Here is a 72,089-nt window from a genome sequence, read left to right as displayed (position 1 = left end):
GAACCAGGTGCATGAGTGCTCAGCGAGCACACACGTTTTGAATGTTGATAACTGTGACATTGTTTACTGTGGACACATGCGTTTCTTTTGTTTCTGTTCTGTCATCTCCCTGTTTTGTCACTGGTTGTTGTTTGAGGGTACCTTCATTGTTTCCAGCTGTCAGCACTTAACGCTGTGTTTATGATAAATACTCTCGCTTCCCTGTGCACCTTGTATTATAGTTCTATAGTATATAGTTAAAGTTACTTACCTTGATAGATTAATTAAGTTACATACATAGTTTAGATACGGAGATTGTCAATTTAGTTTAACGTTAGATTAGTTCACTCAGACCACGCTGGTGTTTTCCGCTCCCAGTTCCCAGTCCTCATTTCATGTTTCATGTTTTACCCCGTTTCCACTGACCACGACTTCGATTCTTGCCGAGCCCCATTTATGCCAGTTTGCCAATCGCCCTACCCATTGCCTGTTTCTGGCTATGTCTCTGTTTCCCAATTTGGATTTGTCTGCCTGCCTCCTTTAGTAAACATCTTTACCTGCACTTGCTTCCACCTCCATTACCCATCCGTGACACAAATAAACAAGAGGGTGAATTTGGAGTATGTAGGGGGGCTGAGTGACCTCAGAATGACATATAAATATTATTTTAATATCTCAAAAACCAAACCAGCACAAACGGAAATTTGTATGGCACAGATCAGCACAAATGGAGCACAAACAAACGAGCCTATTTGGTGTGAATTTGGAGTATGTGGCTTGGGGGGTGACATCATCGCCTATAATTTAATGTCTAATATTTTAAAAATGGAAGCAGCACAAACAAAACTTTTAGTGGCACAAACCAGCACAAACGAAGTGCAAACAAACGAGACTAATTGGGGTGAACTTGGAGTATGTGGGAGGGCTGAGTGACCTCAGAATGACCTATAAATATTCTTTTAATATTACCAAAAGCGAAGCAGCACAGATTAAATTTTTTACGGTACAAGCCAGCACAAATGGAGGACAAACGATTGAGACTATTTTGCCGATATTTTGCATTGGGTGGGGCGCCAACTTCACACAGGTCAACGCAAGACAAGGGGTACAGTGTAAAATGTGGCTTATGTACATGTGTTTAATAATTTGTGTTAGTACTTTTTCAATTTCCATTAAATCTGCACTTGCATCCTACTTGCATCCAATGTCGTAAAAGAACGCAAGACCTACACCTCCATGGATGCAGCAGATTTTTTTTCTACCAAAGGGAAAATCTTGGAGTCCCTGAGGTTGGAACCAGAGGGGAGGGAATCTTGGATCAGGGCCCTAGAAGCATGGCTGAAAGACTTTCTGACCCCTCTGACCTTGCAGAAAGCATCGCTCCCCTCTCCAGCTCCATGCTTAACGTCACTCCCCCCTCAGGCTCTGCCTTGAGCTTCGTTTCCCCCACTGGTTGCGTGGTAGCCATCGCTCCAAGCCAAGCCAGGGATATCTCTCTGCGGTATCGAAGAGACCACCCCGCATCTGTACCCCAGAGAACACGTCAAGCGTCCTCTTTCTGGCCTTGCGAGGGATGGCACTCGCTTGAGCCGTGCGTTAAAGGGAAATACCGGAAAAGAGACTAGAGGCCACAATTCCCATCAGCCACTGCACCTCACCTGACCATGTCACATGACTGTCTGCACCTGATTCATGTTTGGGTTAATGATCACTTGTACATAAGCCACATTTTGCACTGCACCCATTGTCTTGAGTTGGCCTCATGTTGTCCTGTTTCTCTGCCTAGGTTAAATAGTTTATGTTTATGTGTTTAATCATTTGTGTTTGGCTTTATAGTACACAATTGTTGTAGAGTAATGATTTATAATCCAACTATAATCAAGAAGAGGATGGCTTTACTTTTGAGTCTGGCTCCTCTCAGGTTTCTTCCTCATGTCATTTCAGGGAGTTTTTATTTGTCACAGTTACCATAGGAGTGTTCAATATGGATTTTAGTTTATATCCAGATTTCTATAAAGCTGCTTTCTGAGAGTGTCTACTAATAAATAAATTTATACAAATAATAATAATAATAATAATAATAATAATAATGATTTGAACTGAACTGAATGGCGTTATTGGAGGTGTGTATGAGGGATATTTTGTAACTCTATTTTAACATGTGACTTAAATGTGACTAACACCAGGTAGACTGCTTGTGTTGTACATTTTGCTTTGTGTGTGTGCCACTGTAAATAGCCTAATGTCACAGCAGCTGTAATCAGTGTCCACCCAGACTGCCTGCCAACAGTCTATTATCTGTACCATGTCATATTAATCTGAAAGGAAATAAAAGTGCCCCGGCTGTCTCATCATTGCCTTGACATACAGCAGAGACAGTTGGAGAGACCCTGTGAGGTCTTGAAGAAAATGAACTCCAAATCATCCAGCTCCATTCTACCTTTAGAACTGCAACAACTGCTTTTGTTACTACCAAGAAAAAAAAACAAAAAAAACATGCTTAGCACTTATGTGGTCCGCTCGGCTTTGTAAAACTTGATATTTAAATACTCAAGCACACTTGATGTCAATCAAGACCTATTATACACAGTCACATAACACTTTGTAATGAACCTACTAGTCAAACGTTCTAGTGACATTTTACCAATGTCGGGGTTTTTTTTTTGTGTTACCGCTGTATATTTAACTGAAGAAATAAAAGCTATATGTTGCTTTATTTTTGTCAACATTTAAAAAACAACTTTTTAAAAATAAATTAACCTGTCAGCACAATTCCCCCCTCCCCCTCTTCAGTGGACAATAAGGAGCAGCAGAGAGAAAGAAAAAAACAGAAAGGAAAGAAAGAAAGATAAAAAGTAGAATACATTTTAAAGATATGTAACAACTAAGAAAGGGAAAATAAAGCAAAAACAAACCCATTATGCCCATGTGCATGTGCCCAACAGAAATCAAATCACAATTTTTGGCAATACAGGAGTGAATACTCCTGACTGTGCAGACAATCATGTGACATGGTCAGGTAAGGTGCAGTGGCTGATGGGAATTGTAGTCTCTAGTCCCTTTTCCGCTATTTCCCTTTAACGCACGGCTCCAGATGCACATAAGTTGGGAGCATGGTGGGCTGGATACCCAGACCAGAGGTCCTTATGTATTACAAAGTTCCATTGAGTGTCATCCCTCGCTGGGCTGGAAAGAGGATGTTTGACATATTTTCCGTGGTACCGATGCGTGGTGGTCTCTTTTTCACCGCAGGGAAATGATGCGATATCCCTGGCCTGGTTTGGACATGGAGTGACGGCTACCACATAGTCAGTGAGGGTTACGAAGTTCAAGGCGGAGCCAGAGGAGGGAGCAATGTTAACCATGGAGCATAAAGGGGGACATGTCCTCTGTGGAGCAAGAAGGGGGAGCGAGATGTGGCAGAAAGCAGAGAAACGGAGTGAGATCTTCAGCAGAACATGGAGGCAGAACAATGTCCTCAGTAGACCAGGACAGCGGAGTGACATCTTCAGCCGAGCAGGAAGGCAGAGTGATGTCCTCAGCCAAGCAGGAAGGTGGAGTGATGTCCTCAGTGGACCAGGAAGGTGGAGCAACGTCCTCGGCGGAGCAGGAAAGTGGAGCGACATCCTCAGCAGAGCAGGAAGGTGGAGCAACGTCTGAAGAGAAGCCTGGCGTAGTGATGTCTGAGGCAGAACAGGGAGGCAAAGTGGAGCTCTTGGCCAAGAACAGAGGCACAGCAATGTCCTCAGCTGAACAGAGATGCTGAGCAGCATCCTCAGTTGAGCAGGGATGCTGAGTGACATTTTACATTGACTCGGTAGGCTGAACGAGATCCGTAGTAGGGGAGGGAGGGTGGGGAAAGATCTTACGCCAGGCTTGGGAGGCCATCTCTTCGGTCTCGGACAGGAACTTGGCGTGAGAGTTCGCCACACTGACCTCCAGCTGGAGCTCTCCAGGAGAGACCACTTCATGGGTCTCTGTCTGGACCTCTGGCTCTACAGAAGAGACTGCATCGTCGGTGGGCTGGACCAGTGAACCAACACAGTGTTAACCCCAGCCATTGCTTTTCTTTGGGCTTGGGGTTCAACATACTCTCGAAATAATTTTGGCATTGGAGAAAAAATCCATTGTGGCGACAGGCCGGTAGCCGGTGCACAGGAAACAAAGCTCGCTCCTCCCGCAACTGGCGCAGTGGCGCAGAAGAGACAGTTCCGCTTCAGCGCCACCAAATGTTTTGGGTGGCCAGAGAGCACGTGGCGGCAGGGCGGGGCCGCCGACACACCCACGGCTCGTGAATGGTGCACCGTGTGGAAGAATTCCACCATCCAGCAAGCGGCAACATTCCACTCGCAGAGGGAGAGAAGTATCTCCGAGCATGTGCGCGAATCTCTGGCGTGTTTTATGCAGTTTTGCCGATGCGTGCACCTCTGCTAACCACTGTTGTGTGTTTTTTCCTGGTTTCAAGTGACTCCGACACGAGTGATGGCTCCGCCCCACCCCCTTGTAACCGCCGATGGCTGAGACCCTCACCGCCCGATTGCCCTTCAACCCACACACACACACGCACACCCACACACGCACCCCCGCTCACTGATTGCCCTGAATAAATCTCCCACAACACTGAAACAGCCTCCTGTGTGTCTGTGTTCTGCCCACCGCTGGCTAAAATCCCTACACCATTCAATGAGCTTTCAAAGCCCTGAAATGGAGCTGGGGTGTCCATGAAAATCCACTGAGGAAATTGTATGGGGTTAAATGCCAGAAGAAAGATTCCAGATTCCACTTTCCTGTTGCATCCATGTTGTCAGAGAAGCAGGATGCATGTGTGGTTAAGAGTTTATTTAAAAGAAACAGGCAGACAAATCCAAAATGTGTATCAAAAGCATGGTCAAAAACAGGCAAATAGTCAGGCGAATGGCAAACAGGATGAACAAGGCAAAACCAGAATCGATAACCAGAAACACGAAAACACGATCTAACCATAAAACGAAAAATGAAGAGCAAAGTCTTGGCAATGACAGAATGGAAACTGAGCAATTACTTTGCAATGTGGCTGAAACAGAATGTGGCTTAACTAGGTGAACAGTAATGAGTGTGAAATTGAGAACAGGTGCAGACAATCATGTGATGTGGTCAGGTGAGGTGCAGTGGCTGATGGAAATTGTAGTCTCTAGCCCCTTTTCCGGTATTTCCCTTACAGCAAAAGGGAATGGGTAGGCATACATGTGTAGATAGTAAATAATACAGTAGTAAATATTGAAATGTTAATGTGTAGTTCAGCGAGGTGTTACATGCAGTGATTGAGTGTTCATATAAACTAAAAGATGTTTACCCTTTGAGTGTGTGGTTTCTGTCATATTCATGTATCTGTCAATTTTTCCTTTGTGGGCATTATCTTGTCAGCATGTGTAAAGGTAAAAGTAACCTGACTGTTGCCAAATTTGTAAAAATGAATGTTTTTTTTTAAAATAATAGGCATAATATCATGAAAAGAGAATACTCATTGACTGCAGAGTTCCTTTTCAAAGGGAACTCAACGTTGAATGAGCTTCACGCGGTGGAAAGTGCGCTCGCGCATGACAATCTGAAGCTTGTGTAACATCATGCCTATTTGAAGGCCTGCCGTGGTCAGGTGACATGGCAATTAAGTGCGTCGCATGATATAAAAATGGCACCTGTGAACCTCACCGTCAGCCTTATTATCTTCAGTGAGACTGCATGTTGGTTGTTTGTGTAATGCTTGCAAAAAGACCCTTCATTTCCTCTCTATCTTTTCAAAAAAAGAAAGAAAAATCTCATTACTTTTCTGTCCCTTTAAAAACATCATGGGGACGGACGGACACATTTTCTATGTGAAGTTTCTAGGGGTTGAACATGCCAGGGCAGTCCTCGAGAGGTCTGACTGTATGCATTGTGAACGCCTTAAAATTAGGCAGTGTCACTCAAGGCTTGCGGCTCGCTCTCTTCTTGTCCGAAGGGAGTTGGGTTTCAGAGCCTTGCGGATCTGGGCCAGCCGCTGCCGAGGAAGCCAGCTGGCTCAGGACCTGTGGATCTCGTATGGAGAAGGAGCCAGAGACAAAACGGAAAAGGAGCCAGAGACGAGCGCTGCTCTATCTCTTGCTCTGTCTTCTGGGTCCAGCTCTCTGCCAGATTTTGGAGCTTGTGTCACAACTCCTCCTTCTGCTATGGAAAGCCAAAAGCCAAAAAAATAAAATAATAAAAATTCCTCTCCGACTCTGGGGAGCTAGAAGGGTGTGCCAACAAGAACAGCTTTCAAGCATATAAACAGCTGCTTGAAGTGATTACTAAGGCTGGATGAACTTTTTTCTCCCCAGAGAAAATAAATCTCCCTCACTCCGCAGAAAACTCCCCTTTTTTCCAGAAGTGCATGAAGAAATATCACGCTTCTGGGGAAAACCATGCATAAACCATATTTATAACCCCATGGGTATAAATTATTCAGATAATTCTACCATCGTGGGGAATGAACAGCATGGCTATTTAGCTATGCCAAAGGTGGAGGAGGCACTTGCGAGCTCCCTCTTTCCATCGATGCCAGGTAATTTAGGTAGGTAATCCAAACCATGTAAGGCCACCTTGGCGCTGGAGGGCAAGGCCTATGTGGCAGTAGGTCATGCTTGTGGGTCACTGCATACAATGGCAGTGTTGCAGGCCTACCAATCAAACCTGCTGAGTGAGCTTGACATATGTTGTCTCGAGTTCACCCGGCCATTCATGAGTGGAGCCTGGGCCAGTACTAGTGCGAGGGAGGCACAGAAGGCAAGCGTGTGACAGCCTGCTAATAGGATTGATTAGAGAATGATCATAAAGGCCAATCAGACAAAGGAGGAGCAGTCTTGAGGGGTCACAGAGGGAAGTATCAGAGGACATGAGGTTGTTAGGGCAGTTAGCCCCCAGCACAGTTCAGAGGTGTGCTCAACACAGTAGTCAGCACAGAACAGAGCCCAACGTTAGTGCAGAAAGTAGGATCCCTCTTCGACAAAGGGGCCATAGAACATGCACCCCATTCTCTAATGGAGGGAGGTTTTTACAGCTGTTTTTTCCTGCTCTGCAAAAAAGATGGGAGTATGTGGCCGATTTTATATCTCCATCATCTGAACTGATCTCTTTGGACATACAGGTTCAAGATGCTGATGCTCAAACTTATTGTTCCACAGATTCAGTCTGAGGACTGGTTTGTGACAGATCTAAAAGATGCATATTTCCACATATTTTCCTGTCACAGGAAGTTCCTGAGGTTCATGTTTGGAGGCAACTTGTACCAATATTGGGTTATTCTCATCAGCTAGCTTTATCCCTTTGCATCCTTCACAAAGTGTGTGGATGCCGTTCTGGCTCCCTTGTGACTCGAGGGCATCCATGTACTAAACTAACTGGACAACTGGTTAAGTCTAGTATGATCCAGGGAACTGGCAATTCAACATTGAGATGTTGTTCTAGCCCACATGAAGAGCTTGGGGCTCAGGTTGAACCTCAAGAAAAGTATGCTTTCTCCATTGCAGAGGACAACTTTTCTAGGGGTTATATGGGATTCTACTATGATAAGGACATTTTTATCCCCAACATGCATAGGGTCAATTCTATCAACATTGAGCAAGATAAAGCTGTATCTGGGCATCCCCTCCAGTCTCTATGAGAGATTGTTGGGGCTTAAGGCAGCAGCAGCCAACATCATACCGTTGGGCCTATAGCACACAAGACCACTGCAATGGTGGCAGAAAAGTCTGGGTTTTCGTCTGAGGACAAAACCTCTAAGAGCAATCAGTGCCACACAGTGATGCCTACATGCTCTGAGAATTTGGAGGTATCCCTGGTTTCTAGCCTTGGGTCATACTCTAGTGGGGCCTCCATATCACAAGACAGTAATGACAGACGCTCCCTCACAGGCTGGGGCGCAGACTTAGATGGCTGTCCAGCTCACGGTCTTTGGAACGGCCCTCATCTGGAGTGGCATATAAATCACCTAGGAATGCGGGCTGTATTTCTAGCACTGAAATTCTTTCTTCCTCAATTGAGAGGTCACCATGTGGTAGTTATGACAGAAAAACACAACAGTGGTCTCATATATCAACAACCAGGGAGGGTTATGTTGACAACCCCTGTTCAGGCAGGTGCAATTAAGTCTTCTCTGGGTGGAGGGAAAGTCAGTGAGTCTTGTCAGTGAGTGCAGTGTACATTCCAGCAAACAGAAGGTGAGGGCAGACATCCTGTCGAGTCAGGGGCTGAGGTGTGGGTGTTGAGGGCTCCGTCGTCAAGTGGTGGAGTCCGTATGGTGGAGGTTCGGCCAAGCAGAAGTGGATGTGTTCGCCTATGAGGAGACAACACGCTGTCCGCTGTGGTTCGCCCTCACTCCTCCCATACTACTGAGGCTGGACTCCATGGTGCACACGTGGCCAATATCACAGCTGTACATTTTTCCCCATGATCGCTCTGCTCCCACAAGTTCTAGCGAGAGTTCACCAAGACCGTCTACGTCTGCTGCTAGTAGCACATTATTGGCCTGCTCAAATATGGTTCTCAGAGATAATAACCCTGCTAGATGGCACTCCTTGGGAGATCAACATCCTCCAGTAAAAAAAAAAAACTGCCTAAACTGCCTAAGGGACAGAAAAGTAAAGAGATTTTTCTTTCTCTTTTTGAAAAGATAGAGAGGAAATGAAGAGTCTTTTTGCAAGCATTACACAAACAACCGACGTGCAGCATCCTCTAACTTTGAGGTTTATGCGTGGTGTCAGGCAGGACCTCTCTGTGATCCTGTAAGGTCTGTCAGGTGCCCAATTTGAGCCCTCAGAGTCAGCCTCAGAGAAGCTTCTGACTCTAAAGGTAGCTCTTCTGCTGGCCCTGACATCTCTCAAGCGAGTAGGACATCTACAAGCTCTTTCTGTTGCCCCTTCCTGCCTTGACTTTTCTCCTGGATTAGCCAAGGCCTTCATATATCTTAGGCTGGATTATATTTCTAAAGTGCCTATGTCTGTTGCCCAGCCATTAATGTTGCAGGCTTTCTGCCCTCCTCCGTTGCTTACACCAGAACTAGAGATACTGTACCTACTTACTAGAATACTAGAATACTTTGCTAGAATATACATTACACACGGGGCTGGAGTGTCTTGCAATGACATTGCGTGATGGGGTATGCCAAAGGGGATCCTTCCAACCAGGCTGGAACCATCTCCCACCCTCTCTCCCCCACTGTGGATCTCGCCCAGCCTGCCGTGTTGACATAGAACATTGTTCAGCCTCCCTGCTCCTCTGAGGACGCCGCCCAGCATCCCTGTTCATCTGAGGACACTGCTCCTTCTCCCTGTTCAGCTGAAGATGTTTCTCCACCTCCCAGAGTGGCCATGAGCACTGCTTTTCTTCCATGTTCCAACTTGGACATCACTACACCAGGCTTTGCTTCAGACATTGCTCCGCCTTCCTACTCCACTGAGGATGTCTCTCTGCCTTCTGTTCGGCTGAGGATGTCGCTCTGCCTTCCTGCTTGGCCGAGGATGTCGCTCTGACTCCCTGCTTTGCTGAGAACATTGCTCTGCCTCCCTGCTCAGCTGAGGATGTCGCTCCCCCTTTCTGCTCCACAGAGGAAATTGGTCCACTCGCATGCTTCACGGAGAACTTTGCTCACCCCTCAGACCTCTCAGAGAGCGTCACTCCCCCCTCTAGCTTCATGGGAAATGTCAGTTCCCCCTCAGGCTCCACCTTGAGTTTTGTTCCTCCCACTGGCTGTGCAGTAGCTATCGCTCTGCATTCAAGCCAGGCCAGGGATATCGTGTGATCTCTCTGCAGTGCAAAAGAGACCGCTCTATATATTTCCATGGCTCCACACCTTGGTCAGCATCATGGCCGACCAAGTTCTGCTCCTGCCAGAGTCTGCTGACACGGCTGACTAAGTTCTGCCTTCCTGTTCTGCTGAGGACATTGCTCTGCCTTCTGCCTTCCTGTTGAAGCTGATGAACTAGCTTCCCACGTCTGGGTGCTGTCTAGCGACCACGGCAAGCCTTCCCTAACCTCATGCCTGCCCCTCGGCTCCTTGAGGAGCCTGCTATCTGTTGGACAATGCCTGTCTCGGGACCTAAGGGGCTGTTAAGACATTTTGCCCGTAGGGCCAGGACCGCCGGGAGTGTTTTCTGCTGCTCCAGGAGTAGCACCTTTCGGGGTGCATGACCACCTGCACCTGAATCACGTCATGTTAACAAGCACCTATGTGTATATAGCCACAGCTTGCACTGCACTCCTCGTCTTTCTTTGCTGTTTTTTCTGTTGCTGTGTTTATGGTCTTTGGTTTATGGTTATGCTTAGCCTTAGTGTTTTTGCCAAAACTTCTATAGATACTGCTTTGTGTTTTGTTTGTATTTTCAAGTAAAATCTAATCTGCCCTTGCATCCATCTCCACCTCCAATCATGACAAAAGCCCAGTTTTCAATGACTATTTTTGGGCTAAATAAAGGCCATGACAGGCCGACCAGTTTTAGCCCAAAAAACAATGTCCATGGACGTCTGGTGCTTAGTGAGTAAACAGTTGATGCATTATTATTGTTAAACCCTTGATTTAAAGCTGACAGTCTACACTTCAAGCACATCTTGATTGCTTCAACTCCATTGTGGTGGTATACAGATGGAAAATGAAAAAAAACAAAATGTGTCACTGTCCAAATACTAATACATACAGTACAATACAATGAAATTCTTTTTTCCCCCCATATCCAAACTAGGCATCGGAGCCATTAGACCTTGCTCTAGGGCAACCTTGGCAGAACCTTGTAGTGGTCATGTGAAATATTCGGCTGATATTCCGGTGAGGTATCAGTGATTTCAATAAGGATGGCTCAACACAAATAGAGTGCTACTGGCGTGATCAGGGCTTTCAACTCCCCTTCAAGCCACAAAATTACAGAGTTATGCAGGGATAACTAAAGAACCCCTAGTGTTATGTGATTATTTGAGGACTAAGTGATCAGCACGGATTTCAGACATGATCAAATTCAAATTAAAATGTATATTAGGTTGGCTAATCATACAAGATTTCTTGTGCACCCACTTTATAATAAATGTTTCTCAGGCTTTTACAAAAAATATTTGAAATGTTTTCCTCATTTTGAAACTTACTATCTAATATCGAAACATTCACTTTTTCTTTATTCTGTCAAAACAAAGCCAGTGTCAATACACATCACTGGCTTTACTCATAAAAGTGCTAACTTCATCTTGTAATATAGATAGTCTAATGAACAGGCCACTCCAGCTGTGATTTATGTAGTTGAGCTCGAAACCATTAGACAAGGAGAATAAAGCATGAAACTAATCTTTCCAAACACTCAAAACAATCAGGTAATTTGTAAGCAAGCACAGCAAAGAATAGGATATTATTCATGTCTCCTTGTCTGAGCACATTAAAATTAGCCCTGGTGAAGTACTTTCTCTCTTGTAATTACAATGATAAATGAAGAGGCATAGTAAAGCTTCATCACTCCTGCTGAATTAGGATAGAGCAGCAGCAAAATAAACACTAAATATTGACCACAACCTCATTTCTAAAACCGTCTTCTCCATATGAATTATTCAATGGTATGATTAAGTTTACAGTTCTCCCTTTGACAAAGACACTCAGCTAAACAGCTGTAATTAGCCTTGCTGTGCACTTACTGTGATGTCCCACTGTGTAAAGGTCTATGAGTCCTTCTATGAATTGCTCTTTCAATATCCATCCCATTGTTACGCAGGTACATCTAGATTTATCATATAGGTAAAATGGTAAATGGCACACTTATATAGCACTTTTATCTAAAGCATTTTACACTGTGTCTCATTCACCCATTCACACCAATGGTAGCAGAGCTGCCATGCAAGGCGCTAACTTGCCATCAGGAGCAACTTGGGGTTCAGTGTCTTGCCCAAGAACACTTTGGCATGTGAAGTCATGCAGGCTGGGAATTGAACCGCCAACCCTATGATTAGTGGACAACCCGCTCTACCACCTGAGCCACAGCTACCCAGTGGAAGAATAGTTGTAAAATGACTGGATCAGAAAGTTCAACAAAGTTGTACATAGATTATGTAATATACGAGTATATAAAATAAATGTGCCAATAAAATATGATGTATTGAAAAATTAATTTTACAGAAATTAGTTTACAGTAGAATCAGATCAATTATTATAAATGCACTGCATTTCACTATAATAACCTTTATAATAAAATAATAGCTTTGATGGTTTGTTTGTTTTATATGAACAATTAAGTCCAGGATATTTTGTAATATGTGATGTAACATGCCATTTTTTTTGCAATAAATAGCACTTTTAATCCAGCAAAATTTGCCACATAGTAAACATTGTTCAGAAATGGTTTGAGGAACATGACAGGGGCCACACTGTCAGCCTCTGGCTAGAGCTCTGCAGGGATGGAGGCCACTCTGTTGGCCTCTGAAGGGAGCTTTGCAGGAGGGGCTACCCTGTTGGCCTCTGGCTGGAGCTCTGCAGGAATGGAGGCCACCCTGTCGCCCTCTGGTGGAGCTCTACAAGGATGGAGGATGCCCTGTCACCCTACCTCTCTCGTAGAAAGTAGTGAACGGCCGTACAGGTTTGTCAGACAGGTTGGCCCTGTCCAAAAATTGTCCAAGGTCTGGTTTAAATTCTGGACAACTGAACACCTTAACTAAGAGCCCCACAAACTGGGCTACTTTACTAAGGCCACTGGACTTCGTGGCAGTCAGAAGCTCTGCCCACTATCAGGCTGTACCAGTGAGCCAGGACAACATGAACCCCAGCCACTGCTTTTCTTCAGGCTTGGGGTCCACCTTGCTCACAAAATAAAGCTGGCATTGCAGGAGAAAACTTTCTGGATAACAAGAGAATCCACTATATGCTTACAAGGGATATAAGAAAGGCCATTGAGAGAACTGGCTGCAGTTCAGTGCTGGCATGGATTTTGGCATGATGTCCTTTATACTTTTTTGCTGTATCCATGTTGCAGCAAAGTCACATATGGCGAGTACAGATGAAGGTGAAGACGGATGCAATCACAGTAAAAGCTTTTACTGAGATGCAGGCAGACAGATCCAAAATGAAGGCAATATCAAGGTCAAATAATAAGCACAGGTTCAGACAATCATTAAATAGGTAAAACTAGGAATAAACGAGAAAAAAAAATACAGTCTTTATGACGAAAGTAGGATCAAAATCATGAAACAAGAACAAAGATCAAACGGCTCGGTATGGCTCAGATGGTTAAACAATGAAAACAATACTTCATGACATAAAACAAATACACAAGGGTATAAATATACAAAGTAATCAAGGTGGAAATGGGAACAGCTGTGAATGATGAGGACACATGAGGGAAACAACTAATAACTATACAGAGGCAGAAACAGGACAGGAACCAAAACAAAAACATAAGTTCTAACAAAGACAATGACAACCTGGAAGCACACGATATCGTGCTTTGGGTAGTTCATGCGTGCTGGATACGCCGGCACTGAGCGCGAGGGAAAATCCACAACAGTTTTGCATGGCCTTTCGCAGTGATGTTTGTTGATAAATGAGACCTTTTTGTTGTATGCATGTACAATCTGCAGTAATTTAGGAAAAAAAAAAAAAAAAGTAATAAGTCATTTTCGGAAAATATGAGAATATTGCAGAGTTTCCTTGATTTTGCATTAATTTCCATGATCACAAAAACACAAAATCCTGGAGGGTCTTATATATATAAACAGATACATATATAAAGACTCATATGTTTATTTTTGTATGCACTTGTTTTGCCTGCACTCTCCTTTATTCCCTTACCCCTATGCACATTATATTGTCTGTATAGTGTATTTATTGTTCATGATGTGCTCTTTTCACTGCACTTTTGTACCTGCTACAAATGACAAATAAACCTTGAATCTTCAATCTAGAATGTGTACCATGGAGTTTGGGCATAACTGAGCAGTTGGTTCAAACCCTAAAAAAACTGCAGTAATTAAAACCCTCCAAACTGAATAATTATACAGTGGGGGAAATAAATCAACATTTTTTTCAGTAAATATATTTCCAATGAGGCTATTCACATGAAATTTTCACCAGACTTTGGTATTAACTCAAGAAATTCACACATATAAAGAAATCCAAACATTAAAGTCCATAAATGAAGTAATGGGTAATAAAGCATAATGACACAGGAAAAAGTATTGGACACGCTAACTAAAATTTATTTAATACTTAGTGGAGAAGCCTTTGTTTGTAATGACAATACAAGAAGTGTCTTGAAGCTAAGAAATTAATGGGTTGCAGTATTCAGGTGTGATTTTGGTCCGTTCTTCTAAACATATTGTCTTTAAATCTTTTTCAATTGGATTCAAGTCAGCTAACTGACTGGGCCATTATAATACTTTGATTTTTTTTTCTCTGAAACAAATTGAGAGTTTCCTTTGCTGTATGCTTTGGATCGTTGTCCTGCTGGAAGATCCACCCACGTCTCATCTTCATCATCCTGGTGGATGGCAGCAGATTCTTCTCAAGAATCTCCCAGTAAAGGGCTCCATTCATCATCCCTTCAATTATATGAAGTCTGCCAGTACCATGCGATGAAAAACAAACTCCAAACTTCACTGTTGGTGTAGTGTTTTTAGGGTGATGTGCAATGCCATTTCTTCTCCAAACATGGTGTGTAGTATGACAGCCAAAAAGTTAAATTTTGCTCTCGTCTGACCAGACTACACTCTCCCAGTATTTCATAGGCTTGACCAAATGAGTTGTAGCAAACTTTAACGAGCTTCAGCATGCCTTTTCTTTAGTAATGGAGTCTTGCGGGGTGAGTATGAGCAGTGGAGTGCCTATTGTTTTCTCTGTGACGATGGTACCTGCTGCCTCCAAGTGTTTCTGGAGCTCTTTCCAAGTGGTCCTTGGCTATTAGGCTATTCTTCTGACGATTCTTCTGACTCCCTAGTCAGAAATCTTGTGAGGAGCTCCTGTGCATGGCAAGTTGTTGACAGAGTGATGTTGCTTCCACTTGCGGATAATGGCCCCGATGGTGCTTACTGGAGGATTCAGAAGTTTTAAAATATGTCTATATCCGATTCCATCAATATGTTTTGCAACAATAAGGTTGTGAGGGTCTTGGGAGAGCGCTATACTTTTACCCATCATGAGATGTTTCTTGTGTGACACCTTGGTAACTAAAAGCTTTTTTATAGACCATCAACTTACTAACTCAGCTGATATTAATTTGCACAGATAGGAGGTATAATTACTTCTTAGCATGTTCAATACTTTTTTCCTGTCATTCCACTTTATTGTACATAAATTTGTTTATGGATTTTAATGTTGTGAATTCTTTATATTTCCGGATTTCTTGAGTTAATATTGATGTCTTTGGAAAATTTCATGTGAATAGCCTCATTGGAAATATATTTACTGAAAAAAATGATGTGTTCAATACGTATTTCCCCCACTGTAGGTCCTATTCAAATCTTCATTTTATAGGGAAAGTAAGGAGAGAAAGGAGGAGGGAGAGAAAGCAGTACACCTCACCAACTTAACAACTTCCACTCTGGTTCAAACCCAGCCTCATCACAGCACTGACACTGCCCTCTTAAAGATACTAAATTAGATTTGTCTGAACAATGACTCATCATCTGTGATTCTTATCTGTTCCAACAAAATATTGTAAGGGACATATATGCTGCAATAACCACATATACAAATTGCATAATATTAATATATTTTCATTCATATATGTCATAAAGCGTTATAGATTTTCATGATGTAAAAACGTAATGCTAATAATATGTATGTATGTAATAATATGCTAGTAATATGAATATCCACCATATCCCTTAAGACGTGTAAACATTGTGCAGTTTACCAATCAGTATAAGGCTGTACTTCACTCATGCCCTTGCTCTTATCTTGTCCTAAGTGGGACCCTACACCTATAGTCAATCAGAGTCATATACTGTATAATCATAGACTTTCAACCTTAGATGAAACACAAAATTTAAACTACACACACAATCACACATTTTAATCACAAAATTATTTATTAGTGCATTCCACAAGATATAGTTGCATATTTCACATATCAATATAGTTTTCCTTTCAAACCTACATCACCAGATTTCATTTTCATTTGTGACAATTTCTCTCAACTTTATCATAGTACTAAGTTTACTATAAACAGCAGTTCCATTCTTAACCTACAAACATAAAACTTTCCAACATGTCAAAGTGATTCTTATGCATATCACAACCAACAGATTTCATGTCACATACACAAAATTGACTTTTTGTCAAATATATTCCAGTCAATTTCAAACCCCTCAATTTTCAACATTTTAGATCACTGTTCTAGATACATATTAGACACAATTTTGTTCATTTACAATAAAGTGTTATGATTTGTTCACAAACAACAGGCCCAGACTGTTCATAATTAATGTAAATACACAGTCTCACAATGTCATTGCTGTCAACTGCTCTTTCAAATCCTGTAGGAAAATGAACAGTCCTCATAAAAGGTCAGTGATATTTTGACAGTACATCCCCAAACAAGCTTCTGCACTGTACAATTTCCAAATTTGCCAACTGCATATAGATGATGTTGGTCAACATTGACACAGAGAAATTATGAAACCTTGAAAATACTGCCATCTTTCAATATCACAACAGAGTTGTTCCTTTTCTTTGTCTTTGTGTATGTTTGGCTGTGAATGACCTCTCCAGTGACAACTATTATGTTAGAGTACCTGCCATTAGAGGTCCCGAGTACATCTAGCAATGCATGCAATGCATTCATATCATTTTCAGACACCAGCCTAATCTTTGGCACTCCAAGTGCAGTCACCCTGTCATATCTAGCATAGTTCCTTACATGATGTTTACTAGAGGTCATTTCTGTGTAAAATAATTTAATTTCAGGTGAGACCTCATTAGATAAACAGACCTAAGCTATGCGTGGCAATGCCCGAGACCATGCTACTCTTTTGCAAAGCTGCATTACTGCTTTTGACTTGCTTGAGCAAGTAGCCATTATAGCTCTCAAACATGAAAGCAGACTGGGCCCAGAAATGACCCAAATTCACAACACTCTTAGTCAAATGCAGGAGTGAATGCACATTGTAGGTCATCTGCTCTTCGCCATACAAAGACAGAACCGATTTACCATGAAGCTCAAGAGCCTCATTAGCATGGTCAATATCCTCTTGGCTAATGTCTGAACATAGCAAAATGCTCACACCTTCCACAAGTAAAACCCAGTGGCAAAGATACTTCTTTGGAAGAATCCCCTTCAGGACTGGCAAACTGTAATATAAAAGCCAGTTCTGCCATTCATGAGCTTTCCAAAACTTTCGCTCAACAACAGACCATGGGATTCGGGAAAAAATGCTTGGAGGCTTGATTGCTAAAAGATTTCCATCCACTCTTGCAGCATTCAATCCAATATACCATGCTTTACTGTAGCTTTTGGAATCAAACCATAAAGTGGCTATTTGCTGGCAAACCCCCAGCAACACACAATCCATGTAACCAGGGACCATTCCAGTGATCAGGTCAAAACTGGGCAAGTCCACAATTGGAGATAGCCCTTTTAAGCCCAAAATGCTCTGTTCATTATTTTTGGCAGGCTCATCTATTTGCACAGTTGTGTGGTGATCTCTAAGGTCTGGCATCTCCTCCAAACAAGGATACACTTGCACAGTCCCATTGCCTTTTCTCACTTGAACACCTAGATGAAGACAGTGCCCACACCCATACTCTCCATTAAACTGCTTGAAATTTTGCAGTAAAGGTCGTGCAACAGCATCACATATGGCACATAATGTATAGATCTTTGTTGTTTTGATTGCGTGATCCACTGCATCCTGCCACTGAAAGCTGCCCTGGATGCCCTACCTCTGGATGGAGCTCTCATCAACTCCAATTCCAGATGGACACACTTACTGTGGTTTCTGGGACTACGGTTGCTTCTAAGGTCCCGGAACTGCAATCACAACATGCAGTTTTGCACTCGGGTCTCCTTTGAATAGTGGACTAGTTCAAAAAACAGACTTCATATAAAACCATAATGAACTTTCCTTTACTATTACACTATCCGTTGTTACCCAGATAAGGACGGGTTCCCTTCTGAGTCTGGTTTCTTCCTCTCAAGGTTTCTTGCTCTTAACATCTTAGGGAGTTTTTCCTTGCCACCATCACCACCGGCTCGCTCAATTGGGATAAATTCACACATTTAAAATCTGTATTCCGTGTTTATATGTTTCTGTAAAGCTGTTTTGAGACAATGACCATTGTAAAAAGCGCTGTACAAATAAAATTGAATTGAATTGAAAAGGCCTGTTTGTCCAAGACTTTTGCATACCTCCACAAAAGGTTTGAGGAAGCTAGTCATTAGTGAATTAGATGACTCAATCCACAAGGCACATAGTATGACATTTTTATCTCTTTCCTCTGGGGGTACTTCATTAACATAGTAAGGGCCAGATGCTGAATTTAGATTACTTGAACACAGGCACTCTGTCACAAATGAATGACAAGGAAAAGAAAGAATTGCTAACTGATTTCGGATATTTGTACAACTTCCCATTAGAAATATCTGTTATTCAATCTCTGTTTTGGTCATTGTAAATATTTGTAATGGGTTCATTCTCCAAAATAACTTTTAATTAATCCCTCAAAGGTATACAAATAAAAAATTGACCCAACTCTGACATTTTAATTCACTGTCCTTTGACATTGAAATGCCAATGTAAGTGCTGCAAATGTAACTGTTGTTGTCTGCGTTGTGTGTTTTCTTTTTGACCAAATAAATAGGCGGACAGCAACTGGGTCGACTCTTCATTTACTCTCTGAGAAAGAGATAACGCAGTCTCATACAGTGTATGCTTTCTCCCTCAACATTTCTCTCCTATGCAAACACATTGCGGACAGGGGAAGAGAGGAGGTAAAATAAAATAAAGATTTAACATAAATGACAAAAAAAATACCTGACAAAGAGATAATGCAGTCTCATACAGTGTGCTTTCGCCCTCAACATTTCTGTAAAATAAATTAGAAGTCCACTGCAATTAACACATGCTTCAAGTTCACGGATGATGCATAAAACTAATCATAACCTTAATTAAAGTGAAAACATGAAAATAATAAATGATACATGGGAAATAATGCTGTAAATATGATTTAGAAAAAGAATGCTCATTTAAAAGTGATTTTTAAGGCAAAGATGAAATTAGATTTATCAGAGCTTATTAAAATCCTACCTCTCCCATACAAACACATTGTGGAAAGGGAAGAGGAGGTGCAAAGACAGGAAGTTAACATTTACATGCTGCAGTCAGAAAATTAAAGGGGAAGATGCACACATCCAGACAGTCACTTCAGGTATACATTTCCTTTTGTGTAATTCTATATATTAAATGTATGGAATACTTTCCAAAATAATGATGTTATACCGTTTTGCCTACAAACTCTTTAAACACCTTTTCAAACATTCACTTGCTGCATGAGATGCTTGCATCCCAGGTTCATAACCTTAATAGCTTCAGCAGGTCCTACATAAAAGCACCTGTTACACTGTGCTTCAGGGAAAATGCGAGGATGTTCAACCAACTGGTATCTGTGACATGGTCATTTGAGGAACCTGAAGAGGAATGGTTTGATTGGTCTGTAACAAGTGGGAAAGAATCAAAATATGAGTGATCATAAGCAAAGTGTGTACCAAAAGAAATTTCTTATTTACCCACACTTCTGACTTGGTCCCCTCTTCTGCAGTCTCTGGTGAATGTGACATATTGGGCTGTCATCCTAAAACGAACAAGACTTTTTAAGATATATAATTTGAACTATCAATAGCAAATATAGCAATCAAAACGTATAGAAATAAAAGTAAAATAGAAATAGGTCATGTTTACCTGTATTTCTTTGGATATAGGCTGCCCTGTCCTCAGTGGAAGATTGACCTGAATGAGGGGACAAAATGAACTAATAAATGTGAATGTGAAAGAGAATGTTATTTAAGAAACACAGATTCAAGTATTAAGTGTTTGTTCTTTTCAAAGGAAGCAATCTTACATTAGTGTATGGCGATTGTGACTGTTCTTTCTTTTTGGCGAGGTGTGACATATCCTAAAAGAAGGCAATACATCAGTTCATAAAAATCAAAAGCATAACCTTTGATAATCCTCAGTATGCAAATGCCTTACTGACAGCTGGAGGACATTTAAACAAAACTTTTCACCTGTTTTCTGTGGATGGTGACTCTCTTGTGGTCTCTGGTTGTATAATTATATTGTCCTAAAAAAGGGGACAACATTTATTCAATTATGTGAAAGAAAAAACAATAGGCCTATAGCAACAATGATTAATTAATACAAAAAAAAAAAAAGATTAATACCATTTACATCAAAAATGTCTACCTGGAGGCCTTTATCTGTGGGGGTGGATTCTTCAGTCCCCTTTGGTGAGTGAAAAATATAATCTTAAAACAGAGCAAAAGGAAATATACAAAAGAGGGAGACAATAGAACAGTCCATTTAAATGTGGATATAGTTGACTAGTTTCTTTTCAAAAGATGAGAAACCCTTCATTTTAATTGTACGTAATAAAACTTCCATTTGATCACATCAACTTACAATACCCCCCACAATTTTTGAAATGTAACCTCACTTTTGTAAATGTCTGATTTATTTTCTGACTTAGGACTTACATCATTAATGGCACTCTGGAACGTTTCCCCTTCCAAGTCATGTAGATATTTTTGAATTTTCCTGTACAGTTTCAGATGCAAGATTATGTGAGACACAGCTTCACAACTCTAGACTACTTTATCATCAGTTTAGATCAGTGGTTTTCAACTTTTTTTGAGTCGCAACCCCTGAGAATGATCATCAGAATAAGGCTAGTGTTCACAACCCACCCTACCCTGTACCTGTATGCTCCCTTCACTTTTTGCCTACATACAGGATAATGAATTACATTTTACAATTGCTGCAGTGCTTAGATTTATATTGGTGTCTTGAGTTGATACAACATTACTTTTTCTGAGAAGCTATCTCCATAGGTGCTGGAGGCTTCTACTTTACCAGCTATTACATATGTTAAGAATATGTAGGACAATGTTATCCTGTTCATAACAGATACTCCTGGCCATAAACAACAATGCACAGCTATGGAACAGAGCCACAGAGGACTATATTATTAAATTATTAGCCCCTGCTAATGTATAGACTGCCTTTAAGAACAACGCTGTCTGTATGTGTGTGTTTTAGGATTGGTAATGGAAATTAAAAAAAAAAAAAAAAAAAAAAAAAAAAAAACGATGAAAAGTGATGGTTTAAAAATTCCACCGGTCTGGGTTACAAAACAACCTTTACCTTTTTTCCCACCTGGTCCGAGTCTTTTTTTCTTCTTCTTGGCAATTGTGAGAGCAGTACAATTTTTGTTTCAGCATTATGCATAATTTAAAAGTAGTCTATTTCTGAACACTGACCTACATGTAGACAAGTGAATAAAGTTAGGTCCATGAAAAAAAGAGACTACAAAATACACAGATTGGTTGATGTTTGAACTGCTTTGTGGAATCCAATGGAAAGGCAGATCACTGGCTCATTGAAGCAGCCAGAGAGTGGTAAAACAGGCCATTGCTTTCAACAGCTCTGAGTTTACAGATTGGTTAAATGTGGATTTCTTCAGTAACATCACCAGGAGCCTAAGGTAGGAAGAATTTTCACTTGTTCTAATGATTACTCAGGCAGCAGTTGATTCAGGTTTGTGCATTTAGCAATTTATAAGCAAAGTAGTTGGCTTGTTCAAATTTGTTAATGCTATCAGACAGCAGTTGCAAGAGTTAGCTTGCTAGCAGTTAGTAACTGGAGCATTATCCAGGAATTCTCTGCAACAATCTATTTAATTACACAAATCTACCTACGTAGGTCTGGGGCGGGTGCATTAACTGAGTTAAAATAATTTAATCAAGTTTGTGTTCCACTGTCACTGAATGAATTTCATGCATATAATCACACATACTTAAGTAGCGAGTGAGATAATACTTTTGAAATATTTTCAGACTTAAAAAAGATCTCTTGTATTTTTAAAGCTAGGTCCTATTGTTATTTAGAACAGTAAAACCCCACAATGACAAAAAGGCTATGCAAGGCAAGACAACAAAGTAACCTGCTTGTTTTTGCACTTGACTATGTTCAAAATGTGCATGGCATTAAGATATCTGATAACACTTTATTTTAATGGTCCAGAATTATGCATTTGTTAACCATGAACACATTAATTAATTATTAGTAAATTACTAAATTTACTAATTAGTAAAACCAGCACTAATTAAACATAGTTACTGCCCTCATATTGTTCAGTTAACTTAGATGGTGAAGTACATTACTACACAAAAATAATATATGGTTTACAAGATTGTAAATAATGGCTAAAAGTTCAGTTAAAATTCAGTTAATCATTAATTACTAGCTTATTTTTTCTTATTTATCGCATGAATATGGATCGTTCAAATAGATTTATAGATTTATGGTAGATTTATTTGAGCAGTGAGAGACAGAATAACAACAAGAAAATCCAGAAAAACGCATGTCAAAAATGTTATAAATTGATTTGCATTTTAATAAGGGAAATAAGTATTTGACCCCTCTGCAAAACATGACTTAGTACTTGGTGGCAAAACCCTTGTTGGCAATCACAGAGGTCAGACGTTTCTTGTAGTTGGCCACCAGGTTTCCACACATCTCAGGAGGGATTTTGTCCCACTCCTCTTTGCAGATCTTCTCCAAGTCATTAAGGTTTCGAGGCTGACGTTTGGCAACTCGAACTTTCAGCTCCCTCCACAGATTTTCTATGGGATTAAGGTCTGGAGACTGGCTAGGCCACTCCAGGACCTTAATGTGCTTCTTCTTGAGCCACTCCTTTGTTGCCTTGGCCGTGTGTTTTGGGTCATTGTCATGCTGGAATACCCATCCACAACCCATTTTCAATGCCCTGGCTGAGGGAAGGAGGTTCTCACCCAAGATTTGACGGTACATGGCCCCGTCCATCGTCCCTTTGATGCGGTGAAGTTGTCCTGTCCCCTTAGCAGAAAAAAACCCCCAAAGCATAATGTTTCCACCTCCATGTTTGACGGTGGGGATGGTGTTCTTGGGGTCATAGGCAGCATTCCTCCTTCTCCAAACATGGTGAGTTGAGTTGATGCCAAAGAGCTCCATTTTGGTCTCATCTGACCACAACACTTTCACCCAGTTGTCCTCTGAATCATTCAGATGTTCATTGGCAAACTTCAGACGGGCATGTATATGTGCTTTCTTGAGCAGGGGGACCTTGCGGGCGATGCAGGATTTCAGTCCTTCATGGTGTAGTGTGTTACCAATTGTTTTCTTGGTGACTATGGTCCCAGCTGCCTTGAGATCATTGACAAGATCCTCCCGTGTAGTTCTGGGCTGATTCCTCACTGTTCTCATGATCATTGCAACTCCACGAGGTGAAATCTTGCATGGAGCCCCAGGCCGAGGGAGATTGACAGTTCTTTTGTGTTTCTTCCATTTGCGAATAATCGCACCGACTGTTGTCACCTTCTCACCAAGCTGCTTGGCAATGGTCTTGTAGCCCATTCCAGACTCGTGTAGGTCTACAATCTTGTCCCTGACATCCTTGGAGAGCTCTTTGGTCTTTGCCATGGTGGAGAGTTTGGAATCTGATTGATTGATTGCTTCTGTGGACAGGTGTCTTTTATACAGGTAACAAGCTGAGATTAGGAGCACTCCCTTTAAGAGTGTGCTCCTAATCTCAGCTCGTTACCTGTATAAAAGACACCTGGGAGCCAGAAATCTTTCTGATTGAGAGGGGGTCAAATACTTATTTCCCTCATTAAAATGCAAATCAATTTATAACATTTTTGACATGTGTTTTTCTGGATTTTCTTGTTGTTATTCTGTCTCTCACTGTTCAAATAAATCTACCATTAAAATTATAGACTGATCATTTCTTTGTCAGTGGGCCGACGTACAAAATCAGCAGGGGAACAAATACTTTTTTCCCTCACTGTATGTAAGAAAACAAATATGTATTATCTCCATCTTTTGTTTCTTGTTCCTTGACAGACCCAAAAGAAAAGGACAGTTATTCCCAAAACACAGAGAAATGTTATCTGAATGATTGTTGATGAGTTTCAAGCCACAACCTTGACAGAGACTCAGAAAAAGCTGAAAGAAATTGAGGAGATAAATGAAAAATTGAGAAATTACAATGAAAAATTAAGAAATATGCTCATTGGAGGCATGTATTACAGTTATTTTACTGTTCACCAATCAGCAATCAGCTATCAAACTGTTTGGTGGTTTACATTGTTTTTACTGTCTTTGCACTTCAGACTTTTAAATTATTGTTGAACTGCTACGCTGTTTCAATATTATTATTTAACTCGGTATGTAAAGTTGAGAAGAATAATTAATTTTTTGGTAATGATAATAATTATTTGCATTTGCATTATTAAGTATATGACAAGAAATCTGAAACTTACCCAACCTCTATAACACGCATCATTAACATTAAACTCATCAGTTTGCATGACCATACGTACACATAGGTGATAGTTGAGTAGGTAAATATGTATAAGAGATTATTATTGATATAAAGATTTGTTTATCATATCTTATTGCGTTATATCTTTGTTGCTAGAGCTACCAAATCTGATAAATGAAGTGAAGATGGCCCTGAAGTCTCAGTGTTCGTCAGTGTCGTTTGTCAGCTCTGACTTGGAAGGTGGACAGAGTTTTCCACAGAGTATTACAGAGCCCTTCCCACCGAAAGCCGTATCCACAGAACAGGTAGTGTATTAGTTTATCTAGTCAATGAAGACTGCACTTTTCAATGAACCATTTCCTAATCAGTATCTATATAAAACTATTGCAGTACTTGGCAAAAGTGAATAATAATTTGTTTTCGTAATCTTCCTAAAAACAGGTGGAAATTTCTCCTGTATCTAATGTATTTGTTGACATACTGAATTGGGCTGTGGCCTAGAATGCGAACTTCGCCTCCTGTTTTGTGAGAACACCCCTGATGGCAGTGTTCCCAATTGATGTACTCCTTGTGAGCAATCTTCGAGGAATATCCAGGGATTCTGGGCCACAACACCCGGCTCTTGACAAAATGTAAGTGGAAGCTATCTACAGTAAGTTTCAAATCAGTTCAGAGTATTGTAATTATGTAGAGTGAGTATTTTTGATCCATATTATATTGCTGCACTGTGGGGTATTATTAGGGGTTCAAGTGCTGAATCCCTATTGTAATTGTTATTATTATTATTATTATTATTTGTAGTGGTAGTAGTATGAGTAGTATTAGTAGTATTATTATATACAAAGTAATCCACCGGGAGTAAGTATAGGTTAAGTGTCTTGCTCAGGGCCACAATAGTGGCAATCCCTATCAAACTCACAACTTTCTGGGTTCCATTTGGAACCTCAGATCCCTAAACACTAGACCACCAACCACTCCCATGATGCTGTTGAATTGTCTAACTTGATATGTAGTCATTAACTGTGGGCCACCTTGCTTCCTAACAACAACAATGTTTTCCCTTTTTTTCATTTGTCTCACAGGGGCAACGTTGCAAAAGTGGCCTCATGTGGTACCCTCCAGCACTGGTGCTGCCATCAATGCCAAACTTATTGAAATTAGAGGGAAGAAGAAAATACAAAAACATTAGTAAACCTTAATGCTTGGGGGAACCCCACATATTATGGATATAACATGTGGGCTTCCCCCAAGTCTCAATTTTGGTAACCTCTATATTCCTCCTTTGGGTAAGAGGTAATAAAACTACCAATGCAGACAATACTCAGATCTTCTTATTTTTTCCAAGCTAATCTAGGACACTATCTTTCAAAACAATGTCTTTCCCAAATCAGAAAACTATTGATTATAGTTAAAAACAATGGCCATCTGTGGAACCTCGGTGTATGAGGATGTGGAAGAAGATGGGAGCTAGGCGGAATTTTAGCTGAGCTCCGTGCTTTTCAGAGCACTTTCAAAAAAACAAATACAGGACAACAACAGAAAACGGGTTCATTCTAGACTTGCAGCTTTTGCTCCATCAGGTTGAAGCTCATGCTCTGTGTGTGTGTGTGCCTGCGCGTGTGTGTGTGTGTCTGCATGTCTGGCGAGCTCTGCCAGTTAAATCACTCTCTCTTCCTCGGCAGTTCCTTGAAAGCACACTAGGTATGTTTACATGCAGCCAAATTAGTAATTAATAATTAGATTGACAGCTCAATCAGATTTAAAAGCCTTCATGTAAACACTTCAATCGATTTGACTGAAATTTAGATCGGATTGAAAGGCGTGGTGTATATCTGAAATAAGCCGGTAAATCTGAAAAATGTGCCTATTAGCCAGATGTGATGTTGGAATACTGCTTCTAATTCTCTTCATTGGCCGAGAAAAGTGAGTAACTGTGGAAGCGGGTGAAACTGTGGAACTAGAGAAAGTGGATCACACACCTGTGGGTATCACACACCTGTGGAATTTGGCTAATGAATGTGCTGTATTAGTGAGCAGTGGCAAGGATAAAGAGGGTATGAGATGAGAGTCACAGGAGATAAGAGAGCTTAGCAGCACCGAGCCATGTGTGTGTGTGTGTGTGTGCTATAAAACTACTGAAAAGTGAAAGTAAAGAAAAAAAATGAAAGAAAGAATCTATTTCAATTAAATTCAATTTTATTTGTATAGCGCTTTTTACAATGGACATTGTCTCAAAGCAGCTTTACAGAAACATATAAATACAGGATACAGTTTTTAAATGTGTGAATTTATCCCAATTGAGCAAGCCGGTTGTAACGGTGGCAAGGAAAAACTCCCGATTTTAGTTGTCCTAAGCTTGCCTCCCCTCTCTTCCTTCCCAACCCAATAAATGAAATTATCACAAACACTTATTATCACATTTGCTGTCATGTCCATGGTGTTCTTGTCACTGTTTGGTGTGAATGCGACGACAGACCTTTTTTATCGGAATATATGTAATGCACATGTAAACGAATATTTGTATCGGGTTGCAAGGTTAAACAGTACTTTCTGAATCTGCAATCAGACTGAATTCATTTGGACTGACTAAAATGGGTGCATGTAAACATAGGTACTGAGACACAAATAAGCAGACTTTGGTAATAAGATACAGATGAGAATCATCAGTCGTTTGACCCGCCTCCTCTCCGTCCACAGCTGTAATATAATAAAATTTTATGAGAGTTACTTTAGTTTTTGTGTTTGTTACATTGCAAATGATCAGAAAATTTGACTATGCATGTGATACAAATCTAGTACAAAATAAGGACACAGTGATTCTACTAGTTAAAATGGGGTCCTTTAAGTCATTATAATGTTATTTTAATAATGATGCAAAACATTCATTTAACAATGACAACAAACACATGCAATTAATATACAAGTTAATATTTTAGACCCCTGTACCTTGTGCATATCACATGGTCTGCATACACTCTTAGAAGAAATGGTTCTGTACAGAAGCTTAAAAAGTTCTATAGGGTGCTTCATATTTAGAACCTTTTATGGGTTCATTCATTTTTATGGATTTTTAAAAATGTATTCTTTTTTTGTCCTTTAGTGAAAATATTATGAACATGTGAAATAAATATTACATATCATTGACAGCTTAAATAACCACTTTAAAATTACATTTTTAATTAATAAATAATATTTTAATAGAGTAACATAGGTAGATAAAAAAAAAACAGCAATGCCTAAATTAATAGTGGATAGTATGAGAATTTTAAGAAATATGTTAACTATAATAATTATTAATAATAAACAAACAGACACAAAAAGTAATTTTAGTGTTAAAGCATTCAAAACTAATATTAAGCCCTTTACATTAAAATTCATTACAGTAACCAAAAAATCACATAAGCATTAAAGATCAACCATAAATCCTTAATATGTACAAAATGACATTAAAATATTAACCACAAATAAGGTTTGTTATGGCTAAACTATTTTTATACTGTATAGCAACAACAATTTATAATATTATAGTATAACTATGACAGTTGGTTGTACATTAAGAGAACCAGGATAGACAGTCTTTTGTGGCCACTGGAAAGTTTAAATAAGTTCTCAATGAAATTCATTGTGTGAATGATGGATCTTGGAAATGCCACACTGAACTTGAAATAGACAGCAAAGAGACACTCCAGTGCCTCCTTCACCTTCATGTCTTCAGTCAGAATATTGACAACATCCATTCTGATGCTGGCTGGGGGTTTAAAGCTTCATGAAAAATTATTTTGGGCTTTGTCTTTGCTGATTCCTATAAGTTGGAAAAATATTTAACAGATTTGTTGAGTAATTGAGAATACAATAAAGTCCTTTGAGCTAAAGGGATATTTCACTAAAAATCAAAACTCTATCATCATTTAGTCAACCCCATATCGTCCTAAACTTGACTTTTTTTCTTTAGTGTTTTTAATCAACTCTCCACTTTTCTCACACAGAACAACCTCCAGAACAACAAGCAGATTATTTTCATAATCGATTAGTTGGCCGATTATTATTATTATTATGTATTTATTTCTTTTTTGATTAATATATATATAAAATAGTATTTATGCATTGTTTTTATGGATGCAAAAAATCACAGAATTAAACTACAGTCCTAAATTAATAATAAAAATCTCCCTTTCACTGCACCTTATGGTTTCTGTTACTCACTGCTTTTAGGCATATTGTTTTCCTTTTGATCGTAGTGTTTTAATTAGACATTGCAGATCTTACTTGCGCTCCAACTGCGAGTGAGGAGCAACACGGCCTCTTTACTAACAGATCACTTCTGTTATAATAAACGACCGAGGTTACACTGCAAGCATGCAAATACACCATATGATGACAAACTTCTTCCTCAGTTACTTGATGATTTCGCCTCCATCTGATTGTGACTGAGGTCATGTTGGGAATAAAAGGTAACGTTGACAAACAGTAAACTAAAGAAAGTCTGTGACTCTGGGTGTCTGCTAGAGCTAGCGGCATCACATTATGTGCGTATGACGTCATGCGCAACTGAATAAGAAGCAGCTTATACTTCCAGTTAATAAAAAAACTAATGTGTTCAATTCGAGATGATATTAATTTAATGAAATTCATGCACTAGACCAGTGGTTCTCAACCTTTTGTGAGCTCTGGACCCCTAGCATATTTCGAACAATCCACAAAGACACCCTCATGCCACAACAATTATAGGCTATATATTTAACAGTCATTTCTATACATGTTACTTAATTTTATTAATATTTAACATTAATAATATTAACATTGGACATTTAAAATTGAATTAAAACATTTCAAGATTTGTTTATTTTTACCTTTTATTGTTGATGCAACATTTAATTTGACTCTTTGAATTATCTTTTTATCCATCTAGAATTATTATTTTATCCATCAATGAGATGGATAAACCAGTCATAGGCCTCCCAGCCAGCTCCATCAAACCCCTTCAGATGATTCAGAATGCAGCAGCATGCCTTGTTTTCAACCAGCCCAAAAGAACCAACGTCACACCCCTTATCTTTCTCCACTGACTTACTGTAGCTGGCCATAATGCTCAAGTATAAGACCTCGTCTGGAACAGCACTACCTCAACACTGACGGTGGTGGAATGAACTTCCATCCTCAATCAAGACAGCAGAAACTGTCATTATCTTCAAAAAACAATTAAAGACCCACCTCCCACCTCTTCTGTTAACACTTAACTAACCCCTAACTTGGTAGCACTACTTGTATTGTATTGATACATCACGTTGATTGTATTTCCTCATTTGTAAGTTGCTTTGGACAAAAGCATCTGCTAAATGAATAAATTTAAATGTAAATGAAACAATATCTTATGCAGAATGATAGCCTCACTCAGTGCTGGGGAAGGGACAGGATCAGTTCACTTAGTTTTGTTGTGGGCATGACATATTATCTCATGGGAACATGATAATATATCGTGGCCATGAGATATTATTTTGAGGCCACAAGATCATTTTGTCAAGGTAACGGCATCCTTAAGTCGTGGCCATGCAATGTGAAGACACGGCCTCAAGATCCTGTTTTGAGGGAATGACATATCATGTTCCCATGAGTTAATATATTGTGGCCACAACAAAACTAAGTTAACCCAACCCATCTCTTCCTGGGCATTGTAATTTTTTCAATTTCAAGACATCCTTCTTTCCATACAATCAAAGTGAGTGGTGACTGTCGCTGTTAATTCCTGAAAATTCTGTCAACACAAACATCTACTTGTAAAAGACAAATGAAAGTCATTGAGACACTTGTTTTTGATAACGATTTGGATTTGTCTGCCTGTCTCTCTATAAAGTCTTTTACTGCAATTGCATCCGTCTAAGCCGGTCTGCTTTATGTGACAATAACATATAGTTCCATTTATTAAATAATTCTATTTAGTTTTGCAGTGTTGTTTGTATATCTCCAGGTCATCCTGCAAGTCAGGAGGCCAAACATATGTATTTCACACAAACTGGGGTGTATGACATTTATTTAAAAAAATATTGCCGGTGGTATATATTTATTATTAATATATAATATATATTTTTTAATAATTATTACTATTATTAAATTGTTTACGGTTGTGTTTTCGCCTGTGTGCAAACATATACCACAGTTTCTATGAATAAATTTGATTTGTGGGTTGACATGCTGAGCATGGAAATCAGACCAAAATGTGGGGGGGGACCCCATATAATTACTCACCTACTGTCTCCAAAATGCAGCAAACATCCAGGCTGTTACCAGTGGTGAGAACACAAAGCATTCATCTACAGATGCTAGAAATTCACTCTGATTAACATATTAATAAAGGAAAAAGTACACTTTCCCCATTATGTAATTCTGGGGAAAAAGAGCAGACTGAAAAAGAAGTCAGAATCAGTAATGACCTACACAAGTGCTAAGCCATATACAGATGGTTAAATATGCATGCATCCACACTCTCCTTATGAATACATTAGTCCCAGACCTTCAGAGTTATAATCAGGGTTAAATGAGATGCTGTTCTTCATTTATTAAGGTTAATAATTTAGAGACCAGTTAGAATGGGTGAGAGATATTGTAATGTAAAGCATTTGGGGAGGAGGAGAGGTCAGGGCAGTAAGGGACCATCCCTGCTCCCTGGTCTTGATCTCACAGCCCAAGGATCCAACACTGTGACAATGACATTAACCAGCCTCTGCAACACTCAGATGGACAGCTCATTGCTATTAGTGAGCTATTGTCAGAGTAATTAGAGAAATATGCTTTAGATCAAGGCTTTCTGAAGACTGTGCCAGTGAATTAATATCAACCAAGCATTTTTAATTCTTTCAAGCAAAGCACACTATTCACAGGCACTAAAGAAAACATTGCACCTAAACTAAATGTAGCGGACTTTTGCCTATATAATTAGTGCGGCAAAAGACGCCCTGGGTTCTCTTACCCTATTCAACTTCATTGTCTATGGTTGCAATTCCCCTTGTATGTGTTTCAATGTCATAAACGGTCACTAACTAGATGAATGTTTTTTAAATGGTATACTTATGTGTAAGCTTGTTAACTGAGGTAATACTAAGTGTAGTCAAACACCTTTTCTAATGCGTACACTCTATTCTATATTAAATGAATATAAATCTTAATCTGACTCATCAACCCTCCACACCCCGTATAGCAATAATGAATTCCCAACAACCAGGTAAAGTTTAGGTATATGTATTAAAACACAATTCTTTGCATGTATTCAAAATTGTATTCTTTGCACATATTCAAAACTTTAACTCAATGTTATACCTTTTTCTGAGGTTTTTAAATCAATACCATTACCAAATCAACAGGTTACATATAACCCCACGTACATGCATAAGACAAGCAGTTTTCAGTTATACCCTTTAACCTATGGGCCCAAAACAATAGCCTACCTAAGCCGGCACACCAGAATTTCTATAAACCCCACACACCGCCCAGAGAGGGTCCATGCACCGTCACTGCAGCCCTGCTCACACGCTCTCGGTGTGCGCAGTTGCTCACGCGACGCTGTATTTCGCGTATCAATTCAAACAGCAAGCTGTCTTCCTCCGGTTAGTCTCGCAGTCTTGTTCCTCAGAGGCAACTCATTGGCTAACGAAGCCAGTTAGCCTAACACAGTCCCAGCTACAGAGTTGCTAACGTTTCAGGCAATGCTATTAGCTGAGCTATTTCCGACAAATTCGTTTTGAAAATGTCTCTATGTGATACCGACTTCTTCCGCATGCAAAGTAGTGAATAGATTATCGGTCTTACAACCATTAAGTGTTACTTAAGCACGAAAAGTAGCATTAATCACTTTACAGTTCTCCAGTGTGATCTTCTCCGTGTCTCGCCTGCAGCCGAAAGAGAGCGTGACTTTTCCTTACGCAGGATTTGCCTCCTTCCCTGACCTCTCACCTTTCCCACTGATTGGCTAACATTTTAACCTAGAAGCAAATAATTTTATATCTTTCATATTTTCTATCATTTTCATAGAACAAAGTAGCAATTTTTTCCACATGCATTTGTACATACAATTATTTAACATGGAAATACAGAATTCCAAAAATACAGTGTCCGTGCATTTAAATTCGTACAAAACAAAAGGAAACTTAACCATGTATTTTCTACAGGGTTACATAAAGATGATGCGTGCAGAGTCTGGGTAGAGGAATGCAATGACACCATTATTTGTCACATATATATATATATATATATATATATATATATATATATATATATATATATATATATATATATATATATATATATATATATATATTATAGCACAGTGAAACGATTTTCTTCGCATTCGCATATCCCAGCTTGTTAGGAAGCTGGGGACAAAGCACAGGATCAGCCATGATATGGTGCCCCTGAAGCAGACTGGGTTAAGGGCCTTACTCAAGGACTCAACAGTGGCAGTTTGGTGATACTGGGGTTGAGCCATTGAGCCACCACTGCCCCTGTAAATATAACAAAAGCTGCCAATAACAAATTTATATTTATTTCTTCACTAATGTGCTGGCAAAAAAGGGCAAGTTTTTGGATACATAATGGAGGCTGTTTAGTATTACCTACAAAAAACAGAAGTAAATGACGCAGCCAAAGTCTGGAAGAACTGTCAGGTGCAGTATGTTTCTGTAGGTCAGGTGCAGGTATGTTTTCTAAGATATTTAGAAAACATACCAAACAATTATAAAACTTCACAACAGTGTACTTGAAAAAACTGATGTTTTAAAGTGAAAGGCAAATACTGATTTGGTTTGAATTTATTGTCCTAAAAATATATATTCTTTCTTCCAAGTTCATATACCAGATTATATAGTATTATCATCATGTCACAATATTGATTTAGAGGCGGATGAAAATGCAGAATACAACTGAAACGTTTTAATAATGTGCAAACAAAACACAAAACAACACTTACATGAAACCAGGACTAGAAAAAACGTGATACAGATGGATATACAGAACAATGCAAGACAACCCATTCAGTGCAGAATGTGACTATTTATATACAAGTGAAAATGAGCCAAATGTGAATCAGGTGAAACAGACATGTGTCTAGGTGCAGTGGCTGATAGGAATCATAGTCTTAGTCTTTCTCCACTATTTACATGTAATCAGTTCAGGAGGGGGTCCCCCCGACCAGAGGTCCCTAAACACTTCGAGTTCCGTTGTCTCTCATCCTTCACGGTGCTGGACAGAGGACACTTGACATGTTCTCTGAGGTTCAGGTGTGGGGCGGGCTTTCCCACACCGCATAGAGATGGCTTGATATCCCCGGCTTGGCTTGAGCATGGAGTGACGACTACTGCACAGTCAGTGGGAGGAACGAAGTTCAAGGCGGAGCCCGATGGGGGAGTGATGTTCACCATGAATCTAGAGGGGGCAGCGACGCTATCCAGGAGGTTCGAGGGGGAAGCTAAGTTCTCTGCGAAGCTAGAGGGAGGAGCGATGCTCTTTGCGAAGCAAGAAGAGGGAAAAATGCTCTTTGCGACACAGGAAGGGGAAGTGACATATGGCACAAAGCAGAGAAAAGGAGTGGTGTCGTCAGCAGAGCATGGAGGCAGAACAACATTCTCAATGGAGCAGGATAGCAGAGCGATGTCCTCAGATGAGCTGGGTGGTAGAGCGACGTCCTCAGCCGAGCAGGATGGCAGAGTGATGTCCTCAACCAAGCAAGAAGGTAGAGCAACATCCTCAGTGGAGTAGGAAGGTGGAGCAATGTCCAAAGAGGGACCTGGCACAGTTCCCTGTTCAACTGAGGATGTTGCTCCACCTACTGGTGCAAACAAGAGCTCCACTTTGCTTCCCTGCTCCACCTCAGACATTATGCTGAGTGGCATCCTTAGTCGAGCAGGGAGGCTGAGTGACATTCTCTGTTAACTCAGCAGAACAAGATCCACAGTGGGGGAAGGAGGGTGGGAGATGACTTCAGCCTAGTTGGAAGGCTCCTTATTGATAAATCCCCTACATCAGTTCAAACCATTCCCAATTGGCTTTGATTATGGGAGAATCTCCCTTTCTTCTCCCACCATGAATTTTCCTTTTCATAAAGTACCTCTTGGACTCTTGCAAAAATTGTGCTGCATCCATTGTTTTGGTCTTGTGTTGTGTCACACTGATTTAGAGGCAGATGCAAATGCAGAAAACAACTGAAACATTTTAATAAGTTACAAACAAAACATAACTTAAGTGAAACCAGGACTAGAATAACATGATACAGATGGACATACCTAACAACACAAGACAACCCGTGCAGTGCAGAATGTGACTATTTATACACAAGTGTTAATGAGCCAAATGTGAATCAGGTGAAACGGACATGTGACTAGGTGCAGTGGCTGATGACAATTGTAGTCTTAGTCTTTCTCCGCTATTTACATGACACAATCATATGATTACAAGTTAGAAATGTCTACAGGCTGAGACTGTCCTCAACCTATATACCTTACATGTTCCTAAATAAAAAAGCCGATGAATTAAAAGAGAACACAATACCTCCAAATTATTGAGCGACATTCCAGTGACATTCCAGACATTCCCCCAACCGTTTGTGCAGTGATAACATAGAGCAGTACCTTCAATGTGACTGTTTGAAGCACATATTGAGTACTTTTTTTTTTCTTTCTTTTTTTTTCTTAATGCTAAGATGGCACATACTTCCATTACAGAAATATACTACAGTTCTGTGAAATAGTATTTGCCCCATCCTGATTTCGTCTGTTTTTGTATACATCTCATACTAAATTGTTTCATAAATTAAAACAAAATGTAAGATAAAGCAAAGGCAACCTGACTAAACACAAAATACAGTTTTTAAATGATAATGTTATATATTGAAAATGTATTTTCCCCCATAGTTACTAACTCCCCAAATCTATGAAACTGCATTCATAATGGGGTTCAGCTGGACTAGACATAACCAGGCCTGATTACTGCCAGCCCTGTTCAAGGAAATCAACACTTAAATAGAACTTTTTCAACAGCATGAAGTTTGTTAAAAGATCTTACCCAGGAACACACTACCAATGTTGAAAGAAATTCCAGAAATTATAAGGAAGAAGGTGATTGAAAACATCAGTCTGGGAAAAGTTACAAAATATTTTAAAGTCTCTCCAAAGGTACTCCAAAGAACCACAGTGAGAGCATTATCTCCAAATGGAGAAAACTTGGCACAATAGTGAACCCTCCCAGAAGTGGCTGACATTCCAAAATTTATCCAAGAGCACAGTAATGACACATCCAGCAAGTCACAAAAGAACCAAGGACAACATCAAAGGAAATACAGGCCTCACTTGCATCAATAAAGGTCACTGTTCATGATTCCATAATCAGAAATACATTGGGCAAAATGGAAGCGTGGTGAGGCGAACACCACTGCTAACCCAGAAGAACATTAAGGCTCATCGGAATTCTGCCAAAACACACCGTGCAGATCCTCAAACCTTTTGGAGGAGTGTTCTGTGTACATGAGTCTAAAGTGGAACTGTTGCAAGGGCGTAGGTTTGGTCTCAATATGGGTAGGGACAACCCCGGAAAAAAAAGAATGTTTAATGTCGACAACCAACTCATTTATTAAAATATAACAGCTATACTTACATTAAGATCTGTATTTACATTTAAATACAAATTATACAAGGCAACAGATCAAAGGCTAAAAGAAAGTAAACTATGAAATTACTTGTTAATGGAAAAGAGAGAAAAAAAATGTTTTGCATCCAACATCAGCGTTGTTCATGATAGTCCTTGGTGTCTATTTACACAATCCAAACAGATGCCTACATTAGTCATTGACAGATACAAACTCTTGGCAAATATCTTTAAGATCTATTTGGTCAAGGGCCTCTTGATGTACATGGCATACAGCTACATTATTAAGGCACTGCTGAGACATAGTAGATCTTAGCCAAATTTTCAGTCTTTTTGAGTGCACTAAAGCTTCGTTCTGCTTCAGCTGAGGCCACAGGGATAACTAACAACACCCTAACAAGCTTCTCAACCTCATCGAATAAGCATCTTACCTTACTTGACATTCCTCTTAGGGTATCTGCAGCTTCGCTACTTGACATGTAGGTATTCTTTGAGAGAAACATTTGCAGCTGAACCTACAAAACTATCTCCATTTATCTCTGGATACTGTCCAATGTCATCACATCATCAATTTGCCCAGTAAAGAGAACATTCTCAACTTTTCAAGATCTGCAAGTCTGGTTGGTTAAACCGTTCTTTGAATTGAACATCCAAACTGTCCAGCACCTTGAAAAATTCTATCCTATAGTATTCACATACCAGTGAATCTTTTGAGGGGATTTCTTTGGTGAGGGATTTGAATTGGCTCAATACCCAGGGAGTTTGTCATTGCCTTCTGAAACACTTCTTCAAACTTTTCCTCATTCCTCTTTTTTTGAAGAGTTGATCTAACATACTCAACAGCATCCTGCATGCCCTCAATTGTTTGGGACTGCTTTTGCAATGACTTGTTTAGGCACTCAAGGTCTCCCAACACCTCTGATGCTAACAGCAGTCCAAGAACAGTCTTGTCCTTCTGGAAGCGATCTAGGAGACCATTGGCCCTTGTGCCAGAGTCGGAACCAACTGAGGCCATTTCCTCCAAAGTGGACAACACAGCCTCATACTGACTAAGAACTGTATCAACAGCTTGTCCACGCACTGTCCACCTAGTCGGACACAGAGGTTTCACTGTTTTGGTATGCCCCTCTGATATTGCCTGTCCAGCCAATAGCCCCTTGACTTTCCCTGATTGGTTGCTAAGAGTTCCAAGTTCATGTACCCACTGTAATGCGTCACGTACTAGGAGAGAGGCACTGCAAGCACATTGTGTTATAAAATTTCCACAATGTGCACCACAATGCACATACAGAGCCAATGGCTGTTCCCTCTTCAACACTGCCTGTGCCCTTGAGCACTTCCCTGCCATATTAGCAGCACCATCATATCTTTGACCTCGTAAGCCTGAAATTAGAATATTCAATCTCAGGAGCACATAAATGGCTAGTTTGGCTATCTGCTCACCAGTTGTCCCTGGCACCTCATACAATCCCACACAGACATCCTGTGGCACCAGGTCTTGGTCCACATATCTAAAACACATGGAAATTTGCTCTTTTCCCAGTTTATCCTGAGTGCCATCCATTATAACTGAAAACTGAACCACTGGTAAGGACCTGATTGGTGCTGCAATGCCTCTGACAATTGTGGTACCAAGCAAGTTTAAGTATTCATTTTGGCACTGTGGCCATTATCATTTGCAAGTAACTTCACAAGGTGGTACAAATTCCCTTCATTTGCCTCATGTCTTCGAAATGCTACTCCCTGCCTAGCAAGATACCTTAGAGCACCCACTATTTTCTCCAGACAGTGCCTCGCCTCTTCCTGTGTTTTAGCCCATGCACTTAATTTTTGTGTGTGAACTGGAGTTTGCTCCAGGGCATTTATTGTAAATGCTGTGCTTTGCTGGCTTGGTGGCGACTAAAGCTACCTGTGGCATTCTTCCAATTATTGAAACCCTTTGTGCAGAAGGCAGGGTCATTCTTTTTCCAAAGTAGTCTTTTTTATGGTGTCTGCTTTGACACACTCAAAACAAAGAACCTTTTTCAGTGTTATACAGTAGTGAAGCCATGAATACTTTCTGTACCAGTTCGCCTGAAACTGCAAAATCTTGTTTGGAAGTTGCTGTACTTTGATGAATTTTGGATCAGGCTGGTATGGCTTACTCCCCATGTCCATGACACTGCTACACTGACTTGCTTCAGGATCATCCTCACTCACACTGACGGTCTCCTAAAGAGAAAACTAAACTTAACCTGGTCTGTATCAACATTTGCAAATTATTATTTTGCATCCTGTGTTATAATAACTTGCAACTAAGTTAACATTAAAATAGGTAGACTATGGTACTTACAATACATGTAAATTGGTCATTTACAATTAATCCATAATAGCATATAAAAAGAGTTCATTTGCAAAAACAGATATCCACCATTTTAATCCATTTTCATAAATCATTTTTAAAATTGTGCATTCCAGGTAATAAAATCAAGCTGCAATTGGGTGGTTTTGATTACATTTATTTTCACTTAATTAAAACAACCCAACTGCAGTTTGATTGATATTACCTGGAATGCACAATAATAAAAAAAAAAACATGATTTTTAAATATTCATAAGAATGAAGATATCTGTTTTTGCAAATGAACTCTTCATATAGGCCTATGTTTAATCGCAGTATCATTTTAAGACCTCGCAAGGTCCAGCTGCTTCTCCCTCAACTTGCCGTACGACATCTTTAGGCCTACTTGATTTCTGAGTTTCCTATGTGTAATAATATTATGCATTGATGAAGATACATAAACACATAATTAAACTTTGGATCCCATTTATTTTTGAGGGAAATGTTAATATTGACTGAATAGGATCTTATGTTGTTTTGATGTAAGATTTTTTTTCAAAACAAACTCATGACCCATATGTTGACTTTCAAAGGTTATACTGTATATTTGCTGAACATCCTAAAGACTCACTTTAATGCTGATGCCTCCCTACAATTCCCAAATATAATTCATAATTAGGACCGCACCTGAAACCCTGAAGACGCAGCTGTTTCATCCTGCTCTACTTCAGCCTGTGCATTTCCTGCATACAAACTAATTCATTAAATGATGACATTTTCATGGGATTTCTAGACTAAAATTCATCTCAACATAATTTCATATATGCACCTATTTTATGTTCCAGCTAGCAACCTGACTGCTAGCCTGCAGATGACAGAAGCCAGGGTTATCTTGCTAGTTAACGCTAGCTAACACTGTTAACTAAAATCAGTTGACATTACTTTCCACAGTGCAAGGCTGGTGACGTTTGGTCGCTAACATGTTTTCATTTTAAATCAATGTGGCTACTGGACAGTTAGTTTACCTATTACTTACGCTTTGGGTGGGGCTCCTGATGTCTCGTCGTTTTTTTTGGTGGCATATCTACAAACTACAAAACATGTTGGCATGGGAAAAAATACTTTATGTATACTGTGCCCTGCAGGCAATAGAGGAAAGAGAGTAAAGTAATCTGAAAGACTAAATTTTTCGCCCATGCTTGAGGTATGGACTGACAGCCTTGATAACTTAGTTACCATTATCAGCCGATCAGCCCTCGCCTCTGTGTCTGTACTCTACACTGGCGGTTCGATATTGGCATGTAAGGTGAGTCTTCAGATAGCCCCTCCCTTTCAGCCAATCAAATGCTAACATGCCTAAATCCTGGAGCTTCTGGGAGAGTATGCTATGGAATTTACATGACTTCACTCCAAAGATAATGCAAACGAGTTCGCGCAAATATTGGTAGGGACAATTCTGCCCTCCCAAAATATTGGTAGGGACATGTCCCTACCATCCATATGCAAACCTATGCCCTTTTCTGAGTCCACCTTTGTCGAGTTCGAGTCGAGACCAAGTCCTTAACCAATCAAGTCAGAGTCCAAAAGGGGCCAAGTTGGACTCAAGTCCGAGTCCTAATGTCTGACGCCGAGTCGAGTCTAGCTGAGTCCAGAAAGAAATTCAATTGAAAAAAGGTTTGAAATTGCAATTGTAAACTCAAACTCAACAATTGTAATATTTTAACCTTCACAAACCAATGGCAGCATAACTGTAACAAGAAATACCATTATTACATTCTGCCATTGCCATTAATATTTTTATTTCGTCATCAGCACCTCAAATAGTTTCTTATCAAAAAATGGGATAAAGGGATATAGAGGTATATGAAGAACTTTTATTATATTACCAGTGTATCAAAATACAAATTAACCTGTTTTGTTATTGTATCACACTATATTGTGTCCTCCAGTCTGAATTGACATGTAAATTATTTGATGCCTCTCCCCCACAGTTATATAGGCTGAGAGAGAATACAGAGTAGAGTTACATTTATAAGCAGGTCAAAACAACAAGCTTCATACTTTATTATAGCTTTTAATCTGTCCATGAATGACAACAAACTCATTTCATACAGCTCTGTTCTTGTAAAGTTTTTTCATTTTAATCCCTGAAATGCAAAAAAAAAATCCTTATCAGCTGGGTTTATGATATTTACTACATTAAAAAGTTAATTTCACATTTTACATGCAGTTCAAGACTGGAATAAACAAATGCTAATGTTTAGGGGTGTGCAATATAACTGCAATCTTATTTCACAATCTAATCACGATAACGATACATTTTCTCAGGTAGGTCCATCAGTGGTATTCAAGTGAGAAATACTACAGAAACTGAATAAAACAATTAAGTGTAAAATAAAATAGACCTCACTATATGACATACAGTGATTCTTATTAAATTTACTTAAGTTATTCAGTCAAATGAGTGAGTGAGTGATTTTCTCTTTGTCTTTTGTTGTTTGATTAACAAAGACAACAGCAGGTTTATTAGACTTCTGTCACTTTAAGACCTAAAGCACATATCCAATATACTGTATTGACAGTACAGTATTTTTCTGTTTACATACACTTAAGACATAACCTACATAACTTACTGTGTTTTCATGAATAAACACAAAATGCAGGTTAGACCTGACATGATGTGTGTGTCATATCACAGCAAACCAGTGACTACATTTCCCATCCTGCATTGTGGCCTACAAACATGGACCATGGACCACAATTCCCAGAACACTCACCTTCATTCCAATCATGCACACCTGCATCCACAGCACAATCAGTATCACAGTTTAAAAGGACCTTGGTAAATGGCCTGCACTTATATAGCAGTTTTTTAACCTGTGTGGTTCCAAAGTGCTTTACACTGGTTCTTACTCACCAATTCACACACACACACACACACAGAAACTAATGGTAGCAGAGCTGCAATGCAAGGTGCTAACTTGCTATCAGGAGCAACTTGGGGTTCAGAGACTTGCCCAAGGACACTTCGGCATATGGAGTCATGTGGGCCGGGAATTGAACCGCCAACCATAAGATTAGTGGACAACACACTCTACCACCTGAACCACAGCCGCCCATGCATTCCATGCATTCTATGCATTCACTCTTTGTGAAGTTACATTTTGTTTCCTCCATTACCAAGCCTTGATACCTTGTATGTTGATTCTGGTTTTGACTTTGTTCTTGTTTTCGGCCTTGCCTTGTTTGAACTGTTTGCCTGATGGCCTGACCTCTGCCTGTCTTTGTTTATTGATTTCTGCCTGATCCTTTAGACTTCTTTTATTAAACTACATAACCTGCACTTGCTTCTGTCTCAGCCTCCATTATGTGACAGAATACTTTGCCTCATTATGGAATCAGCACGAGAGCGAAGAGAGCATCACACCAGTGTACACAGGAGTGTTTCAAGGGCAGATGGCATGCCCACAAACGGCTCCACAAGAGAGCAAGAGCAGAGCTCCAACCTGAGACCAACAAGATGGTCTCACCTGCTGAGCTCCAGATGGAGGTCAGAGTGGTGACCTCATCTCCAGAGCTACAGCCTGAGATCCACCAGGTCGTCTCCACTGCTGAGCCCCTGCCAGAGGTCAACATGGCAACCTCTGCTCCAGAGCTACAGCTTGAGACCCACAAGGTAATCTCAGCTCCAATTCAATTTTATTTGTATAGCGCTTTTTACAATAGACATTGTCTCAAAGCAGCTTTACAGAAATATCAACACGTATACAGATATTAAAGGTGCGAATTTATCCCAACTGAGCAAGCCACTGGGTGGCGACGGTGGCAAGGAAAAACTCCCTAAGATGTTTTAAGAGGAAGAAACCTTGAGAGGAACCAGACTCAGAAGGGAACCCATCCTCTTCTGGGTAACAACAGATATTGTGAAAAAGTTCTTTATTGACTTATATGAAGTCTGTATGGCCTTAGGAGCAGCCGTAGTCCCAGCAGTCTGGAATTGGAGAAGATTTGAGCTCCATCCAGAGGCAGAAAGGATCTGGATCTCTAGTATCTCCATAAAATCATGTGTGGCTCGGCAGAAGGAGAGAAGGAGAGAAAAGATTATTAGGACTGGGAATTAGTATAATGGAAAGTCTAGTCAGGGTAGGCTTGAGTAAACAAATACGTTTTAAGCTTCCAGAGCCCCAGTCAGAGGTCAACATGGTGACCTCCTCCCCAGAGCTCCAACCTGAGATCCACGAAGTAGTCTCACCTGCAGAGCTCCAGCAGGAGGTAAAAATGGTGACCTCCTCCTCAGAGTGCCAACCTGAGACCCACGAGGTGGTCTCACCTGCTGAGCTCCAGTCAGAGGTCAGCATGGCGACCTCCTCCCCAGAGTTCCAGCATGAGACCTATGAGGTGGTCTCACCGGCTGAACACTCGTCTGAGGTCAATGTGTCGACCTCCGCTCCAGAGCCCCAGTTGGAGGTCAACATAGCGAGCTCCTCCTTAGAGCTCCAGCAGGACACCCATGAGGTTGTCTCAGCTCCAGCATGAAGTCAAGTTTTTGCTAGAGATTGAAGAGACGGCCTCTCGAGCCAAGTTCCTGTCCAAGGTTGAAGAGATGGCCTCTCGAGCCAAGTTGACGTCCGAGGTCGAAGAGAGCCTCTCGAACCAAGTTCCCATCCGAGGTCAAAAAGACGGCCTCTCAAGCCAAGTTCCTGTCCCAGGTCGAAGAGACGGCCTCTCAAGCCAAGTTCCCATCCGAGGTCGAGGAGACGGCCTCTCAAGCCAAGTTCCCCTCAGAGGTCGAAGAGCCAGCCTCTCAAGCCAAGTTCCTGTCCCAGGTCGAAGAGACGGCCTCTCAAGATAAGTTCCCGTCCGACGTCGAAGAGATGGCCTCTCTAGCCAAGTTCCTGTCCCAGGTCGAAGAGACGGCCTCTCAAGCCAAGTTCCCGTCCCAGGTCGAAGAGATGGCCTCTCTAGCCAAGTTCCTGTCCCAGGTCGAAGAGACAGCCTCTCAAGCCAAGTTCCCGTCCCAGGTCGAAGAGACGGCCTCTCAAGCCAAGTTCCTGTCCCAGGTCGAAGAGACGGCCTCTCAAGATAAGTTCCCGTCCGAGGTCGAGGAGACGGCCTCTCAAGATAAGTTCCCGTCCCAGGTCGAAGAGATGGCCTCTCAAGCCAGATTCCGTCCGAGGTCGAAGAGACGGCCTCTCAAGCCAAGTTCCCGTCCCAGGTCGAAGAGACGGCCTCTCAAGACAAGTTCCCGTCCCAGGTCGAAGAGACGGCCTCTCAAGCCAAGTTCCCATCAGAGGTCGAAGAGACCAAGCTCTGCGTATACCTGAGTCTAGTTACACAGCCAGCCGAGTTCAGCCTGCAGAGTCGATGGGGAATGATGCTCAGCCTCTCTGCATGACTGAGGACACCGCTCAGTATCCCTTGCTCAGCTGAGGACGCTGCTCAGTTTCCCTGCTCTGCTGAGGATGTCTCTCTGCCTTCCTAGTTCCACTGAGGACGTCGCTCTGCTTTCCTCCTCCGCTGAGGATGTCGCGCATTCATCCTGCTCAGCTGAGGATGCCGCTCAGCATCCCTGCTCAGGTGAGGCTGCCATTCAGTCTCCCTGTTCAGCTGAAGACATTTTGCCCAGTGGGCCAGGACTGCCAGGGGAGCGAACCCTGGGGGTGGATTCTGTCATATCACAAACCAGTGACTACATTTCTCGCATTAACTATAAAATACTTTTATTAACCTATAAAGCACTAAATGGTCTCGCGCCACAATATCTAAGCGACCTTTTGGTTTTATATGATCCACCACGCCTACTTAGATCAAAAGATGCAGGCTATTTGACGGTACCTCGAATAGTGAAGGCTACAGCAGGGGGAAGAGCTTTCTCTTATAGAGCCCCACAGTTATGGAACAGTCTTCCTATTAGTGTTCGGGACTCAGACACAGTCTCAGTGTTTAAGTCTAGGCTTAAAACGTATTTGTTTACTCAAGCCTACCCTGACTAGACTCTGTTCTACTACTTCGCAGTCATAATTATCTTTTTTCTCCCTCTCTCCTTTCGCCGAGCCCCACACGAATTTATGGAGATACTAGAGATCCAGATCCTTACTGCCTCTGGATGGAGCTCAAATCTTCTTTAATTCCAGACTGCTGGGACTACGGCTGCTCCTAACGCCATACAGACTTCATATTACATTTCCCATCCTGCACACATACATGGCTGCCATGGACCACAATTCCCAAAACACTCAGCTTCATTCCAATCACGCACACCTGCGTCCGATTCACAGCACATTCAGTACCACAGTTTAAAAAGACCTTCTATGCATTCACTCTTTGCAAAGTATACACTAAGTTAAATTTTGTTTCTGCCATTACAAGCCTTAATACCTTGTTTGTTGATTCTGGTTTTGACTTTGTTCTTGTGTTTGACCTTGTCTTTTTGCCTTGCCTTGTTTGAACTGTTTACCTGATCACCTGACCTCTGCCTGACTTGTACTTCTTGTATCAAACTACCTAACCTGCACTTGCTTCCGTCTCAGCCTCCCTTACGTGACAGTGTGTATATTTATTTGACCATCTAAGCGTAATAAGCTGCTAAAGAGAACTGAATTTAGTACTCGCATGATAACAAGAAATTAATGAAAGTCCCCCTGACTGACCAGGGACTTTGTGTGCACACACTTGAAATACATGCACAGAAAGCCCTTTGTCGGTCAGGGAGACTGACCATTCATTCATTTCTTATTATTATTGGCGATTCTGGAGTCTGTTGGGGCCCTAGGCAAAAATTCTCAGGGGGCCCCTCCAACCAGCGTTCATCACTATTATGCTATAAATAATCTGACACCAACTTTTGTATTTATTTCAAATGTTCACATTAGTACAATTTTCAAACTATAAATACAAATAACAATAAAACACTTAAATAAATAAGTCCAGATCAAAAGCCCATTCAAAATTGTAAATAAAAATATATATGAAATATAATATAAATATATAGAATGATAAAACATTGCAAAACACTTAAAATAAAAACAATATAAGCATAGTACAAACTATATATCTAAAAACTGATTTTTTTTAGTTTTCTTAGAGAACTAAACCCACATTATAAGGCAAGTACTCATCAACACCCTTTAAGCATTGATTCTACAAATGCTGCTTATGGGCCTTGGCTAGTGCAAATGCTGCCATATGTCCTCTATATCTAAATAACAATGTTCTTTTATTTACTGTTATGCTTAAACAATCATCATTATCTGATCCACTTACCACTGTCTTGCTTTGTTTTTTCCTCTTTCTTTTTTCACGTCCTGATGGAAATGTCCTCTTCATTTTCCTTCATTAATGTTGCTTTCTGAAAATATTACTGCTGACAAGTTGACGGGAATTACATGGGGGTTCCTGCATGAGGTTTCTGACTTTCATGTCATTGCAAGTTGTCCATTGTCACTGCGCTTGCCACATTTTGACATTGCTGAGGAGTAAAGTTTGTCAGCACTTGGGGGTCCCCTAATGGCCTGGAACCCCAAGCAGTTGCCTGCCTTGCCTGTTCACAAGCTGCACCCGTGCTTTTTATCTTAATTTTATGTTGTTATTTATTTTTTATCTTTCTTTTCATGTTACACGTGAAACGGACTCGTCAAGTTTGAGTACAAATTTACCCGAGTGCGTGACAAGTCTGGGTTCATCCATAATTGGACTCAAGTCCAGACTCGAGGCTGAGTCCAGGATCGAGTACCCTAACACTACTGTTCGGAAAACAGGGGCCCCATTACATCTGGCCTAAACCAACCACCGAATTCCACAAAAAGAACATCATACCTATGGTCAAGCATGGTCATGGCAGTGTGATGGTGTGGAAATGCTTTTCTGCTTCAAGGCTTGGGCAACTTGCAATAATTGAGGGAAACATGAAGTCAAAACTCAAGCACAACTGCATTATACATCAAGACAATGCTCTAAAGCATAGGAGTAAGTCCACCACTGAATGGCTAAAAAAAAAAAGTAAAATAAAGTTTTGGAGTGGCCTAGTCCTTACCTGAACCAATTGAGATGCTGTAGAAGGACCTTAAACAGGCAGTTCATGCTCTAAACTAAATCAGTTCTGCAAAGAAGAGTAGGCCAAAATTCCACCACAGTGTTGTCAAAAACTGATCTGTAGTTATTGGAAGTGTTTGGTTGCAGTTATTGCTACTAAACCAAAAATTTGGTGGCACACCAAATTTTAAGTTTAAGTGGGCAAATAGTTTTTCACATGTGTGATTTTTGGGTTTTTGCTTCAATTGTTTAACTGTATTTTGTGTTTACTCAGGTTGCTTTTGTTTTATGTTGTATTTTGACTGAAGAGCCAAAACTCTTTAGTATGAGACATACATGTTATGCCCCTATCTATATAGAGGAGAAATAAGTCAAAAGCATGACGGTTGGTGTTACCTCCACGAGAGCTTTACTCGAATGCATTGTCAAAAATACAACAACATACACATAACAAACAGTTGTACAAAACAGTAAACCTAAAGTGCATTAAGACATTATTTAAATAAAAGTACAAAATACGCCTTTTATGTCCACATGTCCAAATTATGGCTAAACACAAGCTAGCGCTGCTCTGGTTTTAAGTACAAGGCGGGGAAATGCATGTGTGCGCACACACACACAACAAAGCATACTTATATCTACTCAAAAACTATCAGAAACAAAATATAAGTACGCCTCAATATGTTAGCAAGTTAACACGGATAAAACAGTTGAGTTAAACATGCACAACAGACCTATATAGAGGAGAAATAAGTCACAAGCATTACAGTTGGTGTTTCTTCCACGAGAACTTTACTCAAATGAAAGAATACTGCACTTCCTCCAGGTATGTGGGTGGAGACCAAAGCAATCGATCCCAGAGTGCAGGATTCAGACCATCCTAATAGATTAAAAACTGTATATAGCATATATTTACTTGAATTATCAATAGATTAACACATGAAAATGGAATAACAGTGAAAAATAAACACTCTTTTAACTCTCTTTTTTTAAACATTTGACTATTTAACTTAACCCTTTTTTAATCATTACTGATCATGAATTTGAATCTGCTATACCTTGTTACAGCATAGAGCATATCACATTTGAATTTGTCACACTCTCCTCTACAAAATAAATGTCGTCTCGACATTAAATCAATCAAACAATTGTCCTTTAAACAGTCTCTCAAGAACTTGACACTGGAAATCCGCTTCTGTAAGGTGGTACTTAGGTCAAAGGTCACAGTTCAAATATGTCAACAGTCCATATTCACAGTCCATATCTGTTGACTGGCTACTGTATAAACAATCCATAAAGAGTCTTTGCACATACTCTTGATCAACAGTCCATCAGTTTCAATGATCTGTGCAGTCTGCAAATTCACAGTACATACAGACTCTTTGCACATACTCTTGATCAACAGTCCATCGGTTTCAATCATCTGTGCAGTCTGCAAATTCAAAGTTAATTTCAACAGTCTGTGAAAACAGTCCATTAGTAGTTCATAGTTCTATTTCAGTATGTCACTTCTGTAAACTCACGTTTGCTGGAGTCCATACTAAAGGCTGAAGGTAGTATGGCTGCATTGGTGACCAGTCCTGGTGCAGGGTAGCAAGGCAACAACTGCGGCAGTGGCTGGATACTAGAGCAGGACGGAGTACCCAGCTGATCGTAGATGATCCGCCTTGGCGGGTGTCTATCTCTCTGTGGTAGCTGGTAGGTCGGCTCCTCAGGTTCAGTAGAACCTGATGCAGGAGAGGCATCTGGTGAATCAGGCAATATTCTCAGTAGGTATGTTCATCACCCCATCCGCACGTTTTCAGGTGTGATGAGATCTTCCGTCTGCTCTCCAATGAGAGGCTGAGTTAGCATGGCAACGGTATTTGATTCAGTATTGATGAACAGTATTTTATAAATAATGCGTCAGTGGCTTAGTGGTTAGCATGTTCGCCTCACACGTCGAGGGTTCGATTCCCACTGTGTGTGCGCGGAGTTTGCATGTTCTCCCCGTGCTGTGGGGGTTTCCTCCAGGTACTCCGGTTTCCTCCCCAGTCCAAAGACATGCATGGTAGGCTGACTGGCATGTCTAAAGTGTCCGTAGTATAGGAATGGGTGTGTGAGTGTGTAGGTGATTGTGCCCTGCGATGGATTGGCACCCTGTCCAGGGTGTACCCCGCCTTGTGCCCGATGCTCCCTGGGATAGGCTCCAGGTTCCCCATGACCCTGAAAAGGATAAGCGGTATAGAAGATGGATGGATGGATTGTAATAAAGTGTGATTTCACTGGGAGTCAATGCAGTGTGGATAAGATCGGGGTGATATGGTCATATCTTCTGGTTCTAGTTAGGACTCTAGCAGCTGCATTCTGGACTAACTACAGTTTGTTTATGCTCCTACAGGAACATCCAGACAGTAAGGCATAACAATAATCCAGTCTAGAGGTGACGAAAGCATGAACTAAAATTTCTGCATCATGTAGTGACAATATATTTCTTATCTTAGAAATATTTCTGAGATGAAAGAAGGCTATCCTAGTAATATTATCTACATGAGCATCAAATGAAAGACTGGAGTCAATAATCACTCCAAGGTATTTTACTGCTGCACATGATGAAACAGAAAGTCCATCCAGAGTTACTGTGAGATCAGAAAGCTTACTTGTAGCTATGGTAACATGGTCCTAGTACAATTACTTCTGTTTTATCAGAATTAAGTAAGAGGAAGTTACTAAGCATCCACTGTCTAATGTCCTTTACACATTCCTCAACTTTATTAAGCTGCTGTCTGTCCTCTGGGCTACAAAAGCAGCAGATCAAATCAAGGTCAAGAGATTTATTGTCATGTGCACAGTAAAATCACCACGGTTTAGACCACACAATGAAAAGAGCAGATCAGATTGGGTTTCATTTCTATTAGCGTACAGCATGAATCAGAGTGTACAATCGGCACAGGCTCACCTAACATGGAGAACACAAAGCATAAGCTATCTCAAACTGGTTCCATGGACATGACAATGAGTTGAGTACAGGGTGGCACTACAGTACATGGTGGCCAGGGGTGGCACCAGCCCCCACTAAAATCCGGTCGACCACCAGATGCCCACCCCCCTTCCCCCCTCTAAATGTTTCTGTTGAAATCAATGATTCAAAGAATTTGTCTGCTCAAATCAGGTGGTGGTCATAGACATTAGATGGAGTGTGTAATTTCATTGAGTGAAAATTATGTTTTCAAAATTGGAGAGATGCAAAAACAAAAGTACAGGTAGGTAGCTAGGGGCGTAACCTGGCCTGGGCATTCGGGGTTGTAGCCCAGAAGATTTTTAGCCCCAAATAATTCTCCACTTGGAGCGGTTTGTCACTACATACAGTAAGTACAGTGCTGTATTTGCCCTATCCTGATTTATTCTGTTTTTGAAAGAAAGACACTGGGCAAAAACAGCATCCATAGAAGTGTGGACAGTATGGAAAATGCTAATTAAATGGGTTGAGGCTCCCCAATGTGCCAACAGATGCATCATAGCACTGTAACTGAATGTCTTTTTGTATCTTTTTTTGTATCTTCAGTGAACGGAGGGAAGACCAACTAGAAAAGGTTTACAGGGGAAAAAATTGGAAATACTTGTCTTATTGGCTGACAGATCTAAATTCTGCCAAACTCTAGCCCACACAGTCAGTTAGTGTGAGGGAAAAATGGATATACACAGATTTTTTATTTATTTATTTATTTTTTTACCAGTAAAGGGGTTGAAATTGAAACAATAAGGTCTGGGTTATACGTGTAACCCTGTTCCCTGAGAAGGGAACGATACATTGAGTGAGCTTCACGCTTTGAGCTTAAAGTGTGTTGCATGATATAAAAATGGGACCTGTGAACTGTGCCATCAGCCTCTATTATCTGAAGAGAAGATGCAATTCACAGGCATGCCCCAGTATGACAAAGCTATGCAATGTCTCATTCCCTTCTCAGGAAACAGGGTTCCCTTTCAAAGGGAGCTCAACGTTGTGTGAGTTTTACATTGTGGGAACGAGAATACCCACGCCATCATACTGAGGGCATGGCCTGTTCAAAAGATCCGAGCCTGAGGGTCACTGCAAGACACTCAAACCCAGGGTGGAATGTATATTCAGGCTGTAATATCAAATGAATGTGTGCGGTGGAGACCACCCTTCTACAGCACACACATCCTGTAAGGGTATCCTTTTGGACAAAGCCTTCGAGGAGGCGACCCCACCTAGTGAGCCCTTGTACCCAGAGGCATAGCGAGACTGTGCACCTCATAAGCGATGGAGATTGCTATTCACTATTCTACCATTCACTTAGAGATGTGCTGCTTTGACCCAGCATCACCTCTACTGTCACCGCCAAGCAGACCAGCAGCTGCTCTGACTTACACCACTGGCCAGAGCAGTGGACACAAGTACAGAACAAAACAGCTAAACTTGATCCAAACACTTGCAAAAAGGCCTAAATGTATTGTGGCAAATGAGATTGCTTCAGTCTCCTCAGCACCTGAGTCCAGGGGTCCAGGCCCCCCAGCATTTATTTGCTATATGCATTCAGCAAAATGTACCTCTTAGAGGTCATACATCTGCACACAGCAATTTCCATGCAATCCTTAACTTTTATGAGGTGGTGATGCAACCTTAAAACAGTATTTGCAGGTTGCAGCTTCAAATGCAAATTACTATGGACATCAAATATAAAACGAACTAATTGAGTTGTGAGGGAAACAGATTCAGAACACAGTTCTTCAGAAATGCAAACAAGCCCATTGGGGGCTGGATCTGTGTGTACCCTGAACTTAAGTCCTGCAGGCACCCGTGTTCCAAGTTATGTGAACATGATATAAGCAGAGCATATGGAAAGCTAATGAACTTTGCATGGCACTGTAGACAGCTAAACCCAAACAATGATAACTTAGTTGTGCCTTCCCTTGGCTAGTGACACCAAACTAGACTAGTTTTATGTTAGATGGTAATAAAAAGTTTTATATTTTATATCCGGTAGTCCTTCAAACATAAACACAAGTTTTATTATAAATCTAACTTTTTGTCAAATGTTCATATTTTTTAAGCAATTAGCCCTGACATGCAAGAAAAAATATGCAAGGTAAAAGTCTATTTAGAATTAGTTTTTTTTTGTTTTGGAGAATAATCTGGTACCCAGATGTTTAATAGTCCAGCTAAGCTGTAACAGTCCTAAAACTTTCATTCTATGTAGCTCTCAACCTTTATTTTGTACCTGAAATCTGAAAGAAATTGTGAATGAAATACTGAATGATGTCATGACCATACCACAAAAATGGTTAACTTTCAGGGTTTTTTAAGTTGTTCGAATTGATCCTGACAGTGTTTGTCAGTATTATAATAGTGTGCCTTTGTGGTGTGTTGCAGCCTTTAGGTCTGAGACAAAACAAGGTTGTCTTCTGACATGAGGATAATGGAAGTATTTTAATCTGAGTAAAACATCTCTTTAAGCACAAGCCTGATAATGACTGTTAGAATCAATGATGGATATTACTGGTTAGTGTTCGTTATGAGAAAAGGCAAGGGAAGAAATAAACACTGGCTTCACAGAAATTGTACTTTATGGCTGTAAATATATATATATATATATATATATATATATATATATATATATATATATATATATATATATGTATGTATGTATGTATGTATGTATATATATATATATATATATATATATATATATATATATATATATGTATGTATGTATGTATGTATGTATATATATATATATATATATATATATGTATATATATATATATACATACATACATATATATATATATATATATATACATATATATATATATATATATATATATAGAGAGAGAGAGAGAGAGAGAGAGAGAGAGAGAGAAAGATAGATAGATAGATAGATGGATAGATATAGATCATTTTTTACATCCATAAAGTAAATTTTCTGTGACGCCAGTGTTTATTTCTTTCCTTTCCTTAAATGTTAACCGAAAAAAAGTGCCTTGTGTGGTAACATCTAAATTAATTATATTAATGTATGTATTTATTTATTTAATTAATTACATCAGGTAGAAATAGCACCTTAAGGTAACATTTGCAGCCTACCACTTTTTAATAATGTACTACAGTGAGGGAAAAAAGTATTTGATCCCCTGCTGATTTTGTACGTTTGCCCACTGACAAAGAAATGATCAGTCTATAATTTTAATGGTAGATTTATTTGAACAGTGAGAGACAGAATAACAACAAAAAAATCCAGAAAAACGCACGTCGAAAATGTTATAAATTGATTTGCATTTTAATGAGGGAAATAAGTATTTGACCCCTCTGCAAAACATGACTTAGTACTTGGTTTAAAAACCCTTGTTGGCAATCACAGAGGTCAGACGTTTCTTGTAATTGGCCACCAGGTTTGCACACATCTCAGGAGGGTTTTTGTCCCACTCCTCTTTGCAGATCTTCTCCAAATCATTAAGGTTTCGAGGCTGATGTTTGGCAATTCGAACCTTCAGCTCTCTCCACAGATTTTCTATGGGATTTAGGTCTGGAGACTGCCTAGGTCACTCCAGGACCTTAATGTGCTTCTTCTTGAGCCACTCCTTTGTTGCCTTGGCCGTGTGTTTTGGGTCATTGTCATGCTGGAATATCCATCCACGACCCATTTTCAATGCCCTGGCTGAGAGAAGGAGGTTTTCACCCAAGATTTGACGGAACATGGCCCCGTCCATCGTCCCTTTGATGCGGTGAAGTTGTCCTGTCCCCTTAGCAGAAAAAAAACCCCAAAGCATAATGTTTCCACCTCCATGTTTGACAGTGGGGATGGTGTTCCAGGGGTCATAGGCAGCATTCCTCCTCCTCCAAACACGGCGAGTTGAGTTGATGCCAAAGAGCTCCATTTTGGTCTCATCTGACCTCAACACTTTCACCCAGTTGTCCTCTGAATCATTCAGATGTTCATTGGCAAACTTCAGATGGGCATGTATATGTGCTTTCTTGAGCAGCGGGCCTTGCGCGCGCTGCAGGATTTCAGTCCTTCACGGCGTAGTGTGTTACCAATTGTTTTCTTGGTGACTATGGTCCCAGCTGCCTTGAGATCATTGACAAGATCCTCCCGTGTAGTTCTGGGCTGATTCCTCACTGTTCTCATGATCAATGCAACTCCACGAGGTGAGATCTTGCATGGAGCCCCAGGCCGAGGGAGATTGACAGTTCTTTTGTGCTTCTTCCATTTTCGAATAATCGCACCAACTGTTGTCCCCTTCTCACCAAGCTGCTTGGCAATGGTCTTGTAGCCCATTCCAGACTTGTGTAGGTCTACAATCTTGTCCCTGACATCCTTGGAGAGCTCTTTGGTCTTGGCCATGGTGGAGAGTTTGGAATCTGATTGATTGATTGCTTCTGTGGACAGGTGTCTTTTATACAGGTAACAAACTGATATTAGGAGCAATCCCTTTAAGAGTGTGCTCCTAATCTCAGCTCGTTACCTGTATAAAAGACACCTGGGAGCCAGAAATCTTTCTGATTGAGAGGGGGTCAAATACTTTTTTCCCTCATTAAAATGCAAATTAATTTATAACATTTTTGACGTGCGTTTTTCTGGATTTTTTTGTTGTTATTCTGTCTCTCACTGTTCAAATAAATCTACCATTAAAATTATAGACTGATCATTTCTTTGTCAGTGGGCAAACGTACAAAATCAGCAGGGGATCAAATACTTTTTTCCCTCACTGTATAAACTTACCATGTTTTTCATAGTGCTAATTTTTGTCACTGGCAACCACCCTCTTCAACAGGCCTTCCCCTGTTGCCACAATGTTGAAAGCACACATTAGTCTAGAATGTCTTTGTATACTGTAGCTTTAAGAGTTCCCTACAGTGTAATTAATGAGCCTAGCCAAAACCTGTTCCAGCATGACAATGCCCCTTTGCACAATGTGAGGTCCATGATGACATGGTTTGCCTATGCTGGAGTGAAAGAAATCAAGAGTCCTGACCTCAACCCCACTGAACACCTTTTGGATGAATTGGAACAGTGACTTTACCCTAGGCCTTCTCACCAAACATCAGTGCCTGACCTCACTAATGCTAATGGCTTGTGGCTGAATGGACAAAACCGTATAGTCACACCCCAGAATCGAGTGGAAAGCCTTCCCGGAAAAGTAGAGGTCATTATAACAGCAACAGTGGGACTAAATATGGAATGGGATGTTCAGACAGCACATATGGGTGTGATGGTCAGTTGTCCACAACATTTGGACATATAGTATATTTTTAAGTTGCTAACAGTAACAGTAATCTTAATTTCACAGGCATAACTTTGTTTTAAAAAAGTGCTAGGTACAGAAAATACAAATAGAGAGAAAACCTTGTGTGATCAATGAGACACCAGGCCATTTCATATCAAAATATTCTTTTTCAGTAGTCTGTGACATAGTCCACACTAACATATTTCAATTTAAGAGTGCATTTGTTCTGATCTGTCTTGGTGATTTTCTCAAATGTGCTTTTGTTTTGTCAAAGGTGAACAAGTCTGAAAATGCTATTGTGGATGAAAAAAAACCTGACTAATGATTATTATGTGATCTCAAAATGGCCTGCAAAGCTATTCTCTGTATTGTGGATTTTAATTTCATGTCTGACTGCTTTATATACAGTTATTATGTCATTCAAGAAAGTAAAGTTTATATTCATGGTGTCAAAACAAGCAACAATGGTGGAAATGATGTATGGCCATAGGTTGACTTAGGAAATGGACTGAAAACACTAGAGTGGCCAAAACAATGACATTTTGAGATGTAGTCATAATAGTGCAATGCAGTTTCTAATTTTATTAGTGTGGACTTAACACGGCTCACACCACACATGGAAAAGATACCTCTGAAACTTAAACAGTGTTCACATTCACACCAACTATTGAAATACATAAGGTGATCATTGAATGATAGAAGCTATGGAGATTTTTTTTTTTTTTAATGTAGTCAATATGGTTTATATCACCTTAACTGTGTCTTTATGGAACCTGTTAGAATAAGGAAAAAAGAGTTGATTCCACAGGCTGAAAAAATGGCCATATTGGTACAGGTATAGCAAAGCCTCATATTCTATTTGCATATGCCGAAATCTCATTATACATTCACTGGTCATGTTAATAGGAAAATGTGTACACCTGCTCATTTATGCAGCACCATGCATAAAATCATGCAGACACAGGTGAAGAGCTTCAGTTAATGTTCACATCAGACTCGGGGAAAAGTGTGATCTCCGTGACGTTAACCATGGCATGGTTGTTGGTACCAGATGGAAAGTTGAAGACTGGAAAAAGACCAGGTGAATTTTTTCGCTAATTTTCAACTCTCCAGTTTCTATGAAACTTTGCCCACTGTAGCCTGAGACTCCTCTTATTGACTAAGTGGAATGGAAACTGCTGTTGTAGCCCAGAAGAGTGAATATGAGTTACTATATCCTTCCTGGCAGCTCGAATTAATCTGCCATTTTCCTCTGACCTCTCTTATCAACGAGGCATTTCCAACCACAAAAATGACACTCTCTCAATGTTTGTGTTTTTCGCATTCTGTATAAACTCTACAGTGTTGTGTGTGAAAATCCAAGAAGATCAGCAGTTTTTGAGATACTCAAACCAGCCCATCTGGTACCAATATCCATGCCAGGATCAAAGTCACAGAGATCACACTTTTTCTCATTCTGATGGTTGATGTGAATATTACCCTTAGCTCTAACATTATCATTAGCTGTTTGGATATGGAGTTTATCAGATGACACATTTTATTACAGATCACCTTGAGAAACTAACACCGAATATGGATCTTTTTAGAAAATGTTTGGATCAGTTTCTACCATGAGCCATCGTGTTAAATGGATTACAGTTAAACAAATCCCAAATCTTTGACCATATAGTGTATCAAAAAGTGATGGGGAAAAGTCCCAGGCTTAAGTGCTAGATGATTATAGCTAGATGATAAGCCCCAGTGCTAAACTAGAGGGTTAATTTGAGCATACCATAATGCAAAATATAATTATATGAAAAGTCTAAAGCATACTCACCTATGTCAGTGATACATTACAAATACTCATCAATTACCCTTTTGAAGTTACAAACAAAGAATATCACAAAATATTGCATTAATACAATATATTGCTTCCTATTTATTTACTATATTTGCAAGAAGCAATTATAAATATGTATGTAGAAGAACCCATTTTCAAACAAGGATTTATAATGAAACTACTTTGATATGCTTGGTGGTATGGTGCAAATTTTGCAGGCCTCCACAGTTTTAGAGAATGTAATGCAATTGCTCCCCAACCTCCAATTCCAGGCGTAATAAACATCATCAGTTCTCCCTGTCAGCCTTTTCTTGAGCTCTCTCCATTTCAGGAATGCATGTTCAGGGGCTGTGGCTGCAGTGGGCACTGCAAACTGAAGCATGAAGGGGAAAGCAGTAGAGAATAAGAATGAATAGCAGGCCATAGCAGGTCCAGGTAAGGCATGGTCACCTTAATGGCCCTTGACCAAATGGACTGAGTGCAGTGCTGCGATTCACGGTTGGGTCCATTTCATGGTGTCCATGAAATGAGCTCCAGCCTCACTCACTCACCTTAATGGAGAGCTCCAGGAGTTCCATGTTGGCCTTTCCTCAGAAAAAGAACACTGTTTTGAACTCACTGATAGATTCAGGAGGAAATTGCTCCCTTTCCTGATAAAGAAAACTTCTCTTGTCAGTGGCACACTACATGTATCAGTGGATCAGCTCTGGTCACAGATGTGCAGATAGGTGAGTCACACAGGAATATGGATGTTTGTGATTATAAGGATTTTCAGGAGTCAGCAAATACCGTTTTGTGATGTCATAAAATTACCAATTTATTATAAGAATGTTGTAGCCCTGTCATTAGTGTAGAAAAACGTGAACAATGAACAATGTGGCCGAAAAGATTTTAACACCAACACCTACAGTATACAGCGGGGGAAATAAGTACTGAATAAGTACTGGCTATTCACATGAAATTTTCACAAGACAGCAGTATTAACTCAACAAATCCACAAATATAGAAAATTCACAACATTAAAGTCCATAAATAAAGTTATGTGTAATAAAGTGGAATGACACAGGAACAAAGTATTGAACATGCTAAGAGATAGCAGTTCTCCAACACAAGGAACATAAAGGAAGCAGCTGAAATCCATAAGTAATTTACAACCTATCTGTGCAAATTAATATCAGCTGGGTTAGTAAATTGATGGTCTACAAAAAGGCTTTTCATTACCAAGGTGTTAACACAAGAAACATCTCATGATGGGTAAAAGCAAAGAGCTCTCCCAAGATCTTCACAACCTTAAAGTTGTAAAAAATATTCATGGAATGGGATACGGACATAAAAAAATTCTGGATCCTCCATTATGCACCACTGGGGCCATTAGCCGCAAGTGGAAGCAACATCACTCCATCATCAACCAGCTATGCACAGGAACTCCTTGCAAGATTCTGACCAAGGAGTTAGAAGAATCGTCAGAAGAGTAGCTCAAGAGCCAAGGACCACTCAGAAAGTGCTCCAGAAACACTTGGAGGCAGCAGGTGACATCATCACTGAGAAAATAGTCAATGCACTCCACCACCATGGCCTCTATGCATGCTCACCTTGCAAGATTCCATTATTAAAGAAAAGGCATGTCGAAGCACGTTTAAAGTTTGCTACAACTCATTTGGACAAGCCTATGAAATATTGGGAGAGTGTAGTCTGGTCAGATGAGAGCAAAGTTGACGTTTTTGGCTGTCACACCACACACAATCCTTGGAGAAGAAATGCCACTGACATCACCCTAAAAACACTTTACCAACAGTGAAGTTTGGAGGTGGAAGCATCATGGTGTGGGGCTGTAACCTTTCAAAGGGAACGAGACGTTTTGTTTAGCATAACACTATGGGGAGCGCCTCTTGTGCGCGACCGGCATCTGAAGCTTGTGTGAAATCGTGGCTATTTATAGGCCTGCCATGATCAGGTGATGTGGCAATTAAGCGCGTTGTGTGATATAAATATGGCACCTGTGAACCGCGCCATCAGCCTTTATTATCTTGAGTGAAAGACTGCATGTCAGTGGTTTGTGCAAAGAAACCAAAAGACACTTCATTTCCTTGCTATCTTTTCTGAAAATCTCAGAACTTTTCTATCCCTTTAAAAAAAGAGAAGAAAAAACAAAAACGAATGAGCGAGAGAGAAAAATATTAGTGAGAGAATTCAGGAAGTGTGTTATGGCTTGCTCCTGTTTCATATATAGGGAATAGTGCACACTTTCTGGGTGAAGTGTCTAGAAGTAGCATGCGATGGCAGCATCGAGAGGCTGCACATGGTAACGCCTACACTAAGCAGCTCGGCTCGCGACTCGCGCTCTTTTCGGACGCGACATAGAAAGAGCTGCTTGAAGTGATTACTAAGGCCGGATGAGCCTTTTTCTCCTACTCTTCCAGAAGTGCATGACAAAATATCAGGCTTCTGGGGAAAACCATGCATAAGCCGTATCTATAACCTCACGATGTTGGATTCTTCGGCCATTGTGGGAAAGAATGGCATGGCTATTTAGCTATGCTGAAGGTGGAGGAGGCGCTTGCGAGCGACCTCTCTCCATCGACGGCAGGTAAGTAGGGGGGCCGGCTTTGCCATCCAAGGCACCGTGAAAGGCATTTATGGGCAAGGCCTATGCGGTAGTAGTCTTGCTTGTGGGTCACTGCAGACAATGACAATGTTGCAGGCCTACCAAGCAGACCTGCTGAGTGAGCTCGACATATGGCGGCATTCAGCCAGTTCCTTCCCTGTTGTCTCGAGTTCACTAGTGAGCACTAGTGCGAGGGAGACCCAGAAGGCGAGTATGGCAGCCCGCCAACCCCCGCAGACAGCCAGGGGAACCGGACGGCCACAGTCGCGCCCTGCTACTAGGCCTGATCTGCGAATGGTCATGAAAGCCAAGCAGTCAAAGAAGAGCGGTCCTGAGGGGCCGTGGACTGACGTATCAGGGAACATGAGGTTGTTAGGGCAGTTAACCCCCAGTACTACTATAGGGCCTCCCCTAGCCAAGGTGGTCCTAAGTTTTCAGTGTTCTCTGGTCAGCAAGCTGTCACAGGGCAATGAAAATCTGATGCTTTCGCGCCAATAGAATGTGGAATAGTTAACGTCACTAAAAGACCATCTGGCAGCCTGGAAACTACTGCCAAATGTGTCTCCATGGGTTCTGTCTACCGTAGAAAATGGTTACCGGGTCCAGTTTATAGCTTGACTCCCCCCACCAGTTCAGAGGTTTGCTCACCACAGTAGGCAGCACAAACCAGAGCCCGATGTGAGCGCAGAAAGTAAGTTCCCTCTTGGACAAAGGGGCCATAGAACATGTACCCCGTTCCCTGAGGGAGGGAGGTTTTTACAGCCTTTATTTCCTGGTCCGCAAAAAATAGGAGTATGCGGCCAATTTTAGATCTGCGTCATCTGAACTGTACTCTTCGGACATCAGGTTCAGGATGCTGACGCCCAAACTTATCGTTCCACAGATTCAGTTTGAGGACTGGTTTGTGACGATAGATCTAAAAGGTGCATATTTCCACATAGAAATATCGCTAGCTTTATCCCCTCGCACCTTCCCAAAGTGCATGGATGTCACTCTGGCTCCATTGTGACTCCAGGGCATCCGTGTACTAAACTACCTGGACAACCGGTTAATTCTAGTACGATCCAGGGAACTGGCAGTTCAACATCGAGATGTTGTTCTTGCCCACATGAAGAGCTTGGGGCTCAGGTTGAACCTCAGAAAAGTATTCTTTCCCCAGTGCAGTGGACAACTTTTCTAGGGGTTATAAGGATTCTACTACGACCAACTACGATTGGTTTCTGTCCCCAACATGTGTACGGTCAATCCTATCAACTCTGAGCAAGATAAAGCTGGATCTTGGGAGACTATTGGCGCTTATGGGCCTATTGCACAGGAGACCATTCAGTGGTGGCTGAGAAGTTGGGACGAAGGACGAAACCACTGAGAATAATCAGAGTCATGCGGCGATGCCTACGTACTCTAAGAATTTGAGTATCTCTGGTTTCTAGCCTTGGGTCACACTCTAGGGGTGTCTCCTTAGCGCAAGATGGTAATGACAGACACCTCCCTCATGGGCTGGAGCACGGTCTTAGACAGCTGTCCAGCTCACAGTCTCTGGTGCAGCTCTCATCTAGAGGGAATATAAATTGCCTAGAAATGTGGGCCATATGAGAAGCCTCTGAGAAGCTTCTGACTCTAAAGGTAGCTCTTCTGCTGGCCCTGACATCTCTCATGTGAGTAAGAGATCTACAATCTCTCCCTGTTGCCCCTTCCTGCCTTGACTTTTCCCCTGGATTAGCCAAGGCCTTCCTGTATCCTATTCCGGATTATATTCCTAAAATGCCTACATCGGCTGCCCACCCTGAGGTGTTGCAGGCTCTCTGCCCTCCTCTATTCCCCACACCGGAACAAGAGAGAATGCACCTGCTGTGTCCAGTAAGGGCTCTCTGTACTTGCGTCCACCGCTCTGGCCAGTGGCGTAAGTTGGAGCAGCTGCTGGTCTGCTTTGGCGGCGACAGTAGAGGTGACGCTGTGTCAAAGCAGCACATCTCTAATTGGATAGTGGAAGTAATCTCCATCGCTTATGAGGTGCACAGTCTCACTACGCCTCTGGGCACAAGGGCTCACTAGGGGGGTCCTCAAAGGCTTTGTCCAAAGGGATACCCTTTGGACAAAGGGCCGTACCCTCGGTATGACAAAGTGGGTATTCTCGTTCCCATACTGTTATGCTAAACACAACGTCCAAGTTCCCTTTGAAAGGGAACTTCTGGGTTACACATGTAACCCTGTTCCCTGAGAAGGGAACGAGACATTGCGTAGCTTTGTCATACCAGGGCAGGCCAGTGAATTGCATCTTCGCTTCAGATAATAGAGGCTGATGGTGCGGTTCACAGGTGCCATATTTTTATCACGCGACGCGCTTAATTGCCATGTCACCTGATCATGGCAGGCCTATAAATAGGCATAATTTTACACAAGCTTCAGATGCTGGTCACGTGCGAGAGGCGCTACCCATAGTGTTATACTAAACACAACGTCTCATTCCCTTCTTAGGGAACAGAGTTACATGCGTAACCCAGACGTTTTGCACTTCACAGCCACCATAAAATGCCCATTTTCATGCAAGACATGGAATACCATTCTGAGCCATCTTATTATAAGCCACCCTTCTCTGCAATCCTTACAAAAAGAGATCTCTACTTTTAAGTGCCACATTTGTGACTACAGTCAACTTTCTACTCAGCAGAACTTCTTTCACCCCAATGGCAAACATTTAAAAAAATTCATGAATCCGTTACTTGCATGTTTGCTGGTTGTTTATTTCAAACCAATATATATTGAAATTTCCACACTCAGAAATAGAAAAAAACTATATAACTGTAAATAACTAGTGTATAGTTACATAACTACTACTGTACAGTTACCAATCTTAAAACTGGACTTGATGATATACCAACCAGCATTCCTTCTGCTTTTGATTCAGTCATCACTGATAACTTGAATGAAGATGTACTATTAGAGGAACCAACCGATGAAGAATGTACACATCTGACCAAAGATATTGAGCTAAAATTGGCTTCATTTTTAATGAAATTGGAATTTACTTACTTGGTGTCAAGTGTAGCTGTAAATGAACTACTTGAGGAATTGTATTATCTAAATGGATCTGTTTCTGTGCATGTCACTCAGACAATTTCTCAGTTTTTAGAGAATCACAGTTGTTAAGTAGATGGATCAGTTGTCCAAGAGTTAGCTAGTGCACTTAATATTTCACATCCTATTCAAAATGCAGTAGAAAAAATGGCCCCTTGTCTACTGCATGTAAGTGCAGGAAATATTATAGAATGAACTTCAGTGTAGTGGAACCAGTTGAATATATAATTCAATTTCAATTTCAAGTGGCTTTATTGTTATTTCATTTATATACAGCTGGTACACTACAGAGTGAAATGAAACAACGTTCCTCCAGGACCATGGTGCTACATAAAACAAGACACTAACCACATGAGACGACACAGAACTAAATAAGATCTACACATTTTTACAAAAACTGCACGTACAAACATGTGCTAACATACAGGACAGTACAGTAACTACTAAAACAGGACAATAAGCACAGTAAGTGGAGTGTAGCCTCGACCAGTACACAGTTTAAGGGTGGAAGTGTTCAATATAACAGGTAGATATAACAGGTAGATATAATTCATCAAAAGAACAGAACATTTTGTCAGTACGTCCCGGTGCTAAAAAAAAATGCAAAAAATATTATTTCTTAGACTATCCTAAACAAGACAGTTAATTTGAAACAGAGACATAAATCACTTGCGAGTGATAAACAGGAATATAGATGTCTCTGGGATGGTTTATTTTAAAAAGATAATACTCTTTTCTCAAACTAGTGTGCAATTACATTTTTTATGTGGATGACAATCCCCTAGGCACATCATGTGAAAAAAAAAAAAAATCAAATCTGTTCCACCTCCATTCTGTGCCTCTGACCAATGCATCTAAGAAAACAGTAGGTGGAAGTACTCATGAGAATTGGCGTTTGTTCAGATTTTTCCCTCTCCTCCTTGCGCCAGAAGTGCCTGCTGATGAACCCTCCTAGAACCTCCTTAGTGACTTAAAGGACATCATGCACCTTGTTGTCTCACCTGTTCATATATCAAAATTAATTGCCCATTTGTATTTTAAGAGCTCTGAGCACAGATTATGATTTTTAAGAGGTATTCCCAGACTTAAACTTTCTGCCTAAACACCACTCTTTAGAACACTGTCCACAACTTATAAGTTAGTTTGGACCTCTGGATTCTCTTTGGACTTTACAATTCTTCAAGAGAGTCGTGCGGCATACTGGTTGTTTCAAAAAATGTATTATTGTCCTTGGCAGAGAAGCATCATTTGCATATGGCAGAGGTTTTCCAAGTGGGGGCCGCCAGGAGGCGCCCAGGGGGCCTCAACAATTTGGTGTGAAAAATAAATTCTCACTCTCAGACAACCACACACAAACACAATCAATTCCTAAGGTAATGTAATGTAATTAATGTAAGATGTAATTATTAATAAAAATTTAAAAAAAGGGGGGGATATATTCAGAAGTCTGTATTTTTAATGTGTTTTAAAGACATCTTGCAAAAGGGGGGTCTCGGTCAAATGTTAATGCCATTTGGGGAGCCTTGCCCTGGAAAAGTTTGGGAACCCCTGATGGCATATGGCACAACTTTGAGGCGCATGAACTTTTCACCAGACATCAGTATTAACTCAAGCAATCTGGAAATATAATGAATTCACAACATTAAAGTTCATAAATAAAGTTATGTGTAATAAAGTGAAATGACAGGGAAAAAGTATGGAACATGCTAACTGAAATTTATTGAATATTAAATTTGCACAGATAGGGGGTATAATTAATTATGGATTTCAGCTCTTTCCTTACCTTACCTTGCCTTGTCGAACTGTTTTATCTTAGCATGTTCAATACTTTTTTCCTGTATCATTCCACTTTATTACACATAACTTTATTTATGGACTTTAATGTTATGAATTGTTTATATGTCCAGATTTCTTGAGTTAATGCTGATGTCTAGTGAAAATTTCATGTGAACAGCCTCATTGGAAATATATTTACTGAAAAAAATGTTTACGTGTCCAATACTTATTTCCCCCATTGTATCTCACTAACCTCACCTGTAAGTGACAAACATCTCAAGTTTTTCCATTGAAGTTTTGAAAGTGGATATTTCTCTAGCTGTTAAGAGGAAGCACCCAGACATAAATAATGTTTGCCTGGGTGAAAATGTCACCCATAATGGGTTAAACTACAGGACTGGAATGATCCTTGCATATGGTTCACTGGCAGGGCTGCCTGAATTTACTGAAATAATCCAGACGACTGTTGTGAGGGGGAAGTTGCTTTTCCTTGTTTGGAAGCTGAGTACATGGAACACTTCAGGGCCAATGAACTGACAATGTCCCTAACAAAGGAGATTAAAGTTCTTGAGCCATCTCAGCTGATATATCCATATCCGTTGGTGGAATGTGGCTGATTAGACTCAAAAGATATATACAAATATAAGGTCTGCATTTTGTGTTTGTGTTAAACTGTAGCTCTCAGTGTTTATGGATGACTGTAGGTAAATATCATTGTATACATTTATCATAAATATTCATAACTTTACAATACATTTTTATGATACTTAATCTCTCTTTCTCTTTCCCCCTCTCTCTCTCTTTCTCTCAGTGAACATTGATTATAACGGTAAGTACCACACCTGTTTGACTGTTGGTCATCTTGAGTAAGGGAAACTGCATAAAAATGGAGCTACCCAAGTATTCGTGTGGATTAAGTGGAAATTTAAGGCTGCAGTACAAAGACGCTTATTTTGGGACATTTGTCAACTTGACGTCAACCGCTGAAATCAAGGATCTTACCGTTGTTAAGGATTTAGACTCCACATCTTCAATGAAATTCTTGGAGCCAGTTGACTTCTCCTCAAGTGATAATCCTTTGATCATCAAAGACAATGAAAGCCTCCTTTCAACATTTACAATGTCAGGTCATACAATACCATTAAGCACAGAATGTCAACTAGAAAGAGATAATGCAGAGAACATAAAAAGCCAGACTATGTTGACACCCAGTTCAAAAATGCCATCAGACATATTGGAAAAAGTGGCAGAAAAAATCTATACCTACAAAGCATATCCTATAGACTCTGACTTCAGTGTAGTTGCAGAGGCTCTGACACAGACACACCCCTGTCTGAGTGAACCAGGTTCTTTCAACAAGAGCTATCTTTCAATAAGTGTCCTGATTATGCCTAGCCAGCAAAGACCATTAAGAGTCCAGGAAAAACTGAGGCTAACTATTATCCATCGCTCCCAAGTAGTCCAGAAAGTCCAGAAAAAGAGAGAACATTTCTTTTGATAGAAAATAAGAAGAGAAATAATGGGAAAATAATAACAGAGAAAATGTCTAAGACATTTGGATACAGGAGGCTATAAGTTGTGGACCAGCAAACCAGCATTGAGGATTTCAAAGACCGATGGCTAGTACTTTTCTAGGTGAAAGAAGTACACATGATTTTTCTACAGATGTACAAATTTGACAGATTTTTTTGGAAGCAAGTGGTTGACTACAAAAACAATAGTCTATTTTAAGTCTGAAACCTTACAGAGTTACATTGACGTTGATCTTAAAGATATATGCGCTAATGCTTTTGCTTGGAAGCATAGGTCATTCTCATTCATAATCACTTGTATTTGCAATATTTTTTCTAGACCAATACTGTATTTCTTCAGATAACAACTGTTCCCCTACAAGCAAGATTCACGGGACAGTTTGACAAATACTCCAGTCAGTTGCTTGAGATCATCAGGAGTAGGGGTGGAGTTGTTTGAGAGAACACGCCTACTTCAATCAAAAGGTGCAGGCCAACGAATAATGAATAGTCATCGAATAGTGAAAGCCACAGCAGGAGGCAACGCTTTCTCTTACAAAGTCCTACAGTAATGGAACAGCTTTCCTTTTAGTGTTCAAGATACAGGCTCAGTGTTTAAATCTAGGCTGAAAGCATATTTTGTGAATATTTTTTTCTTAGCTAAGCAGATATAGAGATTTCAAGGACATAAAGTGTTGTGCTGAACTGGGATGTTTGGATGCTTTGCAGTTTTCAAAGCCTGTTTTACAGGCATCAAATTGCTCAACAATCTTTTGTCTCTCTATTTTGTCAAGTTTGTTTTTGTGTATATGGCACACAACAATACTTTTCAGGTGTGCTAATGTCATGGTACTATGGAGTCATGTTTTCAGCCTCCTAAGACAACTGAAATCTCTCTCAGCTTCAACTGAGAACACAGGAACAACAAAAAGCAATTCAACAAGTGTTTCATCCTGATCAAAAAGGCCATGGATTTCTGGGCACATCTTCTGAAGGATGCTTGCTGCTTCAATGTGGACTGCATATTATACTATGATCTAAACATTGCCAACTATGCATTAAAGGATTCTTTGTCCAGTTCTGGGTATAGTTGTATATCATTGACCAATCATCCAGCTTCCTTATAAGCAATGCTTCCTGCTCAAATCATTCTCTGAACTGCATATCCACAACATGAAGTTTCTTTTAAAACGCCATTTTATAATTTTAAGATGGAGATGCATGTACACAATGAGATGTATGTATGGTGTGCACAAGCCTGAGCAGTTAGAGGTTTAGTAGGATTACGAGTATGGAGAAGCAAAATTGTGGAGAGCTCGAGCTGTTCACACATTTCTTATGCTTTGGTGTAAACAGTTTGAAAAAAATAACACCTCTCTGAATTTATTTTCTTTGCAAGAACATATTTCACCCAGGCAACAGCAGAAAGCATACCATCTATAGTCTGTGGTCAACATTTTGTGGAGATGTATTGAGATTCTCAAACTCCTCAATTGCCTCTAAGGCAAGCATAATACCAAGAACTACAGTACATTTCCCTGTTGAAATCTCTCATGAAGTCCATTTGCCCTGTTTGCTGTATCTGAGCTGCCAGCCGCAATCTCATTCAGAGCAAGCATTAGAGTCACATTTATTCAGCACAGCATGATGCCACTCGAACGAACTGCCCATCTTGTGGGACAAAGGGGGCATAATAGATTGGTAGGACCCTGGAACAGATTTTGCAACTTCCTTGAACAGAGATTTAAATTTCCTGATTGCCCAAACAAAATTCCAAACTCATGAACCAACTGTAAAGCACTGTGGATAACACCTGAGGCAGTACAAGCATGTTGTGTAATTAGATTCCCTCAGTGGGAACCACAGTGGATGTATGGGGTAAGAGGTTGTTTCTTTTTAATGATGGCCTGTGCTCCAGAATGTTTGCCAGCCATGTGTTCTTCACCATCATATGGTTGCCCTCACATCTGTCACAACCCTTGCAAGATTCTCTCCTGTATTCACAGATACCTCATGAAGGCCAATAAATTCATGAATGACCAAATCTGATCTACATATAGTAAACAAAATGTTTCTTGTTTGTACGCCCTGAAACATCTAGAGTTCCATCCATCATTACAGAAAACTGAAACTGAGTGAGTAATCTTATATTATATGTGATATCTCTGATGACAGAATTGCTCAACAAATTCAGGAACTCATTCAGAATTTGAGCAGAAGTGTAGAAGTCCTTTCTACATGGCAACCACTTCCTAAGACAGGGATTTTCTTCTGCCTTTTATTTCAGCTGCTAATGAAGATTTCCTTCACTATCATCATGCCCTCTAAGGGCCGTGCTTTGCCAACAGCTGCATAGCACCAATGACATGCTCTTGGTTTTTCAAAGACATACTCATGGTTCCGCTTGCTGTGATGCCTGATCACCACACAGCTGTGCTTTAAATGATCTGTCTTCATATACATACATGTAGTTACTGCCGTCTTGTGACAATTTGACTTCTCATATGAACTGAATTGCTCAAGGGCCTTTTTTCACTTCTTGAAACCACTCAAAACATATGCTGGGAAGATACTTGTGAAGATAATCATGTTTTAAAAGCATTACTGCAATAAAACCACAAAACATCTGGGTTACCCATGTAACCCTGTTCCCTGAGAAGGGAACGAGACGTTGCGTTTAGCATAACACTATGGGAGCGTCTCTCGCGTGACTGGCATGTGAAGCTTGTGTAAAATCATGCCTATTTGTAGGCCTGCCATGATCAGGTGACGTGGCAATTAAGAGCATCGTGTGATATAAATATGGCACATGTGAACCACGCCAATAGCCTCTAATATCTGAAGCAAAGACGCAATTCACAGGCCTGCCCTGGTATGGCAAAGCTACGCAATGTCTCGTTCCCTTCTCAGGGAACAGGGTTACATGCGTAACCCAGACGTTCCCTTTCAAAGGGAAATTCGACGTTGCATTTAGCGTAACACTATGGGAAAGAGAATACCCACTCCGTCATACTGAGGCCTGTTCAAAAAGACCCAAGCACTGCAAGACACTCGAGAATTTGACCCAGCATTACCTCTATTGTCGCCGCTAAAGCAGACCAGCAGCTACTTCGACTTACGCCGCTGGCTGGAGCGGTGGATGTAAGTACAGAGAACCCTTACTGGACACAGCACGTGCATTCTCTCTTGTGCCGGTGTGGGGAATGGAGGAGGACAGGGTGGGCAGCCGATGTAGGCACTTTAGGAATATAATCCGGCATAGGATACAGGAAGGCCTTGGCTAATCCAGGGGCAAAGTCAAGGCAGGAAGGGGCAACAGAGAGAGCTTCTAGATCTCCTACTCGCTTGATAGATGTCAGGGCCAGTAGAAGAGCTACTTGATACATGTCAGGGCCAGTAGAAGCTTTAGAGTCAGAAGCTTCTCAGAGGCTGACTCTAAGGGCTCAAATGGGGCACCTGACAGACCTTCCAGGACCACAAAAAGGTCCCAGGATGGTATGCGCGGCCTGCAGATGGGCCTCAGCCGCCTGACACCACGCATAAACCTCGAAGTTAGAGGATCTTGCCCCACAGAGGCTCCATCAACAGGGGCATGGCTGGCTGAAATGGTGGCCACGTAAACCCTGATTGTAGAAGGAGCCCACCCCTCTGAGAAACGTTCTTGTAAGAACTCCAGAACTTTAGCTATTGCACAGTTCACTGGGTGTAGTTGACATTCCTCACACCACAAGACAAAAAGCCGCCACTTTAGTGCATACAATTTCCTTGTGGATGGTGCTCTAGTGTTGTGAGACTCCGTTGTGGGACCAGAATCTATGAGCTGGTGTCCCTCAGGGGCCATACCGACATTTTCCATAGTTCTGACCGAGGGTGATAAATCGGCCCTCCGGCCTGAGACAGTAGATCCTCTCTAAGGGCTCAAATGGGGCACCTGACAGAAATTCCAGGACCACAGAAAGGTCCCAGGAAGGTAAACGTGGCCTGCAGATGGGCCTCAGCCACCTGACACCATAACATGGTGACCTCCTCCCCAGTGCTCCAACCTGAGACCTATGAGGTGGTCTCACCCGCAGAGCTCTAGCCAGAGATGCCCTCAAAAGCCATGTTCCTGTTAGAGGCCAAAGAGAAAGCCTCTCAAACCATGTTCCTGTCTGAGGTCGATGACACGGACAACCAAGTTCTGCTCACGCCTGAAGCAGACGTCATGACCAGCCAAGTTATGCTCATGCTTGAGACTGATGACACAGCCAACCAAGCTCTGCATACACCTGAGTCTGGTGACACAGCCAACAGAGTTCAGCTGGCACAGTCAGTGAAAAACGACACTTAGCCTCTCTGCATGATTGAGGATGCTGCTCATCATCCCTATACAGCTGAGGACACCACTCGGCTTCCCTGATCAGCTGAGGAAGTTTCTCCACCTCCCATTGCAGCCAAGAGCTCAGATTTGCTTCCCTACTCTGCCTTGGAAGTCACTATGCCAGGCTTCTCTATGGATGTCGCTCTGCCTTCCCGCTCCGCTGAGGACGTCACTCTGCCTCTGTGCTATGCTGAGGACATCGCTTTGCCTCTGTGCTCCATGGAGGGTATCGCTCCACACTCAAGAAAAGCTGACGAGAAGGCCCACCAAGTCAAGCCCCCGACTAAAGCTGACGACAACTGATGACCCCGGTGAACCAGCTCCAGCCTCATGTCTGCTCCCCGGCTCCTTGAGGAACGTGCTACTTGTTCCAATTGAGGCATTGTCCAACCTGAGGTTCTGTGTGAAAATGTTGCCCAGATGGCCAGGAATGCCGGGGAGGGGGTGTATTTTGCTGCTTCAGGAGAAGCGCCCTTTGGGGGGCGGTCTGTCATATCACAGCAAACCAGTGACCAGTGACATTTCCCATCCTGCACGGCAGCCTACAAACATGGCCGCCATGGACCGCAATTCCCCGAACCCTCACTTTCATTCTAATCACACACACCTGCATCCAATCTCACACACAATCACACCACACATAAAAGATTCTGTTCAAACATTTATTCTTTACAAAGTATTACGTGTGTTTTCCTATATATGAAGCCATTGTTCATCTGTTGTGCCTGGTCAATTGCCTGAGCCATTGTCTGTTTTTTTTACCACTGTATTGTCACATGATTTGGATTTGTCTGCCTGCCTCTCTTAAATAACTAACTAAAAAACTTAACTAAAAAGCTTAACTAAAAGCTTCCTCTTAACTTAAAGCTCTTATCTGCATTTGCATCCGTCCTAACCTCCATTACATTCAGTTATGTGACACTCTATGTCAAGAAAGAGCCAAAACTTAACTTGATGTCTACAGTATTTACATTCACATGTGTACTTATGCAATGTGTAGTGTTCTAATCCATTTTATCCAGCTGAATATAGACAGATTTATTTGTAAATTATTTATTGAAGCATTTACACAAGAATTTTGGTATTCCTGAAAATCCTGTCATTTCGGAAAAATTTTGTATCCAATTTGTGCTCCTGATTGTGTATAAATTTATGCATAATAAGACTAAATAATGTAAATCTCAACTGATCGAATTCAAATAAATAAAATCACAGTTAACAAACTTTTAACGAACAGATTACACTGTCAAGTTTAAATTTTAAAAGTTTGTGTGTTCTCGGTTTTTGTATTCACAAATTTAATGAAACTTGTGTGAGTCATTTTATGTTAAACTTTATGTTTATGTTAATAGCATTGACTAAAGAAATATTAAACATGAAAGAAAGAAATAAAACAAACCAAAATAAATCTAGAAATTAAGAGAAATAAGACCAGTCAATCAATTATGAATGCTAAAAGGAGGATGCACTCAGATGGTTTATAAGTCAGTTCTGTTTGCTGCAGCATCTCTTTTTAATGTTATTATATTTCTTTACTTTATTTCTTTCTATTATATCTTAAGCTTCAATGTGCCATACTGTTCTGTGCATACTGTACTGTGGACCATTTGCATTAAACACAGCACTTTCTCTGTGTCATGTCCTTGGTTTCCACGATCATCTGGGTACAGTAGATATACAATGGATATTTTTTCTATACATTTTATATAATTTTTTTTTAACCTCACTTAATTCACATCTAAATCACATTTTCCATAATTTGGCTCCAGATTTTGGCCTTCACAAATAATTAATATTTTTATTTGCATAGATGTGAGTCAAAATAACCTACACCTCTACCTCTGGAAAAAGTTTTTCCTTTTATGGAGTTTTGTGGACAGCACCAAATACAAATCCACAGTCCTTTGGACATGTCTGGTAATTTATGGATAACATTTATCAACACCACTCGTGTACTTGGGTATGAAAGACTTAAAGTTTATATTCCTTACCTTGATCATCATAACAATGGCCTACTCTGATTTGGAAGAACACCCTCTCTCTATGGACCCCATGCATGAGACACAATCCAATCACCCCAACGCAGACGAAATATTTGAAGCACCACCACCTCCATGACGCACTTCCCATTTAGCAGCAAAATCCTCAAACATTCAAGACTGGCCACTTGAAAATATCCTGTCCACACTTTATAAACAAAATATCCAGATTCCTCTCCACGCCAACCATGA

This window comes from Ictalurus punctatus, chromosome 15 (assembly GCF_001660625.3).
Source record: "Ictalurus punctatus breed USDA103 chromosome 15, Coco_2.0, whole genome shotgun sequence".
NCBI classification, from domain to species: domain Eukaryota; kingdom Metazoa; phylum Chordata; class Actinopteri; order Siluriformes; family Ictaluridae; genus Ictalurus; species Ictalurus punctatus.
Note: the sequence above shows the minus strand (reverse complement) of the source record.